Source organism: Rhododendron vialii, chromosome 10a, assembly GCF_030253575.1.
Source record: "Rhododendron vialii isolate Sample 1 chromosome 10a, ASM3025357v1".
Lineage (NCBI taxonomy): Eukaryota > Viridiplantae > Streptophyta > Magnoliopsida > Ericales > Ericaceae > Rhododendron > Rhododendron vialii.
Window position 1 is genome coordinate 34,565,522 of NC_080566.1, and position 71,545 is coordinate 34,637,066.

The 71,545-nt window shown below is 38.9% G+C and overlaps 4 protein-coding genes and 1 long non-coding RNA gene across 7 annotated transcripts; 1 reads left to right on the forward strand and 4 right to left on the reverse strand.

Moving 5' to 3' along the window:
* Positions 1 to 18,534: 18,534 nt before the first annotated feature.
* On the reverse strand, positions 18,535 to 58,997 carry LOC131304274 (probable mannitol dehydrogenase). Of its 3 annotated transcripts, none has more exons than XM_058331456.1 (5): positions 58,827 to 58,986; positions 57,808 to 57,921; positions 55,638 to 56,151; positions 55,404 to 55,557; positions 18,535 to 18,838 (listed from the first exon to the last, which is right to left on the reverse strand). In XM_058331456.1, the coding sequence occupies exons 1-5, from the start codon at positions 58,922 to 58,924 to the stop codon at positions 18,636 to 18,638; spliced, it is 1,083 nt and encodes a 360-aa protein (XP_058187439.1). In that variant the 5' UTR covers positions 58,925 to 58,986; the 3' UTR covers positions 18,535 to 18,635. The 3 variants fall into 3 exon arrangements, with proteins under 3 accessions (XP_058187439.1, XP_058187440.1, XP_058187438.1); XM_058331457.1 differs by lacking the exons at positions 55,404 to 55,557; positions 55,638 to 56,151; positions 57,808 to 57,921; positions 58,827 to 58,986 and adding exons at positions 19,562 to 19,715; positions 19,818 to 20,331; positions 22,086 to 22,202; positions 24,250 to 24,347; XM_058331455.1 differs by lacking the exon at positions 18,535 to 18,838 and adding an exon at positions 54,112 to 54,584 and having other exon boundaries at positions 58,827 to 58,997.
* LOC131304273 (probable mannitol dehydrogenase) lies at positions 27,984 to 30,514 on the reverse strand. Its single transcript, XM_058331454.1, has 5 exons — positions 30,294 to 30,514; positions 30,033 to 30,146; positions 28,951 to 29,464; positions 28,698 to 28,851; positions 27,984 to 28,497 (listed from the first exon to the last, which is right to left on the reverse strand). The coding sequence occupies exons 1-5, from the start codon at positions 30,389 to 30,391 to the stop codon at positions 28,295 to 28,297; spliced, it is 1,083 nt and encodes a 360-aa protein (XP_058187437.1). The 5' UTR covers positions 30,392 to 30,514; the 3' UTR covers positions 27,984 to 28,294.
* LOC131304270 (probable mannitol dehydrogenase) lies at positions 41,266 to 50,281 on the reverse strand. Its single transcript, XM_058331450.1, has 5 exons — positions 49,781 to 50,281; positions 44,480 to 44,593; positions 42,396 to 42,909; positions 42,153 to 42,306; positions 41,266 to 41,669 (listed from the first exon to the last, which is right to left on the reverse strand). The coding sequence occupies exons 1-5, from the start codon at positions 49,876 to 49,878 to the stop codon at positions 41,467 to 41,469; spliced, it is 1,083 nt and encodes a 360-aa protein (XP_058187433.1). The 5' UTR covers positions 49,879 to 50,281; the 3' UTR covers positions 41,266 to 41,466.
* Positions 45,803 to 48,204, forward strand: LOC131304277 (uncharacterized). Its single transcript, XR_009192343.1, has 2 exons — positions 45,803 to 46,023; positions 47,561 to 48,204. It is a non-coding gene; the product is annotated as an uncharacterized LOC131304277 (long non-coding RNA).
* A 2,506-nt stretch (positions 58,998 to 61,503) lies between the features above and the next one.
* On the reverse strand, positions 61,504 to 64,153 carry LOC131304272 (probable mannitol dehydrogenase). Its single transcript, XM_058331453.1, has 5 exons — positions 63,984 to 64,153; positions 63,747 to 63,860; positions 62,415 to 62,928; positions 62,162 to 62,315; positions 61,504 to 61,972 (listed from the first exon to the last, which is right to left on the reverse strand). The coding sequence occupies exons 1-5, from the start codon at positions 64,079 to 64,081 to the stop codon at positions 61,770 to 61,772; spliced, it is 1,083 nt and encodes a 360-aa protein (XP_058187436.1). The 5' UTR covers positions 64,082 to 64,153; the 3' UTR covers positions 61,504 to 61,769.
* Positions 64,154 to 71,545: the final 7,392 nt, after the last annotated feature.

Below are 71,545 nucleotides of genomic sequence, written 5' to 3' on the forward strand. Positions count from 1 at the left end.
GGGCTTTCTTTATGATATGCATTATCTTGCTTCTAAGTACTTTGCTGGCTTTTATATAAACTGTGTCGACTCTGACGACAAAGGGATAGATTTCGATGGGATCACCCCCAAGGAAATGTGTTCCCTTGCCGAAAGGGAAGACGAAAGGCATGCTCAGCCTATTAGTTGAAATTGTAGTTCTCAATAAACTTGAAAGATAAGGTAGACCTCCAAATGGTTCAAACTGATTCAACGCAGTCCCCCGAGGAGCATTGTGCCCGGTCAGAAAGGCTCAAAGAATTCATCGACATCTTGGCATGGTCCCTCAAAGACACGCCTGGTGTTGATCCCGAGATAAAGGAACATCAAATCCCATTGCTACCAGGTGCCAAACCATGTAAAGCAAAGCTCAGAAGGTCCAGCACCTCATACCATGTTCAAGTTTGCAGGAACAGCGTTCCGCCAAACGTAAGTTGGAAAAATTCAAAAGTGGTCTGGAGCAGGGCATGTCAGCTGAAGCACTATTGACTCTGCGTCATCAAAGCCATATTATCTGGGGCTGCAGCCAAAGGTCTTTGACCTCGACGGCAACAAATTCAATACCTTGGTTAACCTGGATTAATTCAAAAGCAACTTTTCCCTGAGAGAAGCTCGTTGGGCTGAAAACCCCAAGGGTGGGCAGTTCCAAGCAAAAGTTAGAGCAGCCTGCTAGACCGAGAACCTATGAAGGAGGTCTAGGCAAAAGTAAAGGCAACATTTGAAAGCTCGCTAGACCAAAAACCCGAATGGGCGGTTCTAGACAAAAGTTAGAGCGTAAAAGGTAAGGTAAAATACTCGAGTGAACCTTAGCCTGAACTACGTTTTGACCTGATTCCCTAGCTTGGGATACGTAGGCAGTCTCTCTTTGAGACTCGGTCACAATCTATCAATTGGATCCATGGTTGACGTTTGGTACACATCAAAGGTCGAAGAGGATCGAAGATCAAGCTGCATGGGAGGCGTCTGAAAGGGGGAAAACCTTTTGTCTTTCAGTTTTATTGCAAACTACTAATTCGATTTCAAAGCTGAGCATAAAGCCTTAAAAGATTTTAAGCATAAAAAACAGAATGAAATGCTGGCGAGGCCTAACGGCTCACAGTTTATTCTAAGATCAGCGAAGTCTGGTGTGAGCAGTTGCAGTAGCTTTACAGTCATGTGCGCTAGTTTGAGGTTCACGCGCACTTATTTGTAGTTATGTGGGTTGGTCTCAACCCTGCGCGCGCTTTTTCAATTCGCGCAGCGATCAATAGCAGTCAGCTACTGCATTCGAGTCTTGTTCAAGGGGCTTTTACCAAGTTTTGTCATGTTGTGCAGACCTAATGTGACTGCACGGGGGTGTCGGTTTCAGTCCGGGCTTATATGTGTCTTTATCTGCGTCTTATGTCCGTTTTTGTGGCATTTTTCTAGATTTCAATCCATTGTCATGTCGATATGCTTTTCTTAGTTCTATTTGTTCATCCAGGTCACCGTACATATGTTTGACCTTACAAGTGTCAGTTTCATCTGTCTAAAGGGATATTGTGAGTTTTGGCACGTTAATGCCCAAAATTTCATTATTTTCCATGTGTCTAAGAGTTTGTGTCGCATCCTGGGGCTCTTTCTCCCTTTTTGTTCAAGCTAGGCAAGTTTGCGCATATGTGTGTCTGTCTGTGTGTCAACTCAATTTACTTGTCAATGCAAATTAGATTTAGCGGATGGTTTATTACGTTCTCTTAGACATCCTCAAAAGGGAATCAATAAACTGAAAAATGCAATTTTTACATTGCTACCCTAGCTTCTGTAATCTACAAGCAGAAGAATCTCGTGCATAGCAAGCGCACGTTAGCCCAAGGCCAAGCAAAGCATGTCTCTGGGGCTTATCCGCCCAAGCATCGAAGAAAGGGCATGCAGGCCTAATGCCACACCGCTACATGTCAATTGGGCACGCCAGCCCGCTCAATGTCTCTCTATCTTGGTGCGCATCTTCAGGGCAAAAGGCAGTAAAGTACTTGGGCTCAGTGGTAGTCCTTAGGCGTCGTTGTCCTCGTAGGAGCCGCCCTTAGCTTGCATCTACATTTTCAATTTGTGCATTTTCTTAGTATGCATCTTTGCATATTGTATATCAAATGTTTAAAGCAGGAAAATTCTATGACGGAATCGCTTTTGTGGGTTAGTGCAAGTATGGGGGAATGCCACACACCACTTTCCTTGTCTCATTTGCCATGGTAACCATCAAGCACACAACCTCGCTGTCCCGCTCTGTTGGCACTTAGAATGCCCTTTGGGGAATCAGAATTCAATCCAATTCAACGGCTCGATCATTTTGTATAGTGATCCGCCCTTTTCAAATCAACGACAGCCGGTCCTGTCCATTTCACAACGGCATGATCATTCTGCACACTGATCTTCCCGTCTCAAATCAACGACAGCCGGTCCTGTCCATTTCACAACGGCATGATCATTCTGCACACTGATCTTCCCATCCCAAATCAACGACAGCCGGTCCTATCCATTTCTCAACGGCTCGATCATTCTGCACATTGATCCGCCCGTCTCAAATCAACGACAGCCGGTCCTGTCCATTTCACAACGGCATGATCATTCTGCACACTGATCTTCCGATCCCAAATCAACGACAGCCGGTCCTGTCCATTTCTCAACGGCTCGATCATTCTGCACACTGATCCGCCCGTCTCAAATCAACGACAGCCGGTCCTGTCCATTTCTCAACGGCTCGATCATTCTGCACACTGATCCGCCCGTCTCAAATCAACGACAGCCGGTCCTGTCCATTTCACAACGGCATGATCATTCTGCACACTGATCCGCCCGTCTCAAATCAACGACAGCCGGTCCTGTCCATTTCACAACGGCATGATCATTCTGCACACTGATCTTCCCGTCTCAAATCAACGACAGCCGGTCCTGTCCATTTCACAATGGCATGATCATTCTGCGCACTGATCCGCCCGTCTCAAATCAACGACAGCCGGTCCTGTCCATTTCACAACGGCATGATCATTCTGCACACTGATCTTCCCGTCTCAAATCAACGACAGCCGGTCCTGTCCATTTCACAACGGCATGATCATTCTGCACACTGATCTTCCGATCCCAAATCAACGACAGCCGGTCATCTCAACGGCTCGATCATTCTGCACATTGATCCGCCCGTCTCAAATCAACAACAGCCGGTCCTGTCCATTTCTCAACGGCTCGATCATTCTGCACACTGATCCACCCGTCTCAAATCAACGACAGCCGGTCCTGTCCATTTCACAACAGCATGATCATTCTGCACACTGATCCGCCCGTTTCAAATCAACGACAGCCGGTCCTGTCCATTTCTCAACGGCTCGATCATTCTGCACACTGATCCGCTCGTCTCAAATCAACGACAGCCGGTCCTGTCCATTTCTCAACGGCTCGATCATTCTGCACACTGATCCGCCCGTCTCAAATCAACGACAGCCGGTCCTGTCCAGTTCTTCAACGGCTCGATCATTCTGCACACTGATCCGCCCGTCTCAATTCCATGATGGCCAGCCATATCATCAATGACGGTCAGCCATATCAGTCATTCAACGATGGTCAGCCATATCATCCATGACGGTCAGCCATATCAGTCATTCAACGATGGTCAGCCATATCATCCATGACGGTTAGCCATATCAGTCATTCAACGATGGTCAGCCATATCATCCATGACGGTCAGTCATTCACGGTCAGCCATATCATCAATGACGGTCAGCCATATCAGTCATTCAACGATGGTCAGCCATATCATCCATGACGGTCAGCCATATCGTCTATCTCCACCAAATCAACGGCTTGATCATTCTGCACACTGATCAGCCCGTCTTCTGTCATGTCTGCAACGGTTTGATCATTTATACTGATGATCCTTCCATCCTGTCTGCAACGGTTCGATCATTTATACTGATGATCCTTCCATCCTGTCTGCAACGGTTCGATCATTTATACTGATGATCCTCCCATCCAGACTTCAACGATTCGATCATTTATACTGATGATCCTTCCATCCTGTCTACAATGGTTCGATCATTTATACTGATGATCCTCCCATCCAGACTTCAACGGTTCGATCATTTATACTGATGATCCTTCCATCCTGTCTGCAACGGTTCGATCATTTATACTGATGATCCTCCCATCCAGGCTTCAACGGTTCGATCATTTATACTGATGATCCTTCCATCCTGTCTGCAACGGTTCGATCATTTATACTGATGATCTTCCCATCCAGACTTCAACGGTTCAATCATTTATACTGATGATCCTTCCTGTCAAATCCCTCAACGGTCTGATCATTCGGCACATTGATCTCCCCGTCCGCATTCACGACAGCTAGTCCTGTCAAATCCCCCAACGGCTTGATCTTTCGTACAGTGATCAGCCCGTCTCCTGTCACAGTTCTCCAACGGTTTGATCATTCGGCACATTGATCTCCCCGTCCGCCTTCACGACAGCCGGTCCTGTCAAATCCACAAACAACGACCAGAACATCATTCGATGGTCCGTTCATCCGCAACTGATTGTTCCCCAGGAGAGTCCGTCTTGGCCTGTCCCGAACGACAATCACCCTCAGTCTAGCCGCAAGTGCATCTTCCAGCAGGCTTATTGCTCTGTCTCGGATGGTCTTTGATAAGGAGATTGGCTCTGATCCCCTACAGATGGAATTCAACCTGCCTGACACGACCTACCCGTGTTTGTTGGAATACTTTGTGCCGAGGAAAGCTTGATCCCCAGCAACGACGGTCAGTCCCATCAACATCTGCAGCGACAGCCTGTCCTGTCCAAATTCGATCAACAAGCGGCGATGCATTCGTCCACTTCTACTTCCATCCCCAGTGACGGTCCGTCCGTCCATTCAACCAATTAGGTTCTGTAAGTATGCTTGTCTACTTTGCTAGTATGCTTTGCTCTGGATTGCCTTGAGGGGTGTCTAGAAACCTTTGACGTTACTTGTACCAAGTCGATGGTGCTTCAAGTGCCGTCAAAGGGGGGCTACTGTAGACACCCCAATCTGGGCTTCTAGATTAGTTTACTTACGGTTTTTGATTCCCCGATGATGAAACGGATCAAGAACATCCGAGGAATGTCGAGTGTTTGAGCTTTAAGTGTTTGCAAAACCCTTGAACCTAACCTAGCCTAAGCCACTTCAAAAAACCAAAAACCCTACTGATGCGCGCCAGGGCGCAACCATCCCGCGCCAGGGCGCACCATCGCGCGCCCGACTCACTCCATCGCGCGACAGTGCGCCAGGGCGCACCGTCGCGCGACAGACTCACTATGTTGCGCGATGGTCAAAGCTGTCCCCATCACCTTTATCAGCTGAGATGCTTAGCCACCAAGCAAACCTCAACCAGCCTCGTGGACTGGTTGAGCTCCTCTCCTTGCACCAACTAGATTTATCACCATCCATCCCTATAAATACCCCCATTCTTCTTCCATTAAAAGGGTTCAAAAAATTGATACATGAAGGGCTAGAAGACCCATACACCTTGGGTTCCAAAAATTTGAAAGGCTAAGCAGAAGTTCTAGTGCTTTTCTTCCAAATTCACATCCCACAACCATTTTCACACCCCAATCAAGCACAATCACTTTGTTCTTCAATTATCAAGCATTCAAACCACTCAATCAAGCCTCAAGCACATCAAAGCTCAACACCTTTCAAATTCAAAAACCAAAGGTATAGCTTACCTTTGTTCTATTTTCTGTTCTGATCTCTAAGGGGGGCTGGCAGGGCCAAGGCTGGTAATCAATACCAGTTCTGGTCCTAAAGCTGGCAAGGTTTCAAAAACCGTCATGGTAGGAACCAGCGCGCGATGGTCCCACTCTCTCGCGCGACACTCCGGTGCTGCATGAGATGGACCGCGTGGGGATTGGTGTCCTACTGTTTTGTGCTTTATTTTGTGTATAGATCACTCTATTGAGCATGTTAATAACCAGTTTACTGCTTTCCTTTGTTAGAAATTGCTAGCCGTAGTTCAATTTGCATGTCTTCTGTTTTGGAGTACCCCTGGGATCATTTTGGACCTGTCCCAGAACCCAGAAATGTGTAAACCAAATACTGGTCCGCGCCAGGGCGCACCATCGCGCGCCAGACTCGCTCCGTCGCGCGACAGTGCGCCAGGGCGCATCCTCGCGCGCCAGAGTGACTCCATCGCGCGACAGTATGCCTCTGACCAGTGAGTGGCCTTGCACGGGTAGCTTAGTTTTAGGTCATTATTTTGTCCCCACACTGTTTATGGGGTGTTTTATTAATTTGTAGGGCTTTACAGCCTTTAAATTGTATATTATGCTGCTATATGAACTGCGTGGTTTGTCCTGGGTGTGCACTGGTCCTTCCAGAGCCCAGATGGTTTGAGAATAAGAGCTGTGGGTTCGAGCTCACCGGCGCGCGCTTGTCTTGGAATTTTGTGCGCGCAAGAGTAAGCAGCATGCAGTGACTTGTTCAGTGCATGATGGTTTCTTCCTGCGCACGTTATTCCAAAACAGGGGCCTCCCAGTTTGTTTAAACTCTCACAGCAGTCTGTTCTCATCCTATACTAACTGCTCATCCATGCTATCTTATCACATCCTGCAAATTGTTACAGTTTTAATCTCCGATTAACTGTTCCCCCGCCCTAATTGGCTAAAAATTGATTAATCAAACAGAATCGCAAACAAACATCTTTCGCAAATGCCTAAGTAGAGACCGATCTCCGGATTGGGCGAGAGGGGTGCCATAAAACCCTTCCCCTCTCGTAACCTGGCTCCCGAACCCAGATATGGTTATGACGGACTGGTTCCTTAACTTTTTCAAATCAATCAGCGCGGCAAGTGCTTCGAAATACGGTTCCTTGGGTGTCGGACCTTCAAACCCGAGTGGCGACTCTGTATTTTGCGAGCGCTTGCTTCCCCGCTCGCGCTCCCTCGATCTGGGCCCTCGCATCTCGGAATCCGAAAATTCCAAAGGGCACGCTGCCCACAATCGTAAATTCGCAAATGCTTTTTCAAATTTGGCTTTCTTTATTAACCAATACTTCGAAGAAACTACGCGAGAGAACAATCAGAAAAGTCCTAGTCAGGATGGTCGGACACGAGGTCTTGTTAAATCACCAATCCTTTCTTTAGCAGCACGAAGCTCACTGTTTTGACAGACTTTTGTGGGATTGTTCTCAAGTGTATTAAAATCTAAGTACAGATCAATATTGATTCGATATCCCCAGCAGAGTCGCCACTGTGGGCAATGTGCCCAGAAAAATTGGGGCGGATCGATGAGCGCGAGCTCTTTTGGCAGACGAGCGCTCAATACAAAGTCGTCACTTGGGTTTGAAGGTCCGACACCTAACGAACCGAACTTGAAACGCTTGCTGCGCTGTTTGATTTTTGAAAAAGGTGAAGGTATCGGTCCGTCATAACCATATCTGGGTTCGGGAGCCAGGTTACGAGAGGGGAAGGGTTTTAAGGCACCTCTATCGCCCAATCCGGAGATCGGTCTCTACTTAGGCATTTGAGAACATTTGCGATTCTGTTTGATTAATCAATTCTTTAGCCATTTAGGGCAGGGAACAGTTGAATGGGGATTAAAACTATAACAGTTTACAGGATGTGATAGATAGCATGGATGAGCAGTTAGTATAGGATGAGAACAGACAGCTGTGGGAGTTTAAACAAACTGAGAGGCCCCTATTTTAGAGTGACGTACGCAGGTGGAAACCAGCATGCACTGAACAAGTCACTGCATGCTGTTCACTCCTGCGCGCGCAACTCCAATACACGCACGCACCAGTGAGCTCAAACCCACAACTCTTATTCTCAAACCCTCTGGATTCTGGAAGGACCAGTGCACACCCAGGACAAACCAAGCAGTTTATAGGCAGTTGATAAGCAATTCTAAGCAGTTTAAAGGCTAAAAGAGCCCTGCAAATTAACAAAACACCCCATAAACAATGTGGGGATAAAATAATGACCTAAAGCCAAGCTACCCGTGCAAGGCCACTCACTAGTCAGAGGTGTTCTGGCGCACGATGGTCTGAGCCTTTTAACCAGTGTTTGGTTTACACGTTTCTGGGTTCTGGGATAGGTCCAGAATGATCCTAGTAGTACTCCAAACAGAAACACATATTGAACTAAGACTAACAATTCTAACGAAGGAAAGTCGTAAACTAGTTGTTAACATGCTTAACAGTGATCTATATGTAAATAAATACACAAAAACAACAAGACACCAGTCCCCACGCGGACCATCGCATGCAGATTGGAACAGTCGCGCGCGTGAGTGGCTCCATCGCGCACTGGTTCTTGCCTCGACGGTTTTTGAAACCTTGCCAGCTTTAGGATCAGGACTGGTATTGATTATCAGCCTTGGCCCTACCAGTCCCCCTCAGGGATCAGAATAGAAAACAGTAGGTATGCTATACATTTGGTTGAGTTTGAAACAAATTTGAGCTTTGAGGTTTGATTGAGGTGTTTGAAAAGATTGAGGTGGAAGAACAAGCTTTGTTCTTGGATGTATGTTTGATTGGTGTAACCCAAGGTACATGGGCTTTTCTAACTCTTCAAATTTGGAACCCTTTCAATGGAAGAACCATGGGGGTATAAATAGGGAGAGAGAGAGGTAGATATGAGCTGCAAACAGAGGAGTTCAGCCAGTCCACGAGGCCTGGCTGAGGTTGCATTGGTGACCGAGTTTCCTCCTCAAGAAAAGTTGGTGGTAGGTTTGACTGTCGTGCGATGGAGTCAGTCTGTCGCGCGATGGTGCGCCCTGGCGCACAATGGTCAACGGTCAAGATTTGACTGTTGACCACCACCTCGCAGTTTGACCGTCGCGCGCGGGAGTCAATCCGTCACGCGATGGTGCGCCCCGGCGTGGGATGGTTGCGCCCTGGCGCGCGTGTACCACCTTTGAATTATCAAAAAAGGAGAAGGCTGAGCTGCAAGCCAATAACCGAGCCTTAGATATTCTTTTCAGTGCCGTGGATGTGACTGAGCACCGAAAAATAGCAAATTGTGAGATTGCGAGGGAAGCATGGGATATTTTAGTCACATGCCATGAAGGAACGTATGTGGTCAAATAGTCTAAACTATAAAGGCTTACTACGGAGTTTGAAATGATTAGAATGGATGAGGATGAGACGTTCAATCAATTTTACTCAAAGCTGATCTCCATCGTCAATAGTTGCGAAACCCTGGGTGAGCCTATCCCTTCTTTTAGAGTCGTTAAATTTTTTTTGAGATCTTTGCCTGATAGTTTTAAAACAAAAGTTACTATGCTTCAAGGAAAACGAAAACTTTCAGAAAAATCTGTTGAAAAGATTGTTGGTCTCCTTCAAACATACAAGGCAGATATGTTGCAATCTGAATATCATAAATCGAAAATAAAACCTTCGACTAAGTCGATTGCTTTTAAAAGTTCTCAAATTAATGAGACAGACTCAGATTGTAATAGTGATGATGAGTATGCTACTGAAGCCATGGACTTATTTTTTCAAAGTTTTAAAAAGTTTTTTAAAAAGAAAGCTATATAAAATAATTCTAAGATTAGAAATAATAATAGTACTGGTAAAGAAGATTTTTCCAGTGGTAAAGGAAAAAATGGAGATAAAGAACCGTCACCGGGGCCTAAGTGCTTTGAATGTCATGGGTACGGTCATCTGGCTCATGAATGTATCAACAAGTTGAAAAAGAAGACGAACTTTAAGGCCAATATTACATGGGATAACGATAGTGATTCTGAAAGATCTCAAGAAGGAGGAGAAGAAAACTCTTAACTTAATTGATGTATCCAAAAATAAGTTGGATAAAGAGTCTTCTGATGATAGTGAAAATGAGGATGGAGGTGAGTTTGATGATTATAATGACTTGAGAGAGTCATATGATAGACTATACCATGAAAGTGTTAGGATCAACAAGGTTAATCTCAAACTGGCAAGAAAGTATCAGGATGTTAATGCGGAGTTGTTGAAAGTGAAAAGTCAATTGAACAAACAACAAGGACTTCCTTTCTTGATTACTGAAGAAATGGATAAGCTTAGGAAGGAAGCATTTGACCTCAAAAAGAAAAATGAGGCTTTGATTGAGTTGAACATGGTTCATGAAGGTAAAATTAAAAACTTAAATACTGAACTTGCTAATGCTAACAAAGTGTTTGTGCGTTTTAATGCAGGTTCAAAGACCTTGGATGATATCCTTTATGGGCAAAGACCAACAAGTGACAAGTTAGGCCTTGGATTTCATGGAGCTTCATCATCTAAACTGTTAATCTTATGCCCTGAAAACCAATTGTTGAACTTGTTTTTCTTTTGGTTAAGTTAATAGTTTGGCATTTTTGTTTTCATTCATAGATATGTGTTTATTGGGTAACAACTTTTATTATTCGCTACTACATGAGATGTGAACATAAAGTCCAACGGGTGACATTGCAGAAAAATCATGTTATGGTTAATGAATCAATAGCAGGGAGTTATGATTTTCCAGTACCTTGTAAACCCCAAAACAGTTCTAGGTCACGAGTGTGATTGGGCATCACACTACTGTAGACACCCCAATCTAGGCTTCCAGATTAGTTTACTTATGGTTTCTGATTCCCCGATGATGAAACGGATCAAGAACACCCCGAGAATGAAGAGTATTTGAGTTTTGAGTGTTTGAAAAACCCTTGAACCTAACCTAATTCTAAGCCACTTCAAAAGGCCAAAAAACCCTACTAACTCGCGCCAAGGCGCAACCATCGCGCTCTAAGGCGCACCATCGCACGCCAGACTGACTCCCTCGCGCGATGGTCAAATTGTCAGGTGGTGGTCAACAGTCAAAGCTTAACCGTTGACCATCGCACGCCAGACTGACTCCATCGCGCAATGGTCCAAGATGTCCCCATCACCTTTAACAGGTGGGTATTCGTTGATTTAAACAAAGTCTGTAATCTAGTGGAGATCTAGAGGTATTTATCTATTCCTTATAGATTCCAACAGTGGTATTCTATTTCTTCTTTCGGCCACCCCATTATGCTGTGGTGTTCCCGGGGAAACCAACTGAGATATGATACCATTGTTGGAATCTATATGGAATAGATAAATACCTCTAGATCTCCACTTGATTACAGACTCTGTTTAAATCAACGAATACCCACGTGTTATCAAATACTCCACAAATGATACGGATAGAAATTCCGTGAATAAACCCACGGATGAATACTCCGCGAACAACTTCACGGATAGAATGAAAAACTTCGTGAATAACACCACGGATGAATAACTCTCACTAAGCAATCCACTAAAGCGTATTGCCTCCTTGGGTATTTCACCTTGCTCTCTCCATTATAACTGTCTCTCAAATATTCAAATAGTTCTAATGGCCAACTATGGATACCCTAGCCACATATTTATCGGCAACGTCAATTTTGGAGAGAACAGTGGCGGATCCCTTAGGGTTCTCATTCAGTTAGTTGTGGGAAAGACCCATGACTTATCATGGACCACTTTCTTAAGGAACCACTTTTCCCTGTTCCTGATCAATCCATTATACAGATATTATCACATACACATATTACAATCATGTCCATCAACATGTTGTAATTGCATTCTAACTATAGAGAATTAATCAGTGAGGCCCTTTCCTACGAAATTATTTATATCATTCCATCATACTATATTCCACATGAATCACAACCGTAGAATAATTTCATTCATGTATCTGAAATTCTTAATTTTCACTTTCTAATTGGACCCCAAAAGTTAAAAAAAAAAACCTTTTAGTATATTATACTTCTATAATAATAAATAAACATTTTAAAAGAAAATGTCACCGGCCGATTTTATTTTGGTCCAATGTTATTGTGAAAAATTGCTCGAATATACTTTCGCTTAAATAGAGAATAATGGATTCCATGTTGAGCACTAATATAATATAATTGAAACCATACAACCCAACATGTCCGTATATAGCCTTTACATCAGCATCACCGATTGTAAATATCAAAGTTACACGAATAAGAAATTAATATTATACTAGCCTCTTAGGTCTAAGGACAACAAATAAACCGGAGTAGAACTACCCTTCTAAAATTACGGTTATCATGTACATAGGGTGTTCACTATCTAGATCTTGTTCAATACATGTGACAATCACATTATATCCACTTATTTGCTTAAGGTCACTACCTCAATGACGGAGTCAAAACATTCTATCATATAGCAGCATAATAAGCGTAGGCCTTCGTAGTGTGATGCCCAATCACACTCGTGACCTAGAACTGTTTTGGGCTTTATAAGGTACCGAAAAATAGCTGATCAAAAAAGAAAAATTACTGAAAAATCATAACTCCCTGCTATTGATTCATTAACCATAACATGATTTTTCTACAATATATGTCGCCTGTTGGACTTTATGTTCACATAAACAACTTGAAGGTAAAGTGTATGAAGCAAAGCCGAAAGAGGTATCTATTAAACCACATGTTGTGAATTTTGCTCGCAACAATGGTATAACGCCTAACATCGTTAAGAATGCTAAATTTATTCCTACATGTCATTACTGTCAAGTTGCATGGATATCCTTATGTTACATGCAATAATTTCAATCACCAGAAAACTACTACTAGGCGTAGTGAAAATTAGAAATCTAGGCCTAATTATACTAATTATGATAAGGTGAAAAACAGTTCAATTCAAAACTAGACCGATTTGGGTTAGAAGGAGTGATTTGTGCTGCGTGGTTGGTCATACTTCTTTTAAGGCCCGGAACTGTCATATGTGGCTTTTTGACCGTGGCTGCTCTCGCTATATGTCTGGTGATAAATCTGTTTCATTAATTGAATCCAATCCATTCATTCCATCTATTTAGTGGTTCGATCTATTTTTTTTTTTGTTTTCTATTGTTCTTTGAGTAATTATAATGTATTTTTTTTGCATGCATTCTATTAACGAAAATCCAAAAACATTCATATATGAAAAATCTCAAAAAGATTTTTTATTTTTATTTTTATGGGGCTGCATTATCCTTCGCATTGCTTTCACTCATTTACCATGAATATGGACATTATAGGTGGAGCATGAGCATATGGTGTGATTTCTCACTCTTACAGGCATTTAGATGGTGAGTGTTGCATGCTACATAGCCGTGTGTTTTCCACCATCTCATGTAAAGGATAGATTGCTCCTTTTCATGTACCTTGCCATGTTCTCGTGTTCTTTCCCCTTTGAGATTGACCTATGGCTACCATTCCCTTTGTGATGTTATCGTTTTATTTGCTTTTCACTCCTGAAAGCACCTATTTGGTATTAGTTTATTCTCTATCTATCCGGGCGTTCATTGAGTAACCGGGCAATTGGAGTGAGGTATTCTCCCTCTGAGCGTTTGCGTAAAAAGGTGGATAGACCTTGTGAACGTATGCTTGTTGGACCACTTGCTTAGTAACCGGGCAATTGGGGTGAGGTAATCTCCCTTTGAGCGTTCGCGTCAAATGGCAGTGGGGTAAGAAAGAATTTCATTTGTCTGATTATACAAAGAGAAAAAGAAAAGAAAAGGAAAAATAATGTGTTTCTGAGGGGGAGTTTGTACTTTCTTATTGAACCACACTGAGGACCCAGCTCAGTTTGACTTCTTGAGGGGGAGTCGTCTTGAAACTCCCAAGTGTACATGAGAACCTACCTCTTTGTTGAATTGAGCTTGATATGATTTTCGTGATTCACACACACCCTTTGACATTCGGCCATGTTTTGTGTTTCATTCGTCCTCTCGGTATCTCTATGATGAGACGTTACACCGTTTGTTCATGTTTTCATCTTGATGAGTGTGTTGATAGTTATAAATGACAGTGAAAATCGGGGGTGTCACCTCCGTCGCTCTAAAATTTTATTAAGTTCATTTTGACTTTCTAGAATACAAAGTTTTTTTTTTTTTTTTTTGGGGGGGGGGGGGGGGGGGGGGGGGGGGGGAGCATTATCTATTTTTTTCACTTGCTAAAAGGATGCTTTATTGGCTCTCTTATGACTTGGTTTTGTTGGCTATTTTTTAGGGTTACTGGATGGCAGTGAGACTTCTTGGCTTATGGTTTGGGCAAATTATCTGTTATGCTTCATGGCTATTGATTTATGATTTATGCTTCTTGGTTGTTATGGTTTATGAATATCTCTTCTCCTTTTATTTACCATATTAACTACATTGTTCTGCTTGTTGGGTATTGGCACACACTGATCATGTGCAGGGCGTTATCGTTTGTCATTCCAAGACAAAAAGGGGAAGTAGAATTCGTCTTTCTCTAGTTTCTCTAATCCTTATTTTTTTGTGGTTGAGTTGTGGTTGCAGCAGATTAACGACTGAGGAATATGTTATTGTATTTGTAGTGGGTTTTGTCATGGAAGCGCCAAATGGAGAGATTATTAGCTCTAAAGAGCGATGCTATTTTTTGGTTGGCAATTCCATTGACAAAAAGGATTTTCAAATGTATTCCTTTCTTTATCGAGTTGTATCTTTTTAGGAGTAATATTTTCTAAGCATAGTGAGTCTGTATAGGACTAGAGTGGAAGGAATCATAATTTATAATTGAGAGTGAGTGTGAATATTCTTTTTGAGCGGATTGATCACCCTATGAAACTCGCATCCATTGGGACCCACTAATCAAGTGTGGCAGCCAAATGAAATAAAAGCAGATGGAGGTGACAGATCGATTCCCTGATGGAACGGAAGGCTATTATTATAAAAAAAAGGGGTTTTTCCTTTTCAGCTAGGGCATCGAGAATACAGAGTAGCAGCAATACAAAAAAAACAAACGTTAAGTCTTGGTTCAAAGGATGAAAGGATATTTCTACCTTTGATTTCTTGGAGTTCTCATCAGTTTTCGAAACCACAGTCAACCTCTAAGAGATGTTCTCGATTTTCTTTCAACTAACATAGGTTCATTCTTCGGTGGATTTCCGAAAGGTTATTTGGAAGGCTTGAGGATTCGAGGTGGTGGCAATCAAGCATGGGGTACGGTGAACGAGGATTCGACTATCGTTCTTGAGTCAATTGTGAGGATTCTCAATTGTGTAGTAAGTTCGATTGTAACCATACAACATTTTTCGATAGTGATTGATTCCTTCCCGTGGTTTTTACCCGTTTGGGGTTTTCCACGTATATCTGATTTTTATCATTTATTCTTCGTTCCTATTATTTCTTGATTATTGGATCGGTAGGAAAATAGGAATTTCAAGACCAACAGGTCCCCCATTTCCGATTGACAAGTGAACAAATCACGTTTTGTTTGATAGAATCAATAGAATCAAATAAGAGCATAAGTTTAAGTTTAAATTGTTCAGTTTATAAAACAACAAATATGAATTCCAGAGAGTTTAGACTAATTTAATTTAATTTTTTAGTTAGTGATTTGTCCTCCATTTCGGTGATTCTTTTTGTATTTTCATAACAATATTTTAATTTTCTTTTTTTTAAAGATTTATTCTCTAGTCGTTCAGAAATTAGTCTATGCTACTGATGACCATTTTCTATTAGCATAAAGTCCGTTTTTGAAGCCACAATAGACTATCTAGTTTAATGCTTTAGACTTTTTGGTTTTTGCCGCATGCCGGTTGGTTGCTTTAGACTTTTCGTTTTTTGCCAAGCGGTATACACCAACGGGATTAGTCTCTGGTAGTAAATAAATTGTGAGAAAAGATTTATACTAGCAATCAAGTTGTTAGGTATTTCCGATAGTGAATAAGTTGTACAAGGGTTTGTGAATAGAGTTACTATGAATGAGAAGATAAAATGCCAAAACTTGTTGATTTCTGTGAACGACATGCTAACAACGCATACATTTTTTCCGCACATTGCTAACATGGCCTAAGTTAGTCTACAGAGGCAGGAGGCCCAAAGGCTGTTTATTATCTTTTTGGTACTTCGGAATATTCCCAAAAGTTGTTTATAACCTTGAATCACAAACGCTTTTGATAGGGCTCGGATCCTGACCTCTCATAAAAAAGGACCAGAAAGTTTATTGGGCTGCAAGCCCTTCAGCTCTTCTAGAGGTTATATTTAAGTAGTCAGATTTGGGATGGCAACGAAAATCGAAATAACTGCCAGTCTAATTGTCCAATCTGGACGTTTTCGTTCTGATCCGTTGATTAATGATCCAAACACAAATTAAAATATTTGATAACTGTAGTACATGATTTGGTCCCCGAACTTTTGGTTAATTGAACCGTAAAGTAGGTATCTATATTGTAAAATAGAGCGGTTTTGGTTTTTGTCTACACATACAAATAAGAGCACCTCTTCAGCCGTCAGATCAAAATTTCAACAGGTTATAGCCATCCAATCAACTCCATTAATAAATTTATTCTCTCCCTCCCTCTTTTCTTACTTCTTAGGCAATGTTGCATTTTTTTGGGGACATATATATTATTTCTTTATTTAACAATATGCATTTTATTATCAAAACGTTTTCTTCTCCCTATCGCCAATCTTAAACTCTCATTGTGGTATTGTACATTGTACACGTCCACTCATCCATCAGAGAACTCTATTCAATTCTTTTCTTCCATCAACTGAGGTAATAATAGAAAAACATTATTGAAACTTTAGTGAGAAAAGAATAAATTTAGTTTTTTTCAATAACAAGTTGTTTCACCTATTTCTTGGATTCATGATTCGAATTAGTAGTGCTTGATAATTTGTCTCAGTTGTAGGCCTGTAGCATTCCCTTGATTTGAAAAGGGAAAAATTAACTCAAATTGTAGCATTCAATTGCAAGAATCACTTTCAATTTTAAAGAAAAAACAACATTTGTTAACTTACGGGAAGTGGAGTTTTAAACGATTTTTGTGTGTGTGTGGATTAGTTGCTAGTTGAACTATATTTTGTATACATGTGTGATATAAGTATTGGTTGATCTGATAGTGTCAACAAATGATTGTGCATAAGTTAATTAGAAATATCATATGGGTATATGCTCCTACTTTTGCAATGGGTGTGGTATTATTTGTTGTAAAACTATTCTTAGAAGAAATTAGTTTTGTTTATCCTATTTGAAGAGAATTTTATAAAATAAATTATAAAATTTTTCATTTGGGTTTGTTAAGTTGTGATCACTTGAAGGGAAGGATAATTTTTTTTTAAATTGTAATAAAAGAGTGTTGTGTCGCACCTTTTTTTTTAATCGGCCTGTAAGCACGAATAATCACCAGTACTCTTACATCTTTAGGCATTATTAAGAATCATTGTTATTCTTTTTAAACATTAGGATTGCCTTCAGTACAGAAAACACTTGTGAGAGAAAAAAAAATCAATGAAATAAAATATTCGAAATCAACAGTTATCTACTTACCAATCACATTAATTAAATAGATATGAAAAAATAATCTAAGGCAGGCAATAGAACTCTATATGCTTCTTGTTGTCAGCAATTTAGCATTGCTTCATCACTTTTGGCATTTCTTATAGGATCTTTTCCACTTGCAGAGAAATAATATTTCTTTTTCCGGTATCCAGGGACTAAAATATGATTTCGTGACATGTTATTTATTTTGGCAAAGTCCAAGCCATTGGAGACAATATTTGACCCAAGTTTCTATTCTATCTCCAAGGAGAAAAGATTCTATCAAACGGTGACACTATACGACATGTTGACGCACTAATTTCTTCCTACGTTATTCTGTGTGTTCGAGCAACTGGCATTGGTGATTGGGTGGCCAAGTCGGTTTTGCGCTCGCCTCAAGGCATGTTGACATTGTGTCACTAATTTCTTCATTTATTATTGTGTGTGTTCGAGGAACTGACAATGGTGATTGGGTGGCCATATCGATTTCAGGGCCACCTCAAATACACGTAAATTAACAAGCATGAATTGTTGACACTATGACACGTGGTGTCACGTTTTCACAGAATATTTTCTTGAATCTGAGTGCCATCAGTGCAAATTCTGTGTGTAATGGTAGCCCCCAATTTTACCCTTAAATAGTTGAAATCCTACGAGAATTTCACCTTTAAAGAAGCAAAACAATAAAAGGCAGCTGAAAAACAAATAAAAGCAGAACACCACTAGCAAGAAAATATATTTTGTGATCGAGGAGCAGTTTTCCTCCTTCTCACAAAAGTGCGTAAGCGCCCCACTTCTGCGAGGGGAGGAGCAGTTTTCCTCCTCACAAAAGCGTGCAAGTGCCACACTTTTTGCGAGGGGAGGAGCAGCAACACCAAATAATCAAAACTAGGCATGGCTAGACCACATTATTTAGGCAAAAAATTAACTTAAAAACCATAGGAAAATAGAGAGAAGAGGGAATTCACTCACATCAATTGACAAAAAACATTTCAGGCTCTTCCCAAGCAACCTGTATAACCATCAGATCCCCGACTAGTTTTTTTTTTTTTTTTTTTGATCAGCAACAAATTTCATTTCAAGAAGCCTAACGACACTTACATGAAATAATTAATAACAGTCGGTAAGAGCTAAATCTACTGAAAAGTAGGAAACGAGCAAAACCACAGAAGAGCATACAAGCTCAAAAACACATTACCGTTCATTTATTCAATATAGTTCACTAACAAGGATCAGACCATAAATTTAACACTTATATGTGACCATGTCATACCAACACCAACACCAACACCAAAATCATACTTTGCAGGCATAACCTAGGACTAGGAGTCTAAGATTAAGCAGCTTTAAGTGTGTGTCCAACGTCAAGGACAAATCGGTATTTAACATCAGCTTTGACGAGACGTTCCATAGCCGTGTTCACATAGCCCATCGGAATGACCTCAATTAGTGGAGTTATGTTGTGCTTTCCGGCAAAATTGATCATCTCTTGCGTCTCCTTCATACCACCAATGCAACTTCCAGCAATGGCCTTCCTCCCTGTAAAATCCAATTCAAATGTAACATATAAATAGCAGCAACAAGGCGGACACACTCAATGCATGTAAATTTCAACCTCGGAAAGAGTTACTCACTCCGTCTCACAATCTTGGTTTATTATATGACACTTCAACTTTCTAAATGAAGAACTGAGAATTGCATTCAAACTCAAGTTGAAAGGCATTAATTCCCTTTCCCCCTGTTGCCCAATACGACGATATGTCTCCGGTCATAACTACTGTCATAACTACTATGTTAAGGATATTTCTTAAGTATTCGAAAAGGACTAAAAATATAGGAACATAAAAAAAATAGAAAGATGGACGAACAATATGGGACGAAGGGAATAAAACACAAGCCTAAGCAGGAAGGTGGTTCACAGCTACTCTCTCAACCTTAATGAAGCAAATGAATTGCCTCGATATATTGTTGGGTTAATCCCCTCGTATTTGGGCTTTTAGGTCTTTTCAGATGTTGGTTCTTTATTGTGTTATCTGGGCTTTGTGGCCTTTTAGGTGTCGGGCTTTGGCCATTGGGTTTTCTCATTGGTTAGTATCTTGCCAATCAAGGGCTTGGGTCTCGGATAGACACTTGTTGTCTTTCTCCTTGTCCTTTTAATCTTTGTAATCTTTCAAAGATTAATAAAATCTTTTCGCTGTTCAAAAAAAAAGAATTGCCTCGATATATAAGCCAAAGCATATATGTATAAACGGAGATGCTTACCAATAATCAAAGGAAAGACCGGTAACTCGAGTGGCTTATTTGGAGCACCAACCATGATGATCTTTCCATGATACTTCAATAGAAACAACAATGGTACCAAAGCATGAACTGCAGATACCGTGTCAATGATGCCATCCAAAGTACCCACAGCAACCTATAATAACTCAACACATCAATATTTTGTAACTACTCCGTACATACTTAAGAAATAAGAATCTCTATTGTCAATATCACTCCTGGGTGGGAAGAAAGATACCTGCATTTCGTGTGGATTAGTGCTGACTATGAACGAATCGGCACCAAGTACTTCAATAGCTTCCTGCTTCTTGCTCGGGGAGGTACTTATAACGGTCACTATAGCCCCAAAAGCCTCGGCAAATTTAACAGCCACATGGCCCAACCCACCTAGGCCCACCACACCCACTTTTGTTCCAGGCTTATCAAGCCCATAATATCTCAGTGGGCTGTAAGTCGTGATCCCGGCACAGAGGTGGGGAGCAGCAGCATCAAGAGGTAGATTGTCAGGAATCCGAACGATATAGCGCTCGTTAGCGATCATGTGTTCAGAAAAACCTCCGTACGTCTTGGTTCCATCATAATTCACGGAATTGTATGTGGGTATCATTTTGGGACAATAGTTTTCGAGGTTGTTCTCACAGTTTTCACATGTGTGACAGGCTCCAACCATGAAACCCACCCCCACTCTGTCTCCAACTTTGTACTTCTTTACCTTGCCGCCAACCTCGGTCACCGCTCCGACAACCTCATGCCTGCGTGTATCAATCATGATCACACGTTTATCCATTGTAGTTGGTTAAGGGGTTCACTCCGATTTATGTTTCGGGTAGTAATTAAATAAGAAGGAACATATATCAATAATAGCAATATGGACATTTGGAGATATAGTGAAGCAGAATTTAATATATTTGCAAAATCTCTACACAAAAAACAAATAAGAAGTTGAAAGAAAGGTATTGCAGTCATGAAAGCTCCACAAGATAATGGTCTGCCAATAAACAAGAAAACATGTTCAAGCAACCATGCACTTCATCGGAATCAGTCAATTATCGAGGCATGAAGTGAAACCCGTTCTTTTGTCGTCTTGGTTCGGTGTGAATTCAACTTTCTTCGGTCAAGAAGACGTGACTATATCGCATTTCGATTGTGTGTGATTCGTGGAATCCAGTGAATGGGTTAAACACAGAATTGAAAGGGAGGACAAGAACATTGTGTGTGAGAGTAAAAGGATAAATATACGGGAGCGAGCGAGAGTTAGTAATCTTTGTAATTTCTCAATTTGAAATCAATAAGGGAGTTTATAAATACAACGGTAAATTTACTGCATGTAACTTGTTTTTAAGTAAATAATATTCGGACAAAAATGCCCTTATAAAAATGGACAAAAATACCCCTACTTTTATTACATACAACCACAAACATATAACCACATCCAAAACCTATATACCCCATAACCCACATTTCCCTCCATTTTTTCCCATCTTCTTCCAGGGGATATTTTTTTGCTTCTGGTTCTTCTGGCCGTTCCAGGCCACCTCCATTGTTGAGCTCCCATCTCCCACCATAAACCCAGTCGACATCTGCCTCCGAACTCTTACTTCACACCTCCTAACTCTCAATGGAAACCTCGATTGTTACCTCTCCCTCCATTGGTAAAGAAGAAGTATTTGACCCAACATATAAGAGCAATGTGCATTTTGATTGGGGATTGGAAGGTTGTGCAATGGAAATGGAAGTTGACAAGGAAGAGGGAGCCATGGATGTTGTAGTTTTAGAGCCGAAATCATAGCAAGAGGTAACTCAACACTCTATTTTTAGCCTGGTTCTGTCCCGACATTGTCATATTCTAAAACTTGAAATTACGCCACAATTTCAAACTCTAGAGTTTGAAAATTGAAAACAATATCATATTCTAAAACTCGGAATTCTGCCAAAATTTCAAACTCTAGGGTTTTTAGAACTGGTTTTCAGAAGTGGGTTTCAGAAAACAGAGAGCGAACGTTTCAAAATTTTGGCCGAAATACTTGGTTGGAGTAGGGAAGGATAATTTTGGAAGTTCACAGCTATTTTGAGGTTATATGATAGCAAATTTTTATAAGATTTGTGATTTAAGTTAGCAAAAAGCTACATGCAGTAAATTCGCAGTTGTATTTATAAACTCCCATCAATAAATGGGCGAGTGTTGTTGTGATCTCTGTGCGTTCAAAATCACTTCCAGACACCACATCAGTATTCTAAATCGAGTACAATTACCACCACAACATTTTCTGGGTTGACAATAACATTGTAAGAATCTATAGGAAATAAGCACGTAACATTCAACTAATTTATACCTACAAGCCGGAAGGCCAGAAACAATAATCGAAAGCTCAAACCACTAATGAAGTAGAATTTCAAAAACGTATATGTACCAAATCCAACAATATACTTGAAAAAATCAAGGAGTAGAATCAAAAAGCACACCCATGACACAACTAATCATAATCATGGAGAATGTAATTGAAACGTACCCAGGGACAAGGGGTAAGTGGAATTTTCCCATTCATTCTTCAAACTGTGAAGATCAGAGTGGCAAATCCCACAATACAAAATCTTGAACCTCACATCCTCATCTCCCGTTAACCTGAAAACATCACCAAAATAAATCAATTTCCAAACAAAACATTTTTTAAATACATTTCCCAATTCTGTCTCACAACCCCGAACAATCGCTACAGCCATTTGGGGCTTTGGCTTATTTGGTTTTAGGGTTTTCCACAAAACCCAAAACGCATTTTCTTTCTCAGTTCAGTTCAATTCATTTTTATCTCAAACCCCAAAACAATAGCCAAAAATAATTTGTTTTGGGTTTTTCAGAAAAAGGAAAAACCAAATCCCACATCCTCATTCCACTAGGACAACGGTTGTGCCAACGCGAACCGTTGTCCTTGTGGTGGCTTAGACTTGAGAGTTTGCTCTCTCTTAATGTCACATGTTCAAAATCTCTTAGTACCAAGGCCGGCCAGGGGGTAAGCCCCGCAAGCCGGCGGGCTCGGGCAACCCCCGGCAAGGGGCAACAAAAAAAAAATGTATGTATTCAAAAAATATTAGAAATCCAACAAAAATATATCGAGGGGCATCATCCGAAAAATTGTGTACAAATTTGTTATAAAAAGTAAATATTTATGGTTTCCACCCACTTTAAAAAATTATGATACTTAAGAAAATTAAGAGGGTGCGCAAAGAGAGGTTTTCGATACATTGGGTAAATAACAGATAAAAAAAATAAGAGGGCAAATTAGTAAGAGAGAAAATTAGGAGGGCTTCAGATAAGAAGGAAAAAAGAAAAGAGACGCTATAGCCAAAACGAGGAGAGACAGGATTGTGCGAAACCCTTACTTTGATTTGCCCCAAATTTACCTGGTATAAACCCTTACTCTGATTCTGTGAAGAAGTAAAGAACAATGCTGAACGCCAACGCCGACTTGTGAGAAGCTGTTTTTTTGTTTTGATTAAGAGCAAATTCAAGCCTAAGGTTCTCTCTCTACTCTCTAGTCTTTCAATACCGTACTTTTTGTTTCTCTTTCTCAGTAAGTGAACTTCTTATTTTCTTTATTCGGTTAGTGGAGCATTAATAAATTAGTATAGTTGGTGGTAGTAGACAAAAGTGGAGCATAATAAATTCATAAGAAAAAATAAGTATGAAATCTGATTCATTTCATACACGCACACTACTTTGTTTTGAATTGGTATTTACAAAAAAAAAAAAGTTGTTCAAAGAAAGAAGCAATTTGATGAGGATGTAGAAGATCGATGATGCCAATAAAAGTCTATCACCGGAAGATCGTTTAAAATTTTCTTATTTCCTCCGCATCATAGATCAAGCTCTTGCATCAGTTAAGGACCGGTTTGAGCAATTTGAACTTTATGAAGCAATCGTTGGATTTTTGTTTAACATGAAATTCAAGAATGTTGCTGAAGAGCAATTGATGGAGCATTGTGCTAAACTATAAAGTTTCTTGGAATACAATCAACATGTTGATATTCACGAGAAGAAGTTATTCCAAGAATTTAGACATTTGAAAACAAAATTGATTGACATCCTTGATTTTATAAGGTCTTATTGGAAAGGTGGCGGTTTCTAACTGGTTTAGGTTGCTTATCGAATTTTGTTGACTATTCCGATCATAGTTTCGGCTGAGAGGAATTTTTCGAAGTTGAAGTTGATAAAAACTTATCTTCAGACTATCATGTCACATGAAAGATTAAATGGAATAGCTATGATATCAATTAAAAATAAGTATTTTGATAAGTTAAAGTATGATGATCTAATAATTGAAGAATCTGCTTCAAAAAATGCAAGGAGAAGTTATTTTCTTTAAATAGGATCGTGTTAATCATAAAGCACTATACCCGGGTGACGTAATTCAAGCTAAATGGATAATATAATCTTGTTTTTATTCTTTTTTTTATTTTCTTTTTTAGATCGGGCTTAGGCAATCTAAATGTAGGGGCCGGCACTGCTTAGTGATATCAATTTCTTTAGAGTCAGTCCATACAGAGTTTTCCTCTTCTTTAATTGGGACCGACTGTAGAATTAGTCCCATAATTAATCAAATGGACGTGAAAGCTGAAAAGCTGAACCGGACACAAAGTTAAAAATTATAGAAACCCCTATGAGAAATGCTAACCTCCTAGAGAACTTGAATAGAGAGAGGACCCCAGAAGTGTCTCTGGCCGCCCATCCGAATGCCTTCACTGGGTGTTCTTCTTCCGGTGCCTTCCCCATCTGAGAGAGAGAGAGAGAGAGAGAGAGAGAGAGAGAGAGAGAGAGAGATTTGTTTCTCTTTGTAGATGGAGGGGGAGAGAACGAGAGGTACTGGACACATGGGATTGCGATGGTATTTATAGAGCGAGATATGCTACATAACATGTAGTAGATGGTATAGTGGTTAGATGTATTGTACCTAGACTTATTGTTATAGAGCCGAGAGCGTTCCGATGGTATAGTGGTTAGATGAGCCCTACAAAACATGTAGTAGATGGTATAGTGGTTAGATGTAGTGTACCTAGACTTATTGTTATAGAGCCGAGAGCGTTCCGATATTATGGCACGGAATCAATGTGGTGGGCTAGGGGCGACGTAATTGGTGAGGTGTGGCTAGATGGGTCTCGATATCCTGGGCGCCCGCTCACGCAAATAACCAGTGGAAACTATTCTGGAATCATCTATATAGTTCCTTTCGGGAGGTATTTTGCCAAGCGGTATACATTAGCGGGTTTGTAAAAGTTACTCCATAGTGCAGGGGTTCAAAAACTGTTTATAGTCCTGAATCACAGGAGACTCTGACAGGGCTCAAATCTTGGCCTCCGATAAAGAATGATCAGGAAATACCATTGGACTACAAACACTTTTTTTTTGGTTAAATATCAACAAGCTTTTTGACTCTTCCAAGAGGTTAATTAGTCAGATTTGGGGTGGCAACGAAAATCAAAACTACCTATCCAAACCGGACGTTTTTGTTTTGATCCGTTGATTTATAATCCGAACACGAATGAAAATATTTGAAAACTGTAGTACATGATTTGGTCCACGAACTTTTGGTATGGAATCATGAGTTAACTGAGACGTAAAGTAGGTATTTTAACATAAATAGCAGTATAGTAAAGGGTGCTGATTTTGTCATTCCCGTTTTTGTTAACTTCACTCTTCTGCATGTGTATTTTTGGTGCAAAGATACACGGGAGTGGTGTTAACAAAAAAGAAAGTGACAAAAATCATTTCTCATAGTAAATACTCCTACTTTTACCTATTGTTATGTCATAAACTTCTTGGTGTTTGTGTATTTTAAAATCCAAGGGGTAAAATGTAATTATACCCAAAATGAAAAAAAAATATGATATACTCCTAATCCTATGAGTTTATGACCTATCAATTCCTCCCGATGGATGAAATGCATGTTTTGCTTAAATTGGAAACCCTGGACAAAAACTGAACCTAACCATGATTCCCTGATTCGTTCGGTTAGGTCTATCGGACTTTTAGTTCGAACATATATCTCAATTTCTTGAAATTGTGTATTGCGCTTTGGTCATTGGATTCTTAAAAAACTTATCCGATCCTGACAGTGTGCAGGCCTAGTCAGATTTTATTTGTATTTTCTTTGAATTCATTTTTTAAAGATTTTTTCAAGAAATATACTCATGATTCAAATCTTTTATGCTTCGTTTGGTTTGTGTTTTGAATTTTTTTTTGATAAATAGTTGGGGTAATAAGTGAAGAAAGATAGAGAGAGAAATGTTGAAAGTAGGGGAATCTAAAGGGTATTTTTTGAAATTTTTTTTTTGAAAATGGAAGAGAACAAGACATTAATGTATCCCGTAATACTCTCATGAACCAAAAAAAAAAAAAAAAAAAAGACGACTCGGAAAAATAGGTAAATATTCATGAAAAAAAATTGATGTGTATAGACAGTAATTATTCAGTGCTTCAGGAATACCGCTAAGTGATGCTCCAAAAGCCTTCTCCATCATACAATTGTGTGGGAGCCACATACTTGGTGGTGGAGCCACACCTATTTGGTGGAGAACATCCTTGGAGTGCTCCGAGAGAAAATAATAATTTTCTGATCAATTGGGATTAGTACCAGTCTTGGGCAAAGACAAATAAGACGTTCACCTTGGGGCTCTAAACTTTTGTTGCAACGAGGGTCCCAAAAGAGTTGTGTAGTGTTCAATAAATATAAAGTTTATAAAATGATATTTGCTCAAAATGAGAATGTTAAATAAGTGAAAAATTAATTATACTGGCATAATTAGCACTTTTGCAGCTAAAATGCAAGAAGATTGATCTCTCAGTGATTGTTTTAAATTTTGTAATTACACGTACAATTTCAGCAATTTAACTTATTGAATAATAATAATAATTTTTTTTTTAAATTGTCTCATCTTTCCACCATTTTGGTTGTAAAATCTACAAAGGGCCTACTTTCTTAAATATGCGCTGGGTCCTAAAATGTTCTCTTTATGCCACAAAATATTGGAGGCAGGGGAGCTGCTGTCCCTTTCAAGGGGCAGCAGCCTGTTGTCCCGGTCAATCGGGGCTCGCTCCAGTTTCACTTTGATAATCGGTGTTAGTACTGTGGCTCATATGTTAAGTGTGAAGAGATACTAAGGAATTCTAGAAAGAAGGCCAGATGCCAGAGTGGAGCCGAAGTGCAACGAGTGGAGCGTATCAGGTTAGGGTTAGAATAGAGTAGGTATAAAGACTCTCTGTTGTAAACCCTATTTTGTACTGTGATAATAAGAACAACAGCCATTCTCGCTCTCATGGACGTACCCGGAATTGGGGAACCACATATATCTCTGTGTTGATTTCTTTACTGTTTTATACTCATAAATCGTGTGCTTGTGTGTGACGATCCTAACAATCGGTAGCGTTCACTTTGTAAAGCTCGTCAAGTTGAATAAGTGTACCAAAAACTAGCTTGATCGGATATCATTAAATGCCTTATCGGAACACATATAACTTGCCAATAATGGGTTCCAGTGGATTTGATAATGTTTCGATAAGGCACTTAATGATATCCGATCGAGCTAATTTATGACACACTTGTTCTACTCGACAAGCTTTACGAAGTGAACATTTCCGATCATTGAAGCGAGACCGAAGCGAGCCCCGCTCGGCCAGGACAGTAGGCTGTTGCCCCTTAAAGGGACAGCAGCTCCCCGCGTCCCAAAATTTTACTTAGGGTAAATTTCACCCACACCTCCTGAGGTTTGCTACTTAGACCGATTCCCCCTCCATCTTTGGGAATTGACAACCCAATCCCTTCGGTTTATAATCATACTCCACTTACACCATATCTTCAGTTGACCGTCTAGTCAACAAACGGAATCCCATGACGACAACTATTTTTCTGAGATGCCAAATTTGACCCTCCGGTACTTAACAGGCAGTAACGATCATATATTTCACCTGTTGGCCCACTTAACGATCATATTTCACCTGTTGGCCCACTTAAATAACCCCCTGATAGTTCGGAAAGGTTTCTAGGGGATCGCTCATCACGGCGGGTACTCTTCCAATCTTGAGGTGGGAATACCATAGGCAGGTTGAGCTTGATCGGTAGTAATGACATATTAAAGTTGCAGACGGCGTAGACATCTTCTAAAAGAAATCTCTCTCTCTCTCTCTCCCCAAAAATATAAAATTTATACACATAAACACTTTATGGTTTGATCCTAAAATTATGCGCCTTTCATAGTGAATTATTTTCCCGAGATCAAGGGAGTACAATATTTCCATCGATATCGACTACACATACCCTGCGCTAGTATTGATCAAAATATGGTACCACAAAAGAGTTCAAAAATCTAAAGCACAATACAAACAGAGCCACTAGAGGCAATCAAGCAGTGTACGTAGTTTTAAACTAAAGCATGACTAGAATACATTATTTTTGCCAAAATAGGAAATCATAGAATAGAGTACATGTAAACACAATCAAGATACAAAAACATATCAAGCTCTTACCAAGCGAAATGTACAACTAACGGATCATCGACTAATTGCGTTATTAAAAAAAAATAGAGAATATTTCAAAACTGACAACAGAAGCCAAACAACAAAAAAACTTAACAAGACATTACACACCATCCAATTCGCCCTTTCACGTGGCCATATCACACCACCAACGTAATTCATATCTCGGAAGAATAACCTAGGTCGATCGACTAAGCAGCTTTCAGCGTGTTTCCAATGTCAAGGACGAACCGGTATTTAACATCAGCTTTGGCGAGACGCTCCATAGCTGTGTTCACATAGTCCATTGGAATGACCTCAATTTTTGGAGTAATGTTGTGTTTGCCAGCAAAATCGATCATCTCTTGCGTTTCCTTCATTCCACCACCGCCACTTCCAGCTACCATCTTCCTCCCTGTAATACCCAAGTCCGATAGGACATACTAGTTAAATAGAAGAAACGAGAGACACGCACTCATATACAACAAAAATGCAGACAGAGTTGGCTATGCTATTTAGACCTTGCGAATTTGCAACCTAAATGAAGGAAAAAGACCCTCGACGAGTAAGCTTCAATGTATGATTACGGTTATAGTGAATTGGAAAAGCTCTTACCCATGATCAAAGGAAAGACCGGTAAATCGAGTGGCTTTTCTGGAGCACCAACCATGATGATCTTTCCATGAGACTTCAACAGAAACAACAATGGTACCAGCGCATGAAATGCAGATACTGTGTCAATGATTCCATCCAAAGTACCCATTGCAGCCTATATATAATAACTCCACTTGTCAATATGTTTAATTTCGCTACAAACTTACGAATCTCTAATGTTTAATATCACTCGCAGGTGGAAAGTAGGATATACCTGCATTTCGTCTTGATTACCGCTGACCAAGAATGAATCGGCACCAAGTGCTTCGATAGCTTCCTGCTTCTTGCTGGGGGAGGTACTTATAACAGTCACTATAGCTCCGAAAGCCTTGGCAAATTTAACAGCCACATGGCCCAACCCACCTAGCCCCACCACACCCACTTTCGTACCAGGCTTATCAAGCCCGAAATATCTCAGTGGGCTGTAAGTCGTGATCCCAGCACAGAGGAGGGGAGCAGCAACATCAAGAGGCAGATTGTCAGGAATCTGAACGATATAGCGCTCGTTAGCGACCATGTGATCAGAATAACCTCCGTATGTCTTGGTTCCGTCATAATCCACGGCATTGTAAGTTAGTATCACTTTGGGACAGTAGTTTTCGAGGTTGTTCTCGCAGTTTTCGCATGTGTGACAGGCTCCAACCATGCCACCCACCCCGACTCTGTCTCCAACTTTGTACTTCTGTACCTTGCTGCCAACTTCTGTCACCACTCCCACAACCTCATGCCTGCATATATCAATCATGTTCATGCTTTTATGCGTTGTTGTTATTGACAAAATCAGCTCTAGCAGAAAGTAAATTATCTTGATCTTGCTTAATACATGTTCTATAGCTTTAGTCAATAGGCGCTTAGCAAAAAAAACACAGAAGAATAAGCTTTAGCCAATAGGCCTTGAAAAATTCATATAATGAAACCACAAAATTCATAAGATTAATCCACCATTTCAACTTTTTTAACCATTAATTTTATGAATTTTGTCGCTGGTGTTATTAGATTTTTGTGGCAAAATATATAAATCCATTTGAATTCTCACAGTTAAAAAAAGTCTTCTCAAGTCAAAAAAAGACTCTGCAAAAGTTACGAAATTTTGTGGTGTTGGTTATGAATTTTTCTGGTCAAAGAAACAAATTTTTTTGGTATTCAATTGCGAGATTTTGTTGTAAGATATACATTTTTTGTGGTTCAAAATACGAAAGTGTATATCGTAAGTGTGTACAGTAACCGTCTAACCATTTTTGGTCAAACTATATATACGCTCATAATCATGGAGTATATTTTTCATTGAAAACGTACCCAGGGAGGAGGGGATAAGTGGAATTTCCCCAGTCATTCTTCACGCTGTGAAGATCAGAGTGGCAAATCCCACAGTACAAAATCTTGAAACTCACATCTTCATCTTTTGTGACCCTGAAAACGTCGCCACAATCACTCTCAATTTCAAAGAAGAAACAAAACAAAACAGAACAGAACCCAAACAAATTACTTGATTTCGATCAATTCATTGTTAGCTGGTAAAAAAAAAAATGAAGAATCCGTCCACAGACAAACTCTAACCTTCTAGAGAAATTGAACGGAGACAGGACTCCAGAAGTGTCCCTGGCCGCCCATCCGAACGCCTTCACGGGGTGCTCTTCTTCCGGTGCTTTCGCCATTGAGAGAGAGAGAGACAGAGAGAGATGAATTTGTTTGCTACACGGAGGGAGAGAGAGAGAGAGACAGACATTGGAGTCACTGGGATGGCATTGCTATATATAGAGAGCGTTTGGAAACGGCCTGTAGTCTTGCAGGAGCTTGCTTTGATTAATCAAAGTTAAGTACAGTAGTAAAAAAGAATGTGGGAGTGGGGCTGACGTAATCCATGAGGTGTCGAATCAACTAGCAAGCCCACAGGAAGCGTGAGTAGAGACCAAAGTTGTCAATACCGTACCGCCAGCGTACCGTTTTCACTACTGGAATGGTATGTACCGGTACCGGGCTGTATTCCGGTACCGTTCCGGATTTACCGCAATTAATATTTTATATATATATTTAATATATATCTACCATATTTTAAGTATAAACATAAATAAAATGTACAAAAAAAAAAAAAAGAGAGAGAGAGAGGGTAATTTTGTACCGGCCGGAACACCGGAATATGTCCGGAACAGGCCGGTATTGTCCGGTACACCCGGTATTGGCCGGAACAGGCTGGTATTTCAACCGGAACGGAACATGACTTTTTGCGTTCCGTTTACGCACCGGTACGGAACGGATTTGACAACTTTGGTAGAGATCGTTGTTTTGAACTTCCCAATCCTGTAGAGTCTCTCTCTCTCTCTCTCTGAACTTTTCTACCGGAAGGTTTATCGTTTGGGGGGAGGGGCTGCCGCCCCCCTCCTCTCCCTCCTTCCTCCCTTTTTTCCCCCCCTAATCTCCCCTTCCTTCTTCTCTTTTCCATCGTTTCCACAACTTCGGTTTCAGCTTTTCCAGTTGTCGAGTCCGGGATGGACTCCGGCCATGGTGCAGTGGGTCTTTTCGTTCCGTCCTCACGGTGGAAGCTCAGATCTGGTAGCTGGTGGTCGGTGGTGAACGAGAAAACAAAGTAAAAGAAATGAAAGACCCTTATTCTGGGTACTCTGTACATTAGTCAATATATAGTTGATTACATGAGCTAATTACAAGGAATGAATATCACTAATTGGTACAAATGGAGCAAATTAATCATGGGATTATGATTGGGGGAATCATGGGACTATGATTGGGGAATCATAGGATTATGATTGACTTCCTTTACGCCCCCTCAAGCGAGATGGAACAGAGTGGAGGTTGAGCTTGCTGGCAAGGGACACAAAACGTTCGCAAGGGAGTCTTTTGGTAAAGATATCTGCTAGCTGCAATTCAGAAGGCACATACTGAATGCGTAAAGCCCCGCGAGCCAGTAATTCCCGTGTAAAGTGATAATCAATTTCAATATGACGAGTGCGAGCATGGAAGATGGGATTAGCAGCCATGTGAAGAGCGGAAATGTTATCACAAAAAACACAAGGCGGGGACCGCAGTGGGAGGCCAAGTTCACGGAAGAGATAACCAAGCCAGCGTAGTTCAGCAGTGGTGGTGGCAAGAGCTCAATACTCCGCTTTGGTACTTGATCGAGAGACAGTGGATTGTTTTTTTGCGGTCCATGTGAGTAGATTCGGACCAAGGAAAATACATGCACCTGTGGTAGAGCGTCGATCATCTAAAGACACAGCCCAATCAGCGTCGGAAAAAGCCTGAATGGTATTATCAGAAGAATAATGAAATGAGAGGCCATGTTCAATGGTTCCTTTAATATAGCGATAGATCCGTTTGACGACTTGAAGGTGGGAGGTCCTGGGATGTTGCATAAACTGGCACACTTGATTGACCGCAAAGGCGATATCTGGTCGAGAAAGGGTAAGATACTGCAGACCACCGACCATACTACGATAAATAGTGGGATCATCCAAAAGGTCACCATCATGTTGTGATAACTTTGAGTTGGAGGGAAGCGGAGTAGAACAAGGTTTGCAAGACCATTTTAAATTTAGATAGGAGGTCAGTGGCATATCAAGATTGTGAGAGATAGAGTATGTTATTGGTGCGAGTGATTTCCATGCCAAGAAAGAAACCAAGTTCACCCAACCGGCGGCTATCAAAAACTGAGCATAAGACTTCAATGAAGTCATTTACAGCAATTTTGTCGCTGCCAGTCACAATCAAATCATCAACATATACCAACACAAAAAGGGAATGAGTTGATGAGTGTCGAATGAAGAGAGAAGCATCTGATTGGCTATTAAAGAAGCCATTATCGAGCAAGAAGGAGTGCAAGTGATGAAACCATGCGCGAGGGGCTTGTTTAAGCCCATAAAGAGCCCGGTGAAGTTTACAAACAAAGTGAGGGCGAAAAGGATCAGTGAAACCCGGGGGTTCTTTCATGTAAACTTCTTGTTGGAGAAACCCATTGAGAAATGCATTACGAACATCAAGTTGTTGTAGAGTCCATCTACGCGAGACAGCCATGGCAAGAATAGTGCGAATCGTGGAAGGTTTCACAACGGGGCTAAATGTCTCATCATAATCTAAACCTTCCTGTTGATTATATCCTTTGGCCACCAGACGTGCTTTATGCCGTTCAATAGATCCATCAGCATTACGCTTAATTTTAAAAATCCATCAACAACCCACTATATTCATTGAAGAAGAAGCAGGGACAAGAGACCATGTTTGGTTGCGGAGGAGAGCATCGTATTCTTCTTGCATGGCATGTCGCCAATGAGGAAATTTAGAGGCTTGAGTATAAGAGGTGGTTCAAGAGTTAAAGGATTTTTAAGGTCAACGGTTAAATCATGGGGCAAAGGATGTGGAGATGAGCCATAGACAAGTGTGTTGATACTTTTAAAATTCTTTGGTGGAGGAGAGGAGTTGGGAGTGACTGATTGGGATGGGGTAGATGGGCTAGACGACAAGGGAGTTGTTAGTATTTGAGGAGTGGGCGAGGGAGGAGTTCCATGAGGAGAAGAGGTGGTATGAGGAGGGAAAGGCTGATTAGAAGTAGGGACCTGCTGTGGGGATGAGTCTGATGGTGGAGTATCGGGCAAAGAATGTGGGAGGGTAGAGTTGAGAGATGAACAGACCGGTTGTAAGAAGACTGGTCGGGGAGGTTTTGGTGGTGGAGACACCGAAAAACATCGAGTGTCCATGCATGGAAAATTAGATTCATCAAAAATAACATTCCGCGAGACATAGACGCGTCCTGTTGCAAGGTCCATGCACCTGTATCCTTTGTGATTGCTTTCATAGCCAAGAAAAACACATTTGGCAGACTTGGGTAATAATTTGTGTTTATTATAAGGTATCAAATGGGGAAAACATGCACAACCAAATACTTTAAGGAAACGGTAGTCGGGTGGCCGTTGCAACAACTTTTCATATGGCGAGAGATACTGAAGTTGTGCCATGGGTAGCCGATTTATAAGAAACACGGCAGTCGAGAATGCCTCCAACCAAAAACTAGATGGTAAATGAGACTGAGAAAGTAAACAAAGACCCATTTCGACAATGTGCCGATGCTTGCGTTCGACCACGCCATTTTGTTGTGGTGTGTGGGGGCAAGAAATCTGGTGGGCAATGCCATGTTGACGAAGATATAAGGTAAAGGGTCTGCTGGTGAATTCACCACCTCCGTCAGTTCGAACCCTTTTGATGCTGTGAACTGCTTGTATGGTGCGAGAAAATAGATTTTCCACCATTTTCTTGAACATGATGAAAGTGGAAAGAACATTAGATTTCCGTACAAGAGGATAAATCCATACATAGCGAGTACAATCATCCACAATAGAGAGATAATAGCGATAACCAGAATGTGATATAATCGAAGCAGGACCCCATAAATCCATATGTAAGAGATCAAGTGGGTTTTTAGCATTAAAATTCCGAGCCAAAAATGGTTGTCTACATGACTTGCCCAATGGGCAGATGTGACAAACTTTATTAGGATTAATCTTGCCGACAATAGGTAATTTAAATTTTTTATGTAGCACACGAAAAACTCCATGAGAGGGATGACCAAGACGAGCATGCCACACATCTTGATCCGTCTTTTCACCATAGAAGACTAAACGACCAGAAATAGATGGATTGGCATGGATATGATATAAGCCAGCGGAGCTACTGCCACGGAGAAGAATCTGCCCAGTCTTGTTGTCTTTCACACGAAAACCATTAGAATCCATCTCAAAATAGCAGTTATTATCTTGAGAAAAACGTCGAATGGATAAAAGACGTTTTCTAATGGCAGGTACACACAAAACTCCATTTAGTGACAAAGATTTGGTAGGAGTACGTAGAACAGATTGCCCAATATGAGAAATAGGCAATTGTGATCCATTTCCGATTATAATTGAATCAGTACCTGAATATGGTTCAACATTTGAGAGATTAGAAGTGGATGAGGTCATGTGATGTGTTGCTCCAGAATCTAAGCACCAATTTGGATTAGAAAGATCAAAAGCCGACAAGTTTCCACTAGTTGTAGACTCGGCCGCGTAAGCAAAGTTCCCACGGTTGGGGCAAACTTTGGCAATATGACCTTGCTGGTTACAGATTTGGCAAAGCAAAGAGAAATGAAATGGAGGGCGATAAGTTGGAGTAGGTAGAAGTGGAGGATGATTATCGAGTGCGAGAGATGTAGAAGGTGGACGCCGATTTTCTCCAGAGTGATACCCGTTGCCCCCTCTTCCACGACGCCCCCCACGACCTCGGTTGTTGTTATGATGAAAATTTTGGTGCGGCTGGTTATTGTTATGGTGGAAATTTTGGCGCGGCTGGTTATTGTTATGAGGGGAATTTTGGACCAGCTTATGGGCAGAAGAATGGGGATTTTGGGGAAGGCGAGTAGCAGCAAGGGCGGCTCCGGTGGATAAAGATAGAGATGTCATCCTTTTAAGAAGGTGTTCCTCTTGAAGAAGAAGATCATAGAAGTCGTCAAAGGTATTTGTGGGGCGAAGATGGAGAGATGTGATGAACTCCTTGTATTCACCACCAAGAGCATCAATAATATAGTCAATAAGTTCATAATCTGATATGGGTGATCCTGCTGCAGCAAGAGAGTCGGCGATAGATTTGGCTTGTAGTAGGAAATCTCCAATAGGTTTCTCTGCATCCATCTTTAAATTGCGGATTCGATCACGGAGAGTACGGATATGAATTTTGGATAGAGGAGAAAGCCTCTTTTCCAGAAGGGTCCATGCTTCATAAGCCGTTGAGCAAGAGAGGAGTAGCGTTTGAATCGAGGGAGAAGACGTGGCTTTGATCCAACTAAGAACAAGTTTGTCCTTAGAGTACGCTGGATTTACGGAACCATCTTCAAGTCTCTTGAGAGGAGCAGTTGTTTGGCTAGAAACAACATCCTTGAGATCGTGTAAATCCAGTATATCCTCAAATTGTGAACGCCAGCACAAATAGTTATTTCGGTCCATCTGAGTGTTGAAGTGATGAGATATGTTGAAGGAGATAGGGAGAGAGAGGTTATTAGAGGAGGAGGCAGTAGAAGATTTGAAAGCTGGAGTTAACTCGCTAGTCATGACTGATCGTCGCGAGCTCTGATACCATGAACAAGAAAACAAAGTAAAAGAAATGAAAGACCCTTATTCTGGGTACTCTGTACATTAGTCAATATAAAGTTGATTACATGAGCTAATTACAAGGAATGAATATCACTAATTGGTACAAATTGTGGAGCAAATCATGGGATTATGATTGGGGGAATCATGGGACTATGATTGGGGAATCATAAGATTATGATTGACTTCCTTTAGGGTTAAATAAGGTGAGGTTTGTGGAGTTAGGTTTTGTTTCCGGCGGTCTTCCGTCTCTTTTACCGGCTGGTTCTTCCAGTCTGGTCTTGTACCAATTCGGGTCTCCCCCGGATCTGGTGAGGTTGTGGTGATGGGTAAATAATTTCTTTGTTTTAATTAGTTCTTGTTCTGGTGCGTGTTTTGGATGGGCTAAGTTTTGGTGTTTGGTCAGATTTGAGGGCTGCTGTGGTCGACGGCTGATACGGTGGTGTTATGGGGGTTTCCGGCGGTGGCAACAGTGGTGCCTGCGTTGGGGGTTCTCATTTCGGCTCCGGTTTGGTTGTCTCGCCCGAGTTGCTCCTTATTTTGGGCCATCAATGGCAAATCGAGGGTGAAGGGGGTTTCAGCTGCCGTGGTCGTTTGAGCTTGTCAGAGTCTGGCCGGCGGTCGTTGTGGACTATCCATGGGAGCAGTTTTTTTCTTTACGCTTGTTTTCTGTATGTTGTTTTCGATTACGTTTGTCCTTATTGTGTAATGGTTTGTACTGAGATCTCTTTTGAGATCTTTCTATCTTGTCCCGGACCGGATTCTCATATCGACACCTAGTGTTGATTTGCTTTTGCAGGGTGTCCTAGGGTTCCGGATTAAGTAGTTTGGTGCACTCCTATGTTTAGCAATGTAATCTTCGCCTTCGAGCGTAATGAAATTGACTGATTCAAAAAAAAAAAGTACAGACCGTTGTGTAATTTGTACTCCCTCCGTCCCAAATTCTTTCTCCGGTCCGCAAAACGGAATGTTAAAAATAATATAATTTTTTCAAGAAAAAATTTAAATTTTTTTCACAAATTAAAAATACTCCTTGATATCTAATAAGTTGTTGAAAAACTCTTGATTTTTTATTGCAAAAATTGTATTATTTTTAACACTCCGTTTTGTAGAGGGAGTATATATATAGAATCAAATAGGCACCGTTCCACGCTAAGGTTTCTTATTTTCTGCTTTACGAGATTGGTCATTCTCTCACAATATATTACCTTTAATTCAAAAAATAAGTACTTATTTAACAAATAAATTTTATTTTAGTTGGTGAATTACACCCTAATGACATAAGTTTAAGTTTAAATTGTTCAGTTTATAAAACAAAAAAATAATATGAATTCCATAGAGTTTAGACCAATTTAATTAATTTTTTAGTTAGTGATTCATAACAATATTTATTTATTTATTTGTGTAGATTTATTCTTTAGACGTTTAGAAATCTATCTACTATAGAAATTTATTTGAACCTCATAAGCCTTCAAACCTTCATTCCTAATTTTTTAGATTTTTCACTTTTTTTTGTTTATAAAACGTTTATAAAACAAAAGAGAGGGAGAGAAATTTGGGGAAAAGAGAGGGAGAGGGGGAGGGAGAGGGAGAGAGAAAGAATCATTCTATGCCGGTGGGTACCATTACGTGGTACTCTAGTTCATTTTTCATCACACGTCTTTCAGTGTATAGAATGAGACCAATACTAACATGCATCGAACACGTGACCGGAGAAAATATTAAACTGTCTTTTTTATTAAGTAGTGTTTTTACCCGTTCGATACACGAAACTGAATCCCGTGTATCGAACGGACGCAAATGCTAATTAGTCTCCTTTTAGTCTATATGCTACTGATGACCATTTAGTTTAATGCTCTTAGATTTCTTCATAATCCTTTTGGAATTCCGAGGCACGCGCACAGAAAATGAGAGAAGTAGCTTTATTATTATTATTTTTTTATCAGGGAAATACTTCCCTTCAAGAACGCCCATCCAACAATTACTAGACAGGAGTCTCGTACTCTTAAATCATTATAACGATCTGACCATAGACCATCTTTTGATCCAAATATTTGGAAAGTATACATAAGAATGTACCATGTAGTTTTCGGATCAAAAAGAAAAAGAAAAAAGATACCATGTAGTTTTAGGTGAGTGTTAATATATATACCACATGAGGTTTTAGCTCCCAACTAATGTGGAACTCAACACTCTTAAACCCCCAAATCCGGGGTATTACAATCTTCCTCCTCCTTAGGGCTGCAACGTCCTCGTTGTATAATCCCAACAACCTCCTCTAGTGTTTGTGGTGGCAGAGCACATGATTCCTACCTAGTATCCACCACTTGGACCAGGGCGGGGTTCTGATATCATTTATAACGTCCCGACCCGACTGACCATAGATTCCCTTTCGATCCAAACACTTGGTCTGAAAAGATATACCTAAGAAGGTATCATGTAGCCCTAAGTGGGTGTTAATATACTACATGAGGTTTTATCTCCCAACTAATATGGGACTGAACGCTTTCAAACCCCCAAATCAAGGATATTACAATCATACTGTGAAAGTGGACCAAACTGAATTTAGCAATAGTGTAAGTCAAAGATCAAAAGAAAAAACCTAAGAAAGAGGAGTTTCAATTCAAATAAAATAACGAAGCCCTAAATTCCACCCAAAAAAAGTCTGACAATTTAAAAAAAAAAAAATACTATGAAACTCACGAGACCGAGTAACCAAAGAACAGGCAAATCAGGTAACCATAGTGAAATTAGGAGAGAATAAAGATACTCCGTAGAATTGAAAGGAAGAGAGGAAAAATGTTGAGTGGCAGTGGTGTTAAATTCAAGGTGCTTGAATGGGTGATTTGGTCTTTTAGCCATAAGTTTTAACGTCATCCACGTTTGCTCTTTAACTTGATGGTTGGGTTGGGGGTTGTGTGAATATGGGTTTTCGAAGTTTAAGGGTCTAAGTGATTTTAGCTCAAAGTAGAAGGGGTCAAAGTGTAGAGTCCATAAAATGGTTTTAATCCTAGAAAAGTCCACAAAATAGTCCCTCCATCCCGAAAAAATTGTTCGGTGCACAAAAAGATAACCTAAAAAAAAAAAAAAATGAAACTTTTTGTCAAAATTAATTCAAACTTCTTTCCGTAAGTAAAAAAACTCATTAATATCTAGTAACTTGTAAGAAAAAAAGTTCAATTTTATTTGCAAAGATACTCCACATTGTTTTAATTAAGTTATCGTCTTGCGGATTAGACAATTTTTATTTTTTGGGACGGAGAAGAGATAAATATAGAAAAATAATTTCGAGGGAGAAATATATGTTTGATTGGATAGATAACCAGTTATGCAACTTGAAACTCACCTAGTTTTTTTCGGAAAAATATTCATTACTCAGTGTCAGTGTCGGCTCAGTAGATGACATATATATTGGAAATATAATATTTGAAATTACCAATCATCACATACTTACCAACCACATTACTCATGATTGGATTATGAAAAAAGAATTGGGGATATTGCTGTACAGTGGTGTGCGCAGTACTATGTTGCGCACTTTCGAACCGTTGGATGGTGCATCCGACGGCTCGATTCTTATCTCGCGGGCAATGAATGGCTCTCGATCGTTAGTTACCGAGATGAGATCCGAGCCGTTAGATGTACGATTCGACGACTAAGAGGTACACAGTACGGTACTGTACACTTCACTGCACAACACTAACCCGAAAACAAAACAAAAATAATCAAAGGCAGGCAGAGAACTCTACGCTTGTTGTTGTCATAAAAGTACAAAACTAATCATGCTTACTTTAATTTGGAATTTCTTATTAGGATCTTTTCCACTAGCTCAAAAGTACTAATACGTAGGAGTATTTCTTTTTCCAAAGTCAAACCATTCATTTGTACGAATGTCAAACTAAATCGTACGACTGACTAAAAACACACAGTAACAAGAGTAGGTCTACAGTTACCGATCGGGAAATCCCGATCGGAATCCCGACGCCCCGCCGGGCAAGCTCCGGCCACCGGACGGCCGATCCGATCCGTCCAATAATTCTAAAAAAAAAAACTGAGTGGGCTCATGCAAGAATAAATGGCATCCGACGTGTGTACATAGCCGATCCAAGCACTCCATTTTTGTGTTTGGATCGGCCAAAAACGGAGTGTTTGGATCGGCCAAAAAATGAGTGCTTGGATCGGTCACTTACACACATCGGATGCCATTTATTCTCACGGAAGCCCACTTGGTTTTTTTTTATAGAATTATTGGACGGATCGGATCAGCCATCCAGTGGCCGGAGAGTGCCCGGCGGAACGTCGGGATTCCGATTGGGATTTCCCGATCGGTAACTGTAGACTTTCTGCAGTAACAAGGCCCAAGATATTGTGAAAATGGTGACATTTTGTGACATGCTGACGCGGAGTCGTTAATTCGTTCATATTCGATGGTGATTGGGTGGTCAGGTCGAGCTCGGGCTCCCTCAAACATACGCTACGAAACATGGATGAATTGTTGACAACATGCCAGCTTTTGTATATTCTCTGCATCTTAGGCCCTCAGATATTTGGGCTTTGTTTCTCGTTTGGATGTAATTTTCAACCTTTAGTTGGAATTTCCTTTCTCTATTAATAAAATATTACTTTTGCCCATAAATTTAAATAAAAAAAAATCCAACTGTGACACGTGATATCATTGTTCCACAAAATATTTGATCGAATAGCATATATTAGGTGTTGGTGGAGCCTAATAGTACAAAATTTCAAGTATAATATATGGTTTTCTCCAATTTTACCCTTAACATAATACTAGAATTTCTACTTGAATTTCACTGTTAAAGAAGCAAAAACTTATGTTTCACTGTTAAAGAAGCAAAAACTTATGTCAAAAGTTTTGCAAAATACTAAAAACTTATGTACAAGTTTTGATTTTATATGGTTCAACATACGTTTTTTTACAGAGGCGTCAATGTTTTAACTTCAGACATTTTTGCTATTATTATTTTTGGATTAATTAACGAGGAGAGAGATGAAATTCACCCGTAGAGGAATGTATGCTTTTCAATTGTGAATCTTTCACATTTCTCATTTTATATTCGCACAATTTATTGTCCTCGTGACTGTAAATTTTCAATATTTTCATTTTAATTTTCGACTATCTTACACATGACAGAATAATTACTAAAATGCACAACGCAATTACCATGCTTTTGTTAAAATAAAAAATACGTAGAGAGAGAGAGAGAGAGAGAGAGAGAGAGAGAGAGAGAGAGAGAGAATATAAATATATTCTTCTTATTAATAAAAACATAGATTCAGGTAAAATAGAAGCAAAACAATAAATTAAGGAGAACACCACAGCACAGCCTTTACCAGCAATCCAGTCAGTATAGTTCAAAACTAAGCATGGCCAGACCACATCATTTAGGGTAAAAAACACTTCAAATCCATAGGAAAATATGTACAAAGCACAACCGTTGAATCCCCGACTAGTTCATTCATCCGAAATAGTTCACCAACAAGGATATAAATGTTTCAACACCAACAGAAGCCAAAACAACACAAAAAGACCATGTCACACCAACAACGAAACGTAATTTTGGCAGCATAACCAAGGACTTAGACTAAGGAGCTTTAAGTGTGTTTCCAACGTCTAGGACAAATCGGTATTTAACATCAGCTTTCGCGAGACGTTCCATAGCTGTGTTCACGTAGTCCATTGGAATGACCTCAATTTGGGGAACTATGTTATGCTTTCCTGCAAAATCGATCATCTCTTGCGTCTCCTTCATACCACCAATGCCACTTCCAGCGATCGTCTTCCTCCCTGTAAAACCCAATTGAAATATTACATAGGATTTAAATAGCAGAAACGAGGGGGACAAACACGAACCCAGAGCAAGCTATGCTGTTTAAACCTTGCAAATTTGCAAATATTTTTCTACGTCGTATCTAAGAGAGTTAAATCATTGTGTCTCATAATCTTGGTCATTATATGACACCTCAACTAAGCGATCAAAGTAAAAAGTGCATACAAACTGAAATTGGAAGGCATTAATTTCCTTCCCCTGCATTGCCCTTTTGTGTCCCCAGTCATAGCTATTAACCTACTCCGAAATTCGAAAAGGACATCTAAAATAGAATGATGGACGAACAATTTTGGGACGGAGGGAGTAAAACACAAGCCCAAGTAGAAAAAGTGGTTCACAGCTACTCTCTCAACCTAAGTGAAGGAAATGAAGTCCCACAATAGGTAAGCCTAAATCTATGAATACACTTATAGCAAAAAAGCCAAAACGGAAATGCTTACCAACAATCAAAGGAAAGACTGGTAACTCGAGGGGCTTATCTGGAGCACCAAGCATGATGATCTTTCCATGAGACTTCAATAGAAACAACAATGGTACCAACGCATGAACTGCAGATACTGTGTCAATGATTCCATCCAAAGTGCCCATAGCAGCCTATAATAACTCAACACATCAATACGTTATAACAACAAACTTAAAAATCTCTATAGTGAATATCAATCGTAGGTGGAAAAAAAAGATACCTGCATTTCATCTGGATTACTGCTGACCAAGAACGAATCGGCACCAAGTACTTCAATAGCTTCCTGCTTCTTGCTCAGGGAGGTACTGATAACGGTCACTACAGCCCCGAAAGCCTTGGCAAATTTAACAGCCACATGGCCCAACCCACCTAGGCCAACCACACCCACTTTCGTACCAGGCTTATCAAGCCCAAAATATCTCAGTGGGCTGTAAGTCGTGATCCCAGCACAGAGGAGGGGAGCAGCAGCATCAAGAGGCAGATTGTCAGGAATCCGAACGATATAGCGCTCATTAGCGACCATGTGATCAGAATAACCTCCGTATGTCTTGGTTCCATCATAATCCATGCCATTGTAAGTTAGTATCATTTTGGGACAGTAGTTTTCGAGGTTGTTCTCGCAGTTTTCACATGTGTGACAGGCTCCAACCATGCAACCCACCCCGACTCTGTCTCCAACTTTGTATTTTTGTACCTTGCTGCCAACTTCTGTCACCACTCCCACAAGCTCATGCCTGCATGTATCAAGTTTCGCACATTTATCTATCGTAGCTAGTTAAGAGGTTCGATTCAAATTATGTTCCCAGGGGTAACTAAAGGAGAAGGAACAAAAAATCAATGGCGGTATTGTGTACATGCATTGCGAGAGAAATCAAATTTAAGTTTATTACATTTGCGATATCTCAGTACGAAAAAAAAAGAGAAAAAAACTTGAAAGAAGGATATTGCAGTCATGAAAGCTCCACCAGATAATGATATGCTGATAAATAATAAAACAGGCTCAAGCACCTAGCATCCTGGCATTAAAAAAAAAAAAACCTTGTTTTCTGACTTCTTGGATCGGTATGTATTCCCTTTTCTTCGGTCAAATAGAAGTGGTGGTATCACATCTCAATTCAGATGCACCAAGTTACCAACATACCTGTTTCTAGTCTCACAACTCTTACTTCCAACTGCATAATAGAGGGGAAGGAAATTTCCAGCAATAACAACTCGATTTGATTTCTTTTTTACCGATTACTTCTATCGTTAAATGATAGACCTCCCAGTCTAAAAGAACCATCAACACATCATGCCGATTTCCATGTGCGAGCAGTATCTTGCCCAAGTAGCATTAGAATCAATTCCACTTTCCGGGAGTAAGTAACTGAGCAGAAACAAACATTTGTTGAAAGTGTATTGCATAATTCGTGGGAATTCAGTGAGTGAGTGAAACGAGCGAAAGACAGGGGAGAAGTTTGTGCGCAAGACTGAGAGGATAAATATACGATAGAAACCTTTAGGGTTTTTTTTCTGATTTACAAGTCACTAGCAGTGTGCTAAGTCAAGTATAGATTCCCACCACAACATTTTCTCGGTTCATAGACTACTCCATACGAGGCAACAACCGCTGATTTAGAAAACATGTATCTACCAAATCGCATCATATAATCTCAATCATGGAGTAGTAACGAAACGTAGCATACCCACGGAGAAGAGGATAAGTGAAATTTCCCCATTTATTTGAGACAGAAATATGTGTGCGTGTTCGTAATCTCTGTTCGTTCAAAACTTCAAATCACTGGCAGTGTTCTAAACCGATTAAGATTGCCACCACACCAATTTCTAGGTTCATAGACTTCTCCTTACGAGCATCGAATAAAATTGTAAGAATCTACATCGACATGGACTTAAAATTCAACATACTTAACTATAAGTAAAAAAAAAAAGCTCGGAACTCATGGGTTCGAGTCAAAGGAGTGTCATCGTGAGGAAGGGATTGGTTGGGCCCGGAGTGCCCCTCGATTTGGTTACACAATGCCACTCCCTGCGACCGCTCTAAAAACAAACTTGCGGGTGCAATGTCAAATGTCATAAAAGACTTAATTGAAGCCATCCTAACACCAATTAGTTTTAAAAGAGATGGTGGAAAAGCGGTCCGACAGAGTATAAATCATAAACAATAATTAAAAGCACCAACAACTAATCGAGTAAAATTGACAGACATATCTACCAAATCCAACTACAGACTCATAATCACAGGGTATAATCAAAATGCACAAACAACTAATCAAATAGTCATGGAGAATATAATTGAAACCTTACCCAGGGAGAAGGGGGTAAGTGGAATTTCCCCATTCATTCTTCACACAGTGAAGATCAGAGTGGCAAACCCCACAATACAAAATCTTGAACCTCACATCCTCATCTCCTGTCACCCTGAAACAGAAGTACGAAAACCAGTAAGGAAAAACCCGAAAAGGAAAAGGAAAATGCTAAACGTAGCTCAAAGGACGGTTGATAATACGTAAAAAGTGCATTTATTAGTATACTCGCTTTGTCCCCCTTCAAAGGTAATACGTAAAAAGTGCATTTATTAATATACTCGCTTTGTCCCCCTTCAACGGTCCGTCGTTCTATTCTAACCAAATACAAAATGAATCATATATCTAAATTGGTAATTAAATTTAGCTGCTGATTTTGCCACTCCCTTTTTTGTTAACGCCAAAAAAAGGGAGGGGCAAAATCATTTCCCTTAAATTTATATGCAATATAGATCTTGTTTGATAGTGCTCAATTAATTCTATTAAATAATGTTTTCAAAATCACATAAAATCCATATAACAAGGGAGGGGAGGATTCCAAAAGACTATTCTTTTTCATACCAATCTCCACCCTTCATTTCTACACATCCAAGGGTCTAAAAATATCCCTCTCACAAACTAACTTTAGATGGCACCTTCGTAAATATTCTATAGTTTTAATGGCAAACTTATTGCAGAGCTTCTTTATTTTTAATACGAACTAATTGCAGAGGTGGGTAGGTTTTTCATTTTTTTTGTTTTGAACGGCTCTGAGATCTGGGAAACGAAAATTGTTCAAAACTTCGAATTTCAAATATATATATAACCTGCACACTATGTAGCACCGACACTCCAAAAGGGCGCTGTGTCCACGTATTGGACACGGGGACACAGGGACACGGCGGGAACACGTATTGGACACGCCATGTGGCGTGTCCAATAATTTTTATTATTTTTTGATAAGGAACACGGTTGGGGACACGGCGGGGACAAGGCTAGGGGTCAAAATGTAATATTTTTAAAATTTTTAGGGGTTAATATGAAATTATTCAAAACATTTGGGTTAAACTGTAATTTTTCCTTTGAAATTTTTTAATACAATTTGTGAAATTATTCATATACAATGGTTCATAATTTTTTTATATATATGTAAATATATTTATTTATTATTTATTTATACACGTGGCGTGTCCCCCGTAATGTCCGTATCCCCATTTTTTTAGAATTACCGTGTCCCGTATCCGTGTCCGTGCTACATAGCCTGGACACCTCCGGCCGGCAAAGTACAACCCTCTACGGCAACCTTCTACGGGAAGTGATGCCAGGTGATTTCAATTTTATATAACCTCCTTCCCGCGACCAGCGCAACCCTTTCCTATTGCAAATGAGGGTTCGATTGTGGTTGTTAATTTCTTTTGCTTTTCCTTTGTTTTTCTTTAAGATTTTTCAGTTTTATTGTTGATTTCTTACTCCTTTTCTATCAGGGATCTACAAATTTAAGTTCTTTGTTCAAGTATTGTCTACCTCCCGCTGCTTTTGCGTCTCAGTGTTAGCCCCGAAACTCAGGTCAGTGGTGATTTTTTATTTTCATTTGACAACTCCGATCTTTGCCGACTTAATTTGGGGCTTTTGACTACAAAGTTAGAATTGAGAATTTCTCTTTTGTGTTGACGAATTAGTTGTAATGTATATCAGAAAATCTCTTCGGAGATGGAGGACGAGTTATATAGTGCTTGGTTTAGTCGTGTGGTAATTGCAATATTTTTGTTTCAAGGTATATGAATTGACCATTTTCATTGTTGAAATCCCTGGTTATGAATAAAACAAAAACGAAGCTGGCTTATTTTATTCACATTGATCATCTCAGTTAAGCTGGTTACTCAAACTCATGTTCGCCCCAATGAACATGTTTGAAATCTTCTATGTATTTTAAGTTACAAAAGTAAAAGGTGTTGCTTGATGTCACCGGGCATCACCATCTAAGATAGTTCCATCCACTACGAATAGCATGTTGTTGGCAGGTTGGAGGAGGACAATGGGACAAAACCTTAAAGTACAATGGTGTTTCTTAGGAGCTGACCTCTTAAATGAGCTCCTCGCATCTCCAAGCACTGCTGCTAACCCACACTTTTGTTTTTCGGTGACTTCTAATTCTGTTTGAAACTCCTTCACTGGTTGAACACTGACTTGAACTTTTGTTTTGATTGTAGATTTTATTTCTTTTTGCAAGTTATGTCATGTGTAGCAGACTTTTGAAAAACCTCTATTCATAATTTAAGAAGACCCTCAAGAGAGGACCAAAGGAAAGGGGGATATTCACACCCAAACGTACAAGCTGTAAATTATGAATAACAAACCTTTCCCTGATTTTTTTTTGTAAAAAAAATGTTCATGTTCTTGGTATGATTGGAGGGTTACTATATTTTTTGTACTGCATTCGTGAGAACAGTTAGGAGACTGACGAAGGGTTACTTGAGTTTGAAACAATTACGTTGTAGACAGATTTCGGCCATTAAATTCTTTTCTCTTTCACCTCTTACTCTTCCCTTCTTCGTAAAGTGGTGGATACCAGACCAGATACTTCGCTTAAGTAGTTTGAATGTGTTCAGTTTATGTAGAAGCTTAACATGGTAGTTACTAGAAATAGGGCTTTCAAGTGTGGAAAACTTGAAATCATGTTTTAGTTGCCGCTTAATCTAATCAAGTGTAACATGCCTTCCAGATTTTGGAATATGTTCTATTTTGAAATGATACTGCTTTCTTGAGTTTGTTTATGGCTATAATCAACATTTATGAGGAAGTTATGTTTAAACATGGTTGTCGTCGGACTGTGTTTACCATAGCAAGATCATGTCGCTAGAAGTATTGGAAGAAATTCTGATTATATATAACCTTTTGTACTGATTTGTGGTGTGCTTGATCAGGTAACTTATTGACAATTCTGTGGAATGAAGGCAACAACTCTTTGGTTTCTGCTTTTTGTTTCGGTTTTGGATTCTGTTAGGTAATTTGCACACTGAATTATACTCTTTCTACCATGGTCTCTATCTCTTTCTTTCTTTATGGATTTCTGGAACTAATTTTTGTTAAATATTTTAACTAGGTAAAAGAAGTGGGAGCTTGAAAACTTGATTTTGTTCAAACAATTGGGATAGCCACATAAGCCCCAAAAATGGCTTCAGGAGAAGAATCTTACAGGTATAGCTTTCAGTCCAGATTCTGGTTATTGAAAGATGATTTCATATTTGAAATGGTTTTTTTTTTAGGATTTATAGTTGTTTGAAAGAAGACATCTAGCAAGATGCGAATTTCGTCTTATTAATTCCTGTAGGACAGATCCCAACATCCTCTATGAAAGAAGTCGAGTCTGGAGCCTTAAATGAAACCATGTCTTTCGAAATGGGAATGGAATACAACGCCCTATCATTATCCAATTCTTATGCCAAAAAGTCCGACTTTCCTCCGATGGCTTTGGCTTAGGCTAGAATGGAATACGCACTTAGAGAGACTGGAGTAGGTAAACGTAAACCTATAAAAATCCTCACTAGATGAGGGCAACCATAGTTGGTGCTCGACCGAACCCTTGACCCTAACCCTGGGATGTGCCGGCTATATGCATTAGTTGATTTCTCATTGAGAACACAGGAATCAATCCATGGAGCTTTGCCCGGAGAAAATAAAATATCATGAATCAATCCATTTATGATATAGCCATAGCAGTAGCAGTAAGAAAGTCAATCTATTTCCATATCGGTGGGTAAGGACGGGATTGTCCCCTCTCAAATGGCGAAGCCTTAGCTACAGTCCCACCCATCCAGACAAAGACCCCTCTCTCAGTATCTCTTTCTCCTTTGTTCTGAAGTCCTCTCTAGCTTGAGCCACAAGCACATTAATACTGCAAATCTCACAGGGTATGTTGCGGGCAATAATGCTCCTGCTTTGTCTCACCTTCTTTTTACTGATGATTGTTGACTTCTCACCAAAGTGAACCTTATGGGGTGTTAGGTGCTCAAAAATGTGTTGCAGGATTTTAAGAGAAATGTAAAGACTACCATTAAATGAAACCGAAGCGAGACTTATTATATCCATGTGAATTATGTCCCCTATATCGATCAGTATTAAATAATTTTTACATTATTACTCACTAATAATAGTAAAATTGATGGGTCAGAGTCAAAAAGGAATTCGGACCATGAACTTTTTTTTTTTGGTTTTTGTAGGATTTTGGTTCTTTCAGCACATGATGAGTCTATTCACTATACTCACATGATTAGTGCGTATACGATGTTATTTTGCTAATAAAACCAAAATGGGTCTCCAATCATCGTGACTTTGAATTATGGCGATTGGACGGTAGCCTTCGTGGTATTGCCTCCTTTATCCATTGTTGGTAAAGGAAAAAGAGAAATTGAATTAAATTTTGGTTATGTATTTGATAAACTCTATAAGGTCTTTTGCTTATTGTTAGTGAATCTCATCAGACTCATTGATACAGGAGCATTGTAGGTAAACTGTATGGTTCGTAAATGTTTTTGTTGGATTTCAGCAGTAAGTGCCTTCAGGCATGGGCAACTAAAGAAATGTCATTTGCTTTTAGTTTACTTTGTTTTTAAAGTTTATATGGAGGCTCATTGGTGATTGGTTTTGCGGGATGATATTTCAAGTGGTCCATTTATAGGTTTTTGGTAAATATGATGTAGACTCGCCCTTACAAGGCATGTGTCTTGACTCCTATTGTACTTATGTAAAGAAACTACCTACCAAGATTATTTTTTTAGGGAGCTTTTGCCTGTGTTGGTTTCATTTTGTGTATAATATCTTATTTTTCTTTAATTCGCGTGCAGGTGACTATGATTATCAGGGAAGAATACTTTTTTTAGACTGAACTCAAAATATATTGCACTGTGCCTTCATGCACGGGTTGGTTAGGGGTAGGGAAGGGTAATTCAATTTAATTGTGTTCAAAACGCGTTGCGCCGTGCCTGAAGGCACAGGCACAATCCCTAGTGTTATATATTACAAGATTTAAATAATTAAAAAGTGGAACGACCTCCAAAAAAAACTGTTAAATGATCGACGATGGAAAAGTTTGCGAGAGACTATTAATACCCGTGAAATATGTATTAAAATTCGTACATTATCCATCGCGTACTAAGTGGAGGTTAGCAGGAATCCAAAGAAAAACCTAAAACTCATTTCTCAATTTCAGCTCCCAAAGAAAAAACACAACAAAACGAACCTAAACTCATTTTTTTCTCAGTTGAATGCAGTTTTATGTAGATCAAAGCCCAAGACGGAGAATCCCAGACAGCGAAATTCAAACCTTCTGGAGAACTTGAAAGGAGAGAGGACTCCAGAGCTGTCTCTGGCCGCCCATCCGAACGCCTTCACCGGGTGCTCTTCTTCCGGCGCTTTCCCCATCTTTTGCTTCTTTTTCTAGAGAGAGAGAGAGAGAGAGAGAGAGAGGAAAAGAAGAGTAAAGTAGACAGAGGATCAAAAAAAAGTAGACAGAGCGTGTACAGAGAGAGAGAGAGAGAGGAAAAGAAGAGTAAAGTAGAGAGAGCGTGCACACAGAGAGAGAGAGAGAGAGAGAGAGAGAGAGAGTGTGTGTGTGTGTGTGTGCTGGTTTGGTTTTGTTTGAGAGAGAGGGAGAGGGAGAGGGAGAGGGAGGAAAAAGAGTAAAGCGTGCAGAGAGAGAGAGCTGCTAGCAATTTACGCAGAGAGAGAGGAGTATTTATTTTGGAACTGACGTAATCGATGAGGTATGGGGAGATGGGTTGCCTATTCCCTGGGTGAGCCAAAAAAGAGTAAAGTGTGCAGAGAGAGAGAGAGAGAGAGAGAGAGAGAGAGAGAGAGAGATATTTATTTTGGAACTGACGTAATCGATGAGGTATGGGGAGATGGGTTGCCTATTCCCTGGGTGCTGGCTCACAGGAAGCATGAGTATAGACCATTCTGGAATCATTTGCCACCTTTGATAATAATAAAAAATATATCTTAACATCAAAATTAAAGATCTCATTTTAGGCTGTTTGACTTAATAAGTTAAAATGACTTATTTTTGTCTTAATTCAATTTTTTTTTCACATTTATTACTCTCTCCGTCCCAAAAAGGATGACAATTTTTGAAATTCATGTCATTTTTCATTGTTTTTATCTTTCAATCTATAATGTTTTTTATAAGTTTGAAAACTTTGTATAATAGAATTAATTAAGAACTATCAAACAAGATTTATATTGCATATTTTTTGAGATTCATATTAAAAGATACAGTAAAGATTGTGGTACAGCAAAATGTTGTACAACAGCGTGTACAGATGGGTTTTGCGCCCGTCTCAAGTCTCGCAAAGATGATCGGAGCCACTTATGTTGTTCAAAACATATTGTTTATGGTCCCTGTAAAAAATCATCTCAATCCGATATCGGTAAAGATGTTTATGAATCATCTAACTTTGCTTCAAAGTTTAGGTGATTTTTTGAAGCAAAGTTGGATGATTCGTAAATACCTTTACCAATATCGGATTGAGGTGATTTTTTTCAGAAACCGTAAATAATATGTTTTTGAACAAAATAAGCGGCTCCGATCATCTTTGTGGGACCTCGAGATGGCGCAAAACTCATCTGTACACGCTGATGTAGCACTGCTGTAAAAGATATAAGGAATTGAAATTGGCATAAATATCAAAAATTGACATCCAATTTAGGATAGAATGAGTAATTTTGAATCAAATTTTTGTGACTTATTGATTTGTTTCATCAAGAGGAGTCGAAAAAAAAATGACCAAAATTCATAATTTTTTTGCAAAAAACAAAAAAAGTTAAAACTTCGTCTCTCCCTCTCTCATATGCAGAACCCACCACCCTGCCATCATTCCTCTTCTCTGGCGACCCATCCAAGGTTCATATTACAAAGGTGAGGTTTTTTTTTTTTGCAACGAGCATCTTCAACCCTTGACTTCATGTTGGAAATGTCAAGTTTTTTTTTGAAGGCTTATGTGGTATTTTAGTATCTTCAGTTTGACATCAAAATCTCATCCCCAACTCTTATGCCAAATTCTATTTATTTGATATCATGCTATCTCTATTATGAAACAGAAGGGTGTGGGGACAAGTTGTTGCAACGGCTCAGATTTATTTGATCCAAGAGTTGAGATGCATTTTTTCACATTTTATGAAAGTATCCACATTTGCCTATCATATTACATAAATGTTATCTGCTGTCTAAGAGGAAAAAAGAATCGGAATTCAAATTTCGCATCTCTCTCTCTCTCTCTCTCTCTCTCCTTGCTTCCTTTCCTCTCTTATAGGTTGACTGTCCTTGAGGAAGGGGTTCCCCCTTGGACTGCCGAGCACTGAGATTGTCTACTCCTCCTCGACAATCAAACCTCTCGGGAGAAATCAAATCAGGAGAGATATTTTTTGTTGCCCACCATGTGTTTGTTAAAATGTTCTCTTATATTTTGTATACACTTCCTTCAAAATCTAGAGAGATATTTTCTGTTGCCCACTATGTGTTTGTTAAATGCTCTCTTCTGTTTTGTAGAGCTGTAGACATTTTATGGGGTTTTTTTTTTTCCCTTTTTGAATGGCGTTATGCATAATTTCGTGAGTTGATAATTTCTTTACTATATTGTTTGCGTATTCACTTACGTCATATCAATAAAAAAAATCTTCATTATTAAAAAAAAAAAAGAGGTTCATTTCCAGCAATTTGTAGCTACCTAAAAATTGAAATAATGTTTTGAGCCACTATTATGATTCAAAGGGTATTTCAATTCCAATCGGGGTGAGTAATGGCGTAGGTACGAGCCGGGGTGGGTAGTGCCGTAAGCACGGGCAAACACTATTTCCTTTATAACTCTTAATGTCAACCCTTATGTAAAAAAAAAAAAAAAAAATCATAACCGTCAGTTTTTGAAATTTGACATGTGTGTTTGAGGGTGTTCTACTTTTAGAACATGTTCTTTTTTTTCAAACGAATGTAATTTCAAATTTAAATATAATGAAATGAAAAATATTTTTTCAATTTTTTTTGCACCGTTTAAAAGATCTTAATGAAATCTATCAAACAAAATTCATATTGATAAAAAAATTATTTGCGTAAATACATGATTTTTGAGCTTGAAATTGCCTTCTTTTTCAAAAATTTCTTTTTTCCAAAAACAGGAACACCCCATCTATGTCAAAATTGGTATGCTCCCTCCGGAAAATACTAGGGACACATTAATGTATTAGGCCATCCACAGTGGTATAATTAAAAATCAATTGTTTTTAAAATTAACAATGTTGGTGCAAAAGATGGCTCACAATAATATAATCAAACTTAGCAACATTCTTAGAAATAGCTAAATTTTGGGCTTTGGATCACCAAAATTAACAACTTTTTTCAATAATCAAAATTCGTGGACTCCACGCCATATAAGTTAACCAGGTCCAAAATTTGTATACACGCATTTTTCAATTGGTATTTTTTCTTTTCTTCTTCGTTTATTCTATATTTTTTTCACTTCACCTACAAACTATTTCGCTTTCTTTCCCTCAAAAAGTGAAACTCTTATTTCTCGATCATCTATAATTCAACACATCATCGCCTGATTAAGGTATTTCACTCTTCTTTTTTGTTTCTATTTTTTTCCCCAAATTTTTTTTATAATATGTGGAAAGAAAGTCACCGATTTTTCTCCAAAATTAAGAGAGAGAATTGATATATTTTTGCCAAAAAAAACGTAAATGGAGGGAAGTGAATGGCAGAAAACAGAAGGGGAGAGAAAGTGAAATTGTAGTGAACCCTTATTTTAGTTATGGACTAGAAGTGACCATTGTGAAGCTCAACATTGTTAAGCTTAACAACCTCTTAAGTGAATAATCAAAAGCTGATGTGTCAACTTTTGATTATCATTTTTTGATTATACCACTGTGGATGACCTTACACCCCAACCACACTTCTCTCACATACATGTGTGAGAATTTCACAATAAATACTAGGGACCCACATGTATGTGAGAGGATTGTGGTTGAAATATGACAAATTAATGTGCCCTTTAACATATACAAACTGATTTTTGGGGACAGCGGAAGGGTGAGTGGATGAGAGTGAGCAAAAGATAGTAAAGAAAAATAAACAAAAGATGAGAATAGACTTTTGATGCTAAGCAGAAAATCTGGAATTGCAAGGATTTTATTCAATATCAAGCTTTGGAATTATAATGATTTCTGTAAATTTGCAGTGCTGCTGCTGCTGCTCCTGGATATACAAACTGATTTTTGGGATCTTTGAAATGATTTCTTGTCTACTCGATGCACCAAAGACACCTCTATTTATATTTGCTTTAAGATATCCCTAGAAATTTCTTCACACATACTTTCCTAAAACATCACCTTGGACTCATCTCTTTTTGACCGACCCTTCAAGAGGATAGAATTCCATATTTTTCCATCACTTAAGAGTTGAGACTCTTGGAAAATTACAAATTAACTTCCACCAGCCCCTCTTAACTTGTAATTTTCAGTTGCTTCTTGAATTTATCAAACTTTTCTGTAGTTACTACCTCTGTGAGGATGTCAGCAGGTTGATCATTTGTGTTGATGAATTCAAGACAGTTTTCTTCTTTATTCACCAAATCTCTCGATCTGATGAAATGATAGAATAGAGCAAATTCAAACACATCAAGCTCTATTAAAAGGTACAACTGTTTGAACACCAATTAGTTGAATGGTTCTCGACAACAATAATAACAATAACAATAATTGAACCTATATAACACCCGATCATTTCAGATTGAAGAAAATGTTTTTTTGACATTGACAACAGAAGTCAAAAAAACAAAAAACTAAAGACCTCAGACCATCAGATTCTCCCTTTTACATGAACATGCCACACCACCTCCAAACTAATATTTTGGAAGCATAACCTAGGACTAAAGACTAGGCAGCTTTCAGTGTGTTTCCAACGTCAAGGACGAACCGGTATTTAACATCACCTTTTGCGAGACGCTCCATAGCAGTGTTCACATAGTCCATTGGAATGACCTCAATTTCTGGTGTTATGCTGTGTTTTCCCGCAAAATCGATCATCTCTTGTGTCTCCTTCATACCACCAATGCCACTTCCAGCTATTATCTTCCTCCCTGTAATACCCAGGTCCAATATGGCATAGGATTGAAATAGCAGATATCAGATATGAGAGACACACAATAATGCAGATAAGCATGAACACAGAGTGGGCTACGCCATTTGAACATTGCGACTTTTGCAATGCTTTTTCTACTTTGTTTCTAAGAGAGTTTCACTTACTCCCTCTGTCACATAATCTTGTTCACTCCCTTTATCTACATTTCCCTTCGTAGTTTATACACTACCATGTGTATCAGGTTTTTCCAAGTTATTATTAAAGGATTTTGACAAAATAAAAAACTTTGTACTTGGCATTTTCAAAAAGGACAAAAAAATTGAAACCTCGAAATCAGAAGATGGATGAATAATTTGGTAGGAAGGAAATAAAACAAAAGCATGAGTAGGAAGGTGGTTCATAGAATCACAGCAAATCTCTTTCACCATTTTTTTTGCTAATGAAAAGGGTGGGTTGGATTGAACTAACATAGCGACCGCTCGATCACATGGGGAACCCACCCGAACCACAATGTTCGGACTTAAGCATTAGTTGACCTGGCCGAGGAGGAAATATTGACCCGTCACCGTGTTGTGGGCCTCCACTGAAGTGCAAGTTAAATTGAATCCCTCTATTCCAACCATCTAGCCCCAAGTATTGAACTAAAGACTGGTGGGAGAGGTGCAACCTCATGTTAGCTGCTCCAACCACTTGAACCACCTCCACGGTACGGTACGTGGTAACTAGCTAATTTCTCAACCTACATGAAGGAAATGAAGTCCCTTGACAGGTAAGCTCAAATGTATTACTACATTTATAGTGAAAACGAAATGCTTACCCATAATCAAAGGAAAGACTGGTAACTCGAGTGGCTTTTCTGGAACACCAACCATGATGATCTTGCCGTGAGACTTCAATAGAAACAACAATGGTACCAGCGCATGAGCTGCAGATACAGTGTCAATAATTCCATCCAAAGTGCCCATAGCAGCCTATAATAATAGAACACGTCAACACTATAGGTTATAACTACAAACTTAAGAATCTCACTGATAAGCGGAAGAATCAATACCTGCATTTCGTCTGGATTACTACTGACCAAAAATGAATCGGCACCAAGTTGCTCAACAGCTTCCTTCTTCTTGTGAGGGGAGGTACTGATAACGGTCACTATAGCCCCAAAAGCCTTGGCAAATTTAACAGCCACATGGCCCAATCCACCTAGGCCCACCACACCCACTTTCATACCTGGCTTATCGAGCCCAAAATATTTCAATGGGCTGTAAGTTGTGATCCCAGCACAGAGGAGAGGAGCAGCAGCATCAAGAGGCAGATTGTCAGGAATCCGAAAGACATAGCGCTCATTAGCGACCATGTGATCAGAGTAACCTCCGTATGTCTTGGTTCCATCATAATTCACAGAATTGTATGTGAGTATATACTTGGGACAATAGTTTTCAAGATTGTTCTCACAGTTTTCACAAGTGTGACAAGCTCCGACCATGCAACCCACCCCGACTCTGTCTCCAACTTTGTACTTTTGTACCTTGCTGCCAACCTCGGTCACCACTCCCACAACCTCATGCCTGCATGCATCAATCATGGTCACACATTTATCTATTGTAGTTGATTAAGGGGTTGACTTAAGTAATGTTTCTAGTAGTAGTAACCAAACAAGAAGGAAAAGAAATCAATGGCAGTAATATGGACATTTGAAGATATTTCAAATTAATAAGGAGTAGTTTATATATTTGCAGCATCTCTTTACCAGAAGCAAAAAAGAAGTTGAAGAAAGGTATTGCAGAAATGAAACCTCCACAAGATAGTGGTAATGCTAACAAACAATAAGAACAGGCCCAAGCACCTAGCATAGGAATTAGTCAATTATATTAGCATGAAGCAAAGCCTGTTCTTATGTCTTCTTGGTTCAGTATGTATTCAGTTTTCTCGGTCAAGAAGACGTGACGGTATCCCATTTCAAATCAGATCATCACTGCTATAATTAATTTTTTTTTTAATCAGAACATCACTGCTACATGTCTCGCGTGATTGATATGTATGGCTTAGTATCATACTTCATTTGTTTATATTCTTACTCCAACTACATTATACAGGGTAAGCCAGTTTATGGCGATAATAACTCGATTAGATTCTTTACCTATTTGATTTCAGCAACGAATGAGGGAGTACCCTTATCTCGTAGTCTCAAAGAACAAAATCACCACATCACGCCGATTTGCCATAGCTGAGAGTGGTATTCATGCGTAGTGTTAAAATCATTTCCTCTTCCTGGGAGTAATTAACTCATCACAAATAAATTTGAATGGTGCCAGCACCGGCATTTTGCTGCCTATGGTGTATACAGAGGTAGGCTAAGAAAACTATAGATTCTTACAAAAGCTAATGCAGCCAAAAAAATCAGCTCTCTCAGAAGTAAATTCTCCAATTCTTCTACTTCTTGATTAGCACGTGTTCAATTCCTTCAGTCAATAGGACTTGTGGTATCAACTTCTAATCCAAATGCACCAAATTAACTGCTACTGTCCTGTCCCATAACTTCACACAGAAATCATCGAGCGCTCGCCCAAATCTCATACCAAACAGCTTAACACATCCACTTACTACTCTGACTAGCAATGCTGCGTACCCGAAAAACTATACAAGTCAAGGACTCAAGATTCACTTTGGGTGTGGCCCTGGCTTCTCTTTGTATGCCAATCGACTCTGAATCTCCAAAGCACGAAGAGCAGATGTCCAAAAAGATCCTTGCGAACCAAATCGCCACAATTTTTCCCGAAAGATTACTAGCGGATTTAAGTGCCAGTTTATTCTTGCTTGGCTCAAAATATGAAAATTCTTCGAGAACAATTGTAGAATTTGATGAATTTTTATATATTTTGATCGCGCTATTCCCACTAATACATTAAAGTCTGTGTATGTATGATTAGTTAATAGAGCTTAGAATTAAGGTAATTTTTGGAATTCCTGAAGCCACCACTTTTCCCACCACATCATTTCTAGGTTCATTTCATACACTTTTCCATACGAGACATTGAATAAAATCCTGTAAATCTACAGCAATGCACTAACAATAAACTAATTTACCCATAAATCTTAAATTTAACTATAAGCATAAAAATTAATAAGAAACACACACCCCTAATCAAGCAAAATTGGCAAACATATATCTACCAAATCCAACTACATAATCATAATCATGGAGCATATCATCGAAAACGTACCCAGGGAGAATGGGATAAGTGGAATTCTTCCATTCATTTTTCACACTGTGAAGATCAGAGTGGCAAATCCCACAATACAAAATCTTGAGCCTCACATCCTCGTCTTCCGTGACCCTGAAAACATCACCACAATCACTCTCTAAAAAGAAAAACCAACAACTCGTTTCTGCTTCTTCTTCTTTTTTTAGATTCAAAGTCATGCCATCCAAAGACCAAATTACAGAGATTAGGATATCAAGATCAGGGGAACAAGCTCCCGAAATTTAAAACTGAAATCTCCAACAAATAACCTCGCCTACATGAACCAGAGTATACACGACAGCAAACGCGGAGCCAAACTCGTTTCTCAATTCAATTCATTATTAGCTCAAAAACCAAAACAATCACAACAATCATTTTTGACCCATTTCTCAGTTCAATTCATTGTTGGCTCAAAACCCAAAAAATCTCTACAAACATGTTTTTTGGGTTTTCCAAAAACCAAAACTTAGGCTCCATTCTTGTAAACTTATTTTTCTTCTTTGTTTTGTGTGTGTTTGTTTGTTTTTGCTGAATTTTATTAGATTCACGTTATATTTTTTGGATTAATCATCCATTTCAACGAGAGAAGTTTAAAAAGTATAAAATTATGACTAAAACAAAAAAAAAAGTCACCAAAGATGAAAAAATATCAAACATTTATCTTATTTGTCTAAAGTTCCGTCTTATTTGAATTTTTTTTTCATATTAATCCATATTTTTATACTTTTTCTATTCGTCTTGTCGAGACGAAATATTAACCCTAAAATTACAACGATAAACCAAACAATAACTTACGAAAAATAAAAAAACATCGAAATATGTTTTAGACTTATAAGTTTTACTAGAACAAAGCCCATGGCCTGATTTCTCCATTCCATTTATTTTAGCGCAAAACCCAAAACAATCACCACAAGAAAAAAAAAACCACCAAAACTCATTTCTCAGTTCAATTCATTTTTAGCTCAAAAGCTGGAGAACACCATTAACGAAATTCTAACCTTCTGGAGAAGTTGAAAGGAGAGAGGACTCCAGAAGTGTCTCTGGCCGCCCATCCGAATGCCTTCACTGGGTGCTCTTCTTCCGGCGCTTTCCCCATCTTTTTTTTTAGAGAGAGAGTAAAGTAATGTAGAGAGAGAGAGAGTAGAGAGAGTTGTGAAATTTGTTCGTTTACACAGAGAGAGTGTTTGATTTCGTTGGTATTTATAGCCATATGGGACGGGGGTAATTTGGGGTAGGGATGACGCAAGCGATGAGGTGTGGAGAAGATGTCGATAAAGAAAATTACACACGATTTGTCTTTCGAGATAAACTTTTTCACATAGGCAACCTGTTCACAGAGCTGAACAATTATAGTAGTTGACATTGGATGATTTGGATTTTAGAAAGGTTATTAGTTGGAATAGTTTAACTCTTCACGCGAATAATTGTTTTAGTATCTGAACCGTTTAATACACTTGCACACGATTTAGCTGCATAAATACGAATACACAAAAAAGTCCATAAGTTTTTCTGTTTTCTTTCCTTTTGAAAGTTGATGTGATAGCTTACATCTCCGTTCTGTGACTTCTGTCCTTAGAATTGTCTTTTGTGGAAATCAAAGTTGATTGCTACCCGGTCAAACACATCCTCTGCTCCGGTGGCGGAGGAAGGATTTGTTATTAGCAGGGCCGGAACCACGGCTTAGCTTGGTTTGGATTTTGAGTGAGATTTTTTTTTAAATAATGGGTAAAGTGAGATAGATAAAGAAATAATGGTAATAATTGTAGATAAAATTATTGGAAATGGTGCGCAAAGAGAATAGTTGAATCTAAATACACAAAACAAACACAATCCTAATTTCATATTGATAAGCGCAAAGAGAATAGTTGAATCTAGAAACCCATAACAAACACAGTCTTAATTTCATATTGATAATAGAAAATTTATTTCAACTGTATATCTAGCTACTGTGAGGCCCGAGCTAGAAAGAGACAAAATTATGCATATGTACATAGCTTTAATGGTATGCACAGGACAAATAAATTGATTGATAAGTTGAAACCTTTAGAATTTTCTTTTCACACAAATAAAGGAATTTTAAGAATTTTTTTGATTCTATGAACTTGTAGGGATCAATTCCATAGGATTTTTCTAAATTAACCGAAAGAGGAGTATAGTATGTGAGAATATTTGGAGTTGTGGACACGGGCACCCCTTTGTGTCCAGCATTTCCCAGGTTTGTCCTTATATATCCCTTCTGAATTCCCTTTGAGCAAATCCACCCTCCTCAAATTCTATGCCAAAGCTAAAATTTCGCATCAAGAATTGACATTAACTTTCGTGTCGATCTCGCTATATTATCCAAGCCATGCTATAAATGCATCGTAAAATGAGATACGTTTAATCCAATGGTAAGGTTTTGAGTTAAAAAATGACACCAAACCAGTGTTGTAATATTGTTATTTTTTTTTTTTTTACTTTTTTATATAGTAGCAACTATCAAGCTAAAAATTGACTGTAAGCATGTAAAATTTCAACCTATCACAAATTGGCACTTATTGCGGGACCTATCAAATATGACACAATAATTGGCCAATCAAATATTGCCAAGTGTCCATAGATCAAAAGTCAAAGCTACATGAACGGTCCAATCATTTTTGAAGCTACATGAACGGTCCAATCATACGGTTTGGCCGGCCTTATCTTTCCGCCGGAGTTTCATGGGCTCCATTCCCCCAATCAGGCGTTTGGATGTGAGCTATATATACTCCACGAGGAGCTATCGGTTCAACATTCGCCCAACTATGCTAAGAAGTGAATATGATGTAGTTATTTAATTTATCAAGTCCGGCCAATCAAATAAAGCCGCTTGGTGAAATAAATTAAATAACTCTCTATATATAATTATCTTTCTTAAAATAAAAAAGAAAGAAGAATAATTATCAAATAATTATTATCTCTTGTAAATTAAATAAAAGGATAATTTGAGAGATAAATATGAAAGTCATGCTAGTTATGATGGTGCAAACCGTCTACTCTTTAAGAATAACTTGTGGCATTGGCGAAGACTCTTGAGACGCTTGTGAAGTGTGATCAACAACGACAAGAGACTCAACTTACAATGTTTTCAAATAAGGTATATCTCAAGTGGGAATGCCAAGGTGTGGCGTGAAAAATTCGTCTGAATCTATGACCGAAGCAACTCCGCAAGAAGTTCTCCAAACTTCTCCTAAAGCACTCAAGAAGAAGTTCTCAAAACCTCGTATATACGAAGCTACTCCAGAACAAATTCTCGTAGCCTCACGCGAAGGTACTTCACACAGAGTACTCGAAGTGCTCTCAACAACTCAGAGACTTCAAGCAAAGAAAAGTCTCCACCGATGGATTGATCCATGCTTATCCTTTAGGTTGGCATCATGGAATTCCTCAAAACCTGCTTTTGCTTTCATAGTAATCGAACAAGTTGAGTTTTGTTCACCCTCCACTTAAGAGTGTGAAGATTACCTTCCTTCTTATTGGTTGAAATGATGTGGATCTCACCACAAAAATGATGTAATGCTTACCAAAAAGTGTAAATCGAACCCTCAAACCAGGATTTTCCATTGAAGAGTTTAGGCATCTAAAGAATAACGCAAATAGATCAGTCCCTATAGGCAATCAAGTTTCTAAAGTAAGCCTGATCACTGGACCACATCATTTAGGCTAGAATAGAAAACCGTAGAATCGAGTAAATTGAAGACATCAAGCTCTTCTCAAGTACAGAAAAATTAATATGCTATCGAACTACTGAATAGTTGACAGTTGACTTATTCAGAACGGAGAGAGTGTTTCAACACGGGCAACCGAAACCAAGCAGCACAAAAACATACTAGAAACCATCAAATTCTCCCTTTAACATGACCATGTCACACCACCACCAAACTCATATTTTGGAAACATAACCCAGGACTAAGACCAAACGTCTAAGCAGCATTCAGCATGTTGGCAACATCGAGGACGAACCGGTATTTAACATCAGCTTTGGCTAGACGCTCCATAGCTGTGTTCACGTAGTCCATCGGAACGACCTCAATTTCTGGGGTTATGTTGTGCTTTCCAGCAAAATCGATCATCTCTTGCGTCTCCTTCATACCACCAATGCAACTTCCAGCTACCATCTTCCTCCCTGTGATACACAACTCCAAATATTACATACAATTTAAATAGCAGAAACGATAGACACATACATACACACACGATACAACCGTAATGCAGATAAATTTGAAGACAGAAGAGCGGGCTATGCTATTTAAAACCGGAGATTTGCAATACTATATATATTTATTTGTTTTTTAAAGACAAAATTAAACCTTACCCATAATCAAAGGAAAGACGGGTAACTCGAGCGGCTTTTCCGGAGCGCCAACCATAATGATCTTTCCATGAGACTTCAATAGGGACAACAACGGTACCAGCGCATGATTTGCAGATACTGTGTCAATTATTCCATCCAAAGTGCCTATAGCAGCCTATATATAATAACTCAACACATCAGTACAATTCATCTACAATCTTAGGAATTAATCTCTATAATACATATAAATTATACGTGTGAAAAAAAAAAATACCTGCATTTCGTTTGAATTACTACTGACCAAGAACGAATCAGCACCGAGTACTTCAATAGCTTCCTGCTTCTTGCTCGGGGAGGTACTGATAACGGTCACTACAGCGCCGAAAGCCTTGGCAAATTTGACCGCCAAATGGCCCAACCCACCTAGGCCAACCACACCAACCTTCATACCAGACTTATCAAGCCCGAAATATCTCAACGGGCTGTAAGTCGTGATCCCAGCACATAGGAGAGGAGCCGCGACATCAAGAGGCAGATTGTCAGGGATCCGAACGATGTAGCGCTCATTAGCGACCATGTGATCGGAATAACCTCCGTATGTCAAGGTTCCGTCGTAATTCACGCTGTTGTATGTGAGTATCATTTTGGGACAGTAGTTTTCGAGGTCGTTCTCGCAGTTTTCACATGTGTGACAGGCTCCGACCATGCAACCCACCCCGACTCTGTCTCCAACTTTGTACTTTTGTACCTTGCTGCCAACTTCTGTCACCACTCCCACAAGCTCATGCCTGCATGTATCAATCATGGTTCATGCGTTTGTCTTTGTAGTTGGTCAAGGGATCATTCGATTTTATTTATATATACATCGATAGGCTGCAAAAATTAAAAGACTATTCCCTCCGTCCATTTTTAAATGTTTTAGTTTGAAAAAAAAGCAGTTTTAAGAGTCAATTTTCACATTTACTTTATATTTTTTTCATCAACTTTTCTATTCACTTTACGATTTTCACATCAACTTCTATCTCCATTTTCCAAAATTATTCTCGACTTTATACTTTTTACATCAACTTTTACCTCTAGTTTTCAAAATTGTCCTCCAATTTACTCATTAACTTTTCAAAGTGGACACTTATTTTGAGACAGCCAAAATAAAATATTGGACATTTAAATAGGGATGGAGGGAGTACTAAATTTACAATACCTTTCGAGAGAGAGAGAGAGAGAGAGAGAGAGAGAGAGAGGTATTCATTGACAACACAGAGAGAGAGGTATTCATTGACAACACCTGTCTTTTATAGATACAGAGATGACCAATTTCCAAATCAACCTGTAATTCTTGCTTCCCATCAAAAGTAGAAAACTTTGAAAATCACTTCGTCTATTGACCAACCACGTAAAAGTATGGGTCTAAAGACGATATGAAATTCAATTAAACCACTAATTACATATGTGCCATCTACCAAATGTGAGACATCACAATGAGTAAATCGAAATTTAGCCTCGCACAAACGGCTAATCAAATAAAAGTCACAAACATATATATTATGTAGTCCATCTACCAAATCAAACGAAACACATTGGTAATTGTATATCACTGAAAACATACCCGGGGAGAAGGGGGTACGAGGAATTTCCCCATTCATTTTTCGCACTGTGAAGATCAGAGTGACAAATTCCACAGTAAAAGATCTTGAACCTCACATCCTCATCTTCCGTGACCCTGAAAATGTCACCCCAGTCACTCTCAATGTTAAAAATTAAGACAAGTACCAAAACAAACTCATTTCTTAATGCAATTCTTTTCAGCACAAGAACTTAATTGGAGAATCCCCAGTGACAAAACCTTCTAGAGAAGTTGAAAGGAGAGAGGACTCCAGAAGTGTCTCTGGCCGCCCATCCGAATGCCTTCACTGGGTGCTCTTCTTCCGGTGCTTTCGCCATGGTTTGAGAGAGAGAGAGAGAGAGAGTACTGTGTGTGTTATGAATTTGTTTGCTACACAGAGGGGAGAGAGATGTACTGTAATCCGTGGGATGGCGTTGGTGTATATATATATAGACCGTTAGGATATATCATGGGACGGATGTTATATGGGGTAGTTGTTCGGAAATGACATGGGCTCTAGTAGTTGACTTTTTTTTTGGTTCTTTTTGATAGGCTTGTAACTTGCTCTTCTTCTTTTTTTCCATTGATAATAAAGAGATTAGGCCCTGTTCTAGAAATCTTCTTAAAAAATAAGCAGCTTATTTCACATTTTCAAACTCAAAAATAAAATAAATAAAAAATAATTTTTTAATTTTTTTTGCATCGTATAAAAGATCTCATCGAGATCTTCCAAACAAGATCCATAATGCATATTTTTAGATTTCAATAAACCTATAATTTTTGAGCTTGAAATTACCTTCTTAAAAAATAAGTACTTATTTCCGGTTCCGGAACCTTACAATATAGGACATATATATTTTTTCTGAGGGAGAAAATAATGCGGGTAGGCAATCCAAAGATCCACACCTCCAAACCCCATACATGCAGATAAGAAGAGCATCAGTGCAACACCACACACCAACTACTACATCTCACATAAGAGATTAAATTCGTTACACCGCCAGTGTAAATATTTGTTTCTTTCAAATCAATTATATTGCGTCACGTCGCCATGTTTTATTGATTGGAACCACTATTTTGCAACATGGCGCAATGTAATTGATTTGGAAGAAACAAATATTTACACCGGTGTTGTAAAGAATTTATTCTCCTCACATAACCCAACTCACACACACAACCACCAAAAAATGACACCCCCAAACGGTGCGTGAGGACGACTCCCAAAGGAGAGAAACACAGGGAAAAACAAACCAAGACAAACCCCAAAAAAATCATACCCCAACAATCGACATGATGAAACGCCAAAGGACCTCGCCGACCACGCCGGCTCCGGAGAGAATGAAGACGACAATCCGGTGGTCAAGAGACAGCTGAGGAAGAAGAACGCCGGCACCATTGCTGATCGTCACCATCGCCGTAACATCCCTCATCATTGCTACAAACACCAGTTGATGCCGGCACCGAGATCCAACGCATAATAGTTCTGGATTTGAGAGTTTCACCCAAACCAAGAAAACAAACACACAGGGGTAGGGAAACTCTCGGCGGCTAGGGTTTTATTTTAACTTGCTTTGTTTAATACTCCACTTTTAAGTAAGCGCCAAAAAATGTGGGACAGGGACGACGTAATCGATGAGGTGTGGGGATGAGATACGGTTCCAAATTGACGTAGAACAAGTTAGTGGTCAAATTTCTTAATCAATTGGACCGATCGAAATCTAGGAAGCTCAAATAAATTTTAATTGCAAATTGTCATAACTGACAAATTTCGGACGAGCTCAAAATGCTTCATACTTGATGGGTTGACTTAATTCTTTCATTTAGGCCTTCTATTTAATATTGTTGCCGTTTTAAAAAACTTTTAGATTGTTAATTACTCTTAGCATATAATCCCTTAGAAGTTGATTCCAGTCAGAAAACTCTTGTTTTTCTTTTTCTTTTTCGTTTTCAATTTTGTATTCAATTCTTTATTTATCCGCATTATTTTTAGGGCTTCAAATTGTAGGCCTTATAAAAGGGGTTGTAATCTAACTTCGTACTTAACTTTTTATTACTAAAATTCTGAGTTTATCTCTCTTCTTGTGGATTGAACAACTAATCGTAGCTACGAGTACCTATCTCGTTTGGAATAATACACAAAATATTCTTTTTTGTGAATTTTGTTGCGTCAAATCCTCCGGGCAATGGCTCACTGAAAACGCGAGTAGAGAACTTTTACTCATATCTAATCTTTTAAAATGGCATTCGCTCCTCCTTGCTCTGTGCTCTCGTTCCCTCATTTGGTTGCATTTTCAACCCCGGTTTTTAAAATCTGCGTAAAATATTAAATGGTGACGTAGGCGATGAGGTGTTAGATGCAAAAAGACCAAATGGTGACGTAGGCGATGAGTCACGGAGTTGTTGCATTTGCAAATTTTCTACTAGTAGAATATTGCCACCAGTGCTAAATATTCATTTCTATAACTGTTGCAGGCGCCTATGTCAACTAACGTATCGTATCCATTAATAAGAAAATTAATTACTATTAAAAACTTGCTCCGGCGGTACCAGAGGCCATTTTCACCACATATTAGTATGAGATTATTAATCACTAATATACAAATTTTACACCAACGTGTGGTGAAGAAAGTACTATGCAGCGCTGAATAATTAGGCCCTGTTTCTGAAACCTTCTTAAAAAATAAATATTTATTTTGAAACTTTTCAAAGAAAAATAAGAAGGATTATTCCACAAAACCCAAATAAAAAATTTATTTCACAGTTTCAAACTCAAAAATAATGTAAATGAAAAAAATTTTAATTTTTTTGCACCGTATTAAAGATCTCAATGAGATCTATTAAACAAGATCCATATTGATAAGAAAATTATTTGCGTAAGCACATGATTTTTGAGCTTGAAATTGCCTTCTTAAAAAATAAGGAGTTGTGCTATGAGTAATGGGCGCCGAGGAGGGAAATCGTACCGACGGCCGCGCCGGGCCGTCTCCGGCCACCGGACGGCCGATCCGAGCCGTCCAAAAATTCTAAAAAAAAAAACCAAGGGGGCTTTAACGGGAATCAATGATATTCGAGGTATGTAGGGTGCTTGATCCGAGCACCCCTTTTTCATGTATATGATTATACACGAAAAAGGGGTGCTCGGATCAAGCAACCTACACACCTCGGATGCCGTTGATTCCCTCGTTGGCCCCCTCGGGGTTTTTTTAGAGAATTTTTGGACGGCTCGGATCCGTCGTCCGGTGGCCGGAGACGGCCCGACGCGGCCATCGATACAATTTCCCTTCCCAGCGTCCATTGGTACCTCTATAAATACTGAAAAAATAAGTACCTTCTTCTTATTTTTTGGAGCAAGTCTTATTATTGAACAAAAAATAAATTCTTATTCACGTTCTGAAACAGCCCTTAATCACTTTTATCAATGACTGGCAACTGGGTGGCCCAATTTCTGCCGGTAACTATGGGATTAGCGGGCTTGGGACAGTGATGAATAAGAATGTTAGGACACCGCCAATAAATAATTACTAGGGAGGGAGGAACGATGGGAGTAATTATTCTGTGATTCTGGAGCAACGATGAGAGTAAAGCATCTGCATCAATGTCTTTATATATTACTACCTTTTTCGCTAGAGTGGCGAAAAAAATCATGAAAACGTTCAAACACAGCCTCGCTTTAACTATTTTACTTTTTAAATTTGTTACCGTTCCTCTTATCAATAAAGAGTCACTGTACCTAAGCTGGAGTTTATTTTATTCTTTCTTCTACAAGGTAAGCTTAGGCTTCGTTTCTTTTCACTATGCCTGGTTGAAGTGCATTTATTGGGCTGACGCTTTTTCCGTTGAGAAACCTTTCAAATGATCAACCATTTTTTTTTTGATAAATAGAATTACAATAGAGAGCTTGATAAAATATACATGAAAAATTGATAAAATAGACTTACGATAGAGAGCCTGATAAAATATATATGAAAAATGTGACTAGTTAAAGTAAAAAAAGTGATATTTTAGCTATAATTTGACTTTAGTGAGGCTAATGTGGTTGCTCTAACAATGGGCCATTCGCGAGGGAAAATATTTAGGAAGAGGGATACAACTTTTATCACATCCACGGACAACCCAAACAATTGATTTCAATTATCACATTCACCTCTATACAGCAGTAATTTTCACCCATTAGTTGTGTGCGAGCCACGAGGCTCACATAGGATCTCACTGCGATAATCTCAGTTTAGGGCTCCTTCGACTAAATAAGTCACTTGACTTATTTTTTTTGTCCTTATTTAAAAAAATTTCGCATTTGTTAGTTTTTCGTTGATTTTTTGAGGATTATTGCTTTGACATGACGAGAGGAATCTAAAAAGTAAAAAATTATGATCAAAATCCAATTTTTTCTTAATAAAGACAAAAAAATTGGCTTATTAGCTTATTTTCGTCTTTATTCAAAAAAATTGGCTTGAGACATCATCATTACACTTTTTCTCACAAACTTTTTAAAATGAAATCTACTTTAGTGGCAAAATAGAAAATTTATGTATACCAACTTTTACTCATTAACTTTATAAATGAACACTTATGAAGAGACAACCCAAATGAAATACTGGACTCTAAACAAAGAGACAGAGCAATTACTACTGATATTCAATTGAGTTATGTTTTACAAAAATTAGGTTCAACGTCAAAGTGCACGAAATTGATCATTAAAGTGGAGCTCAGTGGCCCCAAAAAAAAAATTATATATACTATTTTACCCAGTTGTTGGTTCGATAAATTTAATTGCTCTTGAATTTTTATTTTTTTATTCCATGATCACCTCTATTTTATAGAAAAAAACACACACACACACAAAAAAAACGAAATAAAAGACAAAATGACCTATACTATTTTACCCAGTTGTCGGTTGGATAAATTAAATTGCTCTTGATTTTTTATTTTTTTATTCCATGATCACCTCTATTTTATAGAAAAACACACACACACACACACAAAAAAACGAAATAAAAGACAAAATGACCTATACTATTTTACCCAGTTGTCGGTTGGATAAATTAAATTGCTCTTGATTTTTTATTTTTTTATTCCTTGATCACCTCTATTTTATAGAAAAACACAAAAAAAAAAAAGAAAAAGAAATAAAAGATATACTCCTGCTGTATGAAATTGACAACCGACACAAACAAACCAACCGCATTGCCACGTGAAAAAGGAAAAGATGAAAGAGATGAAAAAGGTCGGATCCAAAAAAAAAAAATGAGAGATGAGAAAGGAAAAGTTATTCCATGCCTTGCAGCACTGTCACGTGATGTCTCAAACTCTTTTTTCACCACACATTTATACGGTGAGATTAACTTTTCCACGGACTTCCCGTGAAAAAGAATTTTACAACTGCAAATGATCAATTGCCACATCATACAATACAATAGTGTACCCCCTTCACAAACAAACCCACATGCAGTGCAGCACCCACCACATCTGATCCCCCTCCTCTCTTTCTTCCCCAAAAGGGCCAAAACCAAACGTTCTCTCATCTCAAACTATTGATCCTCTTTCGACCCCGGACGATGGAGCACCGCCACCGGCCGCCCCCCTCCTCCTCTCTTACCTCCCTTCCCCATGTATCTATACCACTATAAACTGAACAGCAAGAATTAAAAAAATAAAAAATAAAAACTTATCGCTAGACAAACAAAATCGCAAATAATCGAGGAGTTTGGCGTCGGGCGTAAAACCCACCACCAAATAGCAGATGCAGGGCCGGCCCAGGCCCTAGTTGATTTCAGTCAAGGGCGGAACCAGGAATTTATTTCTTCCTGGGCTAACCAAAATTTATATATGTAAACCAAAAAGAAGGCAAACTCGTATATAAATATATAAATGTTTAAAAATAAACAAAACAAAAGTACAAAAGAGTTTTTCCTCTTTTTTTATTTTGTCGTTCCATTAGAGTACGTACACTAAAGTAGCAAAAATAAAATATTAGCTATTATACCCACCTAAAACTGAGAAAATCCACTTGCAACAATTAGATAAAAGCTTAGGTAAAATACATTTTGCTACAATACTTCGGTATATATACTGAACGACTGTTCATTAACAATTTCTTTTATATTATTTTTCACTTCTCTCTCTTGATTTCTCCTATATTATTAAACAGTCTCAAAAATATTAAGTGCTCCAATTTTTCATTCGTTCGAATATGTTCAAGATCTTATTTTTCTGATTATATTATTCTAAATTGTTATAATTAATTTTAACCATATTTTTAAATATATAAACTATCTAAAAAAATTAAGTACTCCATTTTTCAATCCGTTTGAATTAGTGCGAAGATCTTATTTTTTTGATCATATTGTTCTAAAAAGTCATAATTAATATTTTCATCTAGAACTCTCATAATGAAGTATCTACCCTATAGGATCCAAAATAAAGAGTAGAAACTTGATTACAAGACCCCTAGAGACAAAAATTAATTATGACAATTTATAATAAAATGATCAAACAAATAAAATCTTCATGCCGTTCAAACGGATTGTGGATTGAGCTAGGCTGAATGGGAGGATGGTGGGTTGGGCTAAATTCATTTGGACCGAAACTTTACACATAATTTTTTTTTTTTTTTTTAATTCTTAGGAATTGCACCTAGGCTATAGCCTAGTGCAGCCTAAGTGTACATCCGCCATTGATTTCAGTACACAAAGTCTTTGATAGCTCAATGATAAGTTGATTATAGTCCATGTGGAGTGCCCGAATTCGAATCTTCTGGATAGCCTTTTCTTTTAAAATGTTTTTATCCTAAAAATAATGATATTGTAACTACTAGGTTTCAAAACCAACCAAAGTAGAATTCAAGCCAACCACTTTAACCGTTGGTGACAAAGCAATTAGAGCCTGTTCCGGAAGTGAAAAAAAGTCCTTATTTTTTAAAAAGGCAATTTCAAGCTCAAAAATTATGGGCTTATTGAAATCTAAAAATATGCAATATGGATCTTATTTGAAAGATCTCTATGAGATATTTTATACGATCCAAAAAAAATTGAAAAATTATTTTTCATTTACATTATTTTTGAGTTTAAAAATATAAAATAAGCTGTTTATTTTTTAAGAAGGTTTCTGGAACGGGGCCTTAACATGCATTATAAAGTCTAAAGCAGTAATGTGAAGAAATATTTTTATCATTGTTGTTTAATTCTAAAAATCTGAAGGGCATCACTCCACAATTTAGCTTTGGGCATCCAAATTCCTTAGGCTGCCTTGAGCAGATGATCCACCGCCAAATGGTTGTGTCACCGATCACAGCCGTCAGAATTTGGCTTATTTGCACTGGACTGCAGAGGTGCGGTCTAAGTGATCACAGCCATCAGATGAAGTGTTTAAGGGTCCAGATTTGTTTTCAATTTATGACGAGTAATAAACGATTTTGACCGGTAATAAATTCAACAAATCTAAACCATTAATTTTTAAGATGAACGGTTCAGATAGAACCACACACACTTCTCCGCAATTGACTGCAGAGAAACTGGGTTCATTCTATTGGGAATGTTGCGCATGAGTTTTAAATGCCCAAAATGAACAAGCCCAAACTATTTTTTTAATCAAAGCGGTAGAGTGGATCTCGTTTACGTTTCTTAATGGGAGAACGTTCCTCACCTTATTAATGGTGTGCCCGTGATCCTTTTAATCTTTGTAATTATTTTCAAAAAGTCATAAAATTATTTTTAGTAGGAATTTTGCCATCTTAGAAAATGTATACTAATTGATTTGCTTATATAACTTTTATACTAGGGAACTCTTTTTTGTTGCTATTTGTT

What these genes read in the sequence shown, in the direction of transcription:
- LOC131304272 (XM_058331453.1), bottom strand. Translation starts at nt 64,081, where the DNA reads ATGGCGAAAGCACCGGAAGAAGAGCACCCAGTGAAGGCATTCGGATGG. An exon ending in CCTTTCAACTTCTCTAGAAG is followed by an intron (nt 63,861 to 63,983) that starts GTTTTGTCACTG and finishes TGACATTTTCAG; the next exon opens with GGTCACGGAAGATGAGGATG. An exon ending in CGTCTTTCCTTTGATTATGG is followed by an intron (nt 61,973 to 62,161) that starts GTAAGGTTTAAT and finishes TGTGTATCACAG; the next exon opens with GGAGGAAGATGGTAGCTGGA.
- LOC131304270 (XM_058331450.1), bottom strand. Translation starts at nt 49,878, where the DNA reads ATGGGGAAAGCGCCGGAAGAAGAGCACCCGGTGAAGGCGTTCGGATGG. An exon ending in CCTTTCAAGTTCTCCAGAAG is followed by an intron (nt 44,594 to 49,780) that starts GTTTGAATTTCG and finishes CTTCTGTTTCAG; the next exon opens with GGTGACAGGAGATGAGGATG. An exon ending in AGTCTTTCCTTTGATTGTTG is followed by an intron (nt 41,670 to 42,152) that starts GTAAGCATTTCC and finishes TGGGTTTTACAG; the next exon opens with GGAGGAAGACGATCGCTGGA.
- LOC131304273 (XM_058331454.1), bottom strand. Translation starts at nt 30,391, where the DNA reads ATGGCGAAAGCACCGGAAGAAGAGCACCCCGTGAAGGCGTTCGGATGG. An exon ending in CCGTTCAATTTCTCTAGAAG is followed by an intron (nt 30,147 to 30,293) that starts GTTAGAGTTTGT and finishes CGACGTTTTCAG; the next exon opens with GGTCACAAAAGATGAAGATG. An exon ending in ACTTATCCCCTCCTCCCTGG is followed by an intron (nt 29,465 to 30,032) that starts GTACGTTTTCAA and finishes TGATATATGCAG; the next exon opens with GCATGAGGTTGTGGGAGTGG.
- LOC131304274 (XM_058331457.1), bottom strand. Translation starts at nt 24,347, where the DNA reads ATGGGGAAGGCACCGGAAGAAGAACACCCAGTGAAGGCATTCGGATGG. An exon ending in CTATTCAAGTTCTCTAGGAG is followed by an intron (nt 22,203 to 24,249) that starts GTTAGCATTTCT and finishes TGATGTTTTCAG; the next exon opens with GTTAACGGGAGATGAGGATG. An exon ending in CTAATCCACACGAAATGCAG is followed by an intron (nt 19,716 to 19,817) that starts GTATCTTTCTTC and finishes GAGTTATTATAG; the next exon opens with GTTGCTGTGGGTACTTTGGA.